Source organism: Emydura macquarii, unplaced genomic scaffold (assembly GCF_026122565.2).
Source record: "Emydura macquarii macquarii isolate MOO-44397 ecotype Brisbane River unplaced genomic scaffold, CSIRO-AGI_Emac_v2 contig_629, whole genome shotgun sequence".
Lineage (NCBI taxonomy): Eukaryota > Metazoa > Chordata > Testudines > Chelidae > Emydura > Emydura macquarii.
The window spans coordinates 1,758,495-1,829,993 of NW_027130766.1; the positions used below are offsets into that span (position 1 = coordinate 1,758,495).

The following is a 71,499-nucleotide window of genomic DNA, read 5'->3' on the forward strand; positions in this document are numbered from 1 at the left end:
TCACTGGGCAGAGTGATGTACAAATATACAGAGAGTTTCTACCTTAGACACCTTACAACTTCAGACACGTAAACAGCAAGGGTGGAGGGTGGGTTTATAACGTACAAGCAAATGATCATTGGGATGAGTGGCACAGTTTGGTACTGATGTAGCATTCTGCTGAAGGTGAGTGCTATGATGCAGCACAGGGAGGGTGTCAGCCTACAACTCAATGTCCACATTAGATAATTTTATTCAAAAAATTCCCACCAGAGCTACCTACTTCACCTGCACTGGCAGGAACTCTGATGTAAAATTCCCTAGTGTATACATGGCTCTAGAGCACTGAGCGTTTTATGGGCAGTATTCAACAGCCCGAATGACACGTGTAAATGTTCTGGAGGCAGTGCAGAGCAAGAAGCATGGGTGTCATGCAATTATCAATTACTTAAAATGGGTCATGCCTCTTATTACGCTAACTGAAGCTTCCAAGTGACCTGCAAGAGAAGCCCCTAAGTAAAGTGTGCTGCAATAGACTAGTCTGGAGTTGGATAGCCATGGTTATGTCTGCATCAGAAAAGGAAAGGATGAAATCTTGTGGCCAGAAAAAAGATGGTTATGGCCCAGTTGTGCTAGCTGTTGTACAAACACATAAACATGACAATCCTTTGCCCCAGAGAGTTTCATGTTGCTCCAGTCTAACAGACAAGATATAGCAGATGAGACTAACATGTAGGTAGGGTTGGGGGCAAGGGGACATAGGGTCACAAAAATAGGACATGCACAATGCTGTCAGATGGGGTTGTAACCACAGCTCACCACCTATTCAATTAGTCTGACCTCATGCATAGCACAGGCCACAGAATTTCACTCTGGTGCCTGCTCTGAGCCCAGTAACTTGTGGTTGCTCTACAGCGTATCCAACCTGGATTTATAGACTCCAACTGGTGGGGGATCTACCACATCCCTTGATAGGTTGGATCTGAGTCCCACCAGATGCTAGAAGAGCAGGGAAATTGCTGGCCTCAATGAAAAAAAGAGAGGCAGGCCCAGATTCACAAAGGGACTTAGACAACATGATGCTGAGAATCACCATGCCTAACTTTTAGGAAATCACAGGAACGACTCTCTGTAATCCACACAGCCTGAGTTAGGTGCCCAGGCTCCTATACAGTGAAAGGGGAGACAGAGGCACCTTAGATTGTGATCCACAACCCAGCACGCTCTGCAGAGAGTTGCCTAAGCTAGCCAACGGGAGATGCTGACAAGAAGGAGGGTGTGCTAAATTGCACCCAGGGGGCAGGGACACGGGCTGGGGGCTGCTCTCAGACTTCCCACCCATGGCAGGTGGAGGGTCCAGGGTTCCCCATAGCAGCTTTGACTCCCTGGACGGCACCTACCACTGCCCAGGTCTGGCGGTTTCCGGCCTGCCCAGGGGGTAGGGCCTCAGGGGAAGAAGCGGGACAGGGGTGGGGGGAGAGGAGGAGCAGGGCGTGGGGTAATGGTTCCAGCACCGGTGTCTGTCCCCCCCTTCCACTTCTATGCAGATTTTGGTGCTCCTGTGCTCAGAATCAGAAACATGGGCACCTAGGGACCTTTTACTGCAAAAACTTAGATCCTGAGTGAGTTTAGGTGCCTACAGGTTTAGGCAACAGCCAAGCAGGATCACAGTAGTGCGTAAAAACAGAACTTAGGCTCCTAAGTACCTTTGTGGACCGCATCCATCGAGCCAAGTGCCATTAGTATATGATGACGGTGTAGCTTGTAGCATTTCTCTTCCCCCAGTGGCTTCACACATTGAACAAGCCATGTGAACCCTATGAGGCCCCACAACTGAGGGAAAACAGCATGTGGAAGAAGAGCAATATCCTAAATCTCTTCAAAAAGAATGAGCAAAACCATACTGGAGCACCACATCCATCACACTACATGACTGAAGGCTGCTGGCATAACTAAATAGCTTCAGTATTATGGGTGTCTGCCTGCTGTTTGTCACCTCGAGATGATCAGCTATCAGAACGCATGTTGTTTCTGAGCCAGATCTAGATCCAAAGACAAAACCATTGCGATCCAAAAGAAATGGAGGTTATTGGAATCTGTTGGAGTTGGCCTGCTTATTTGATACAACAGTTCCCAAATCACCTCCTTCCCCTTTCTATTCACTCTTGCTGATTTTAACTGTACGAATGAGTTTTATTTATATAACTGAATGTTCCTCTAAACTGTGGTGATTAGCTGTAATAATTTAGATGGCTTGAGAAATAAGTACTATAGAAATCTCTTTTTAAAAAAGCATTTTCAAAACAGTTTTTAGAGATTCCCTGTCATTGTTCATGTCCCTATGGTGCATCTCTTGGTGGGAGCTGAAATTTTGCTGCTACTTCCTTAGATTAGATCTCCTGCTGCAAAATAAATTAAAGCAGTTTACAATACAGTTTACAAGAAAAGGCAGACATTTTTCAATGCAAGCCTCCCCGTTCTGCAATTTACTGGTTTTAACCTGTTAAATTAACAATTTTAAATAAAATCTTAGAAATGTCTTTATACTGCTGCAAGTTTCTGCTTTTTCTTGTGCATTCAAATGGGATCTATCATTCCTTTATTCCTCCTCTATTCCATAAGATTTGCCAAACTGGCAGATTCCTGTGCAACTGTACATTTCCCTTTATTTGCAGTAAAACAAGCCTGACTTTAGTGACTGATTCTCCTTTGACATGCAGATGTATTGACTAGAATACCTTTTCTATTATACTGAAGTTATAGAAGGCAAATCCTTTATCCAAAGCCCCAGCAACTTCCTTTCCCGTTTCTAAGCCTGCCTCCACTTGGACAAGCATGGCCACTTCCTTTCTGAACAACTCTTCTGCCTCCCTTCCCTCCCCCCCATTTGTTTGTTTTTCAGAAAGCTGATTCAGCCTTAAAGCAGAGTGAGTTGCAATGCCTTTCAGTGGCACTTTACATTCTCTCTGATGATGCCCCCAGGGTTTGGAAGAAAAGAAAGTAAGAACAAACTATAAGGTAATTCACCACAGTAACCAGACTAAGTCCTTTTAATGTTAGAATTTAGCAAGAGGCAATTGCTTGCAAGAACAAGCCCCTGGCTTTAAAAGTGCAAGGAAAGACTATAGTTAACTTAGTTTTCTTTGAGAGCCCAGCTTGCTTTTTCTGTGCAGTATCCATTTTTAATCAGAAGTTTGTCAAAAAGATTTAAGAAACGGCAAATCGGGGTGGGGGCATTCTTGTTTTCTGATGTCTTTTTCTCAATTCCTCAGAGGCAGAATGATTGGGAGGTTGGGGATGTTCTGCATATACAGCCTTCCCTACAGGCCCCCTTGATCCTCACTTGGGGGGAGTCATTCCCTGGGGAGGAGGAAACTGTCTTTACAAACAAGGTCCCTTGCTGCTCAGGAAGAGAGAGGAATTCCCTCTGAGTGGAGATGGAGAGGAATTCTCCCTTCACGCCACAGCGAGTGAGGAGGAAAGCAGGGAAAGTGGATTAATGCTGATCATCCTTATGGCTAAACACCTCTCCTCTCTGCCCGGTGTGTTGCTGCCAGCGCTCATTGAAAGCACCCTCTTGGATGGGGGAGCACGGCAGCCTAGGTCACCCCTGAGCACCGTTAAACACTCCAGCCACCCACCTTGTCCCCCATCAGCAGCCTTGCAGTTCATTGGAGGGCGAAACAACCTGGGTGGGTATAAATCTCCACCAATCCCCTCCCTTGCGCACTCATCCAACTCTGCTGACCCCCAGGCTCCAGCCCCCTGCTCGCTACATGACCCCAGGCACGTGCACAGGCACCCCCAGCCCACATGCTAGCTCCTTCCTTTCACTTGGGGGGCAGACAGACAGACAGACAGGCACTCGCTAACCTCTCACCTACAGAGCCCCTCCTCCATGATCTCGCCCCTCCCTCTTACACTTGACCCCACTTCTCCTATCAGATGCCCCCATCCCCCCCCCCCACTCCCTGCACACTCCTCCCCACCTGCACACACCCCTGCCTCCCCCGCACCCCCCCGCACTGGCCCCTCCCAGCACTGACCTCCCCTTAGCCCCACCCCCTTCCCGCATTCACCCTCCACCCCATGCACTAGCCCCTCCCTACAGTGACCTCCCCTCCCCCCTCCCAGCACTGACCTCCCCTCCCCCCCACCCCAGCCGTGCAAATCTCGCGAGAGAACACGCGCTTTCACTAGTGTGTCTTTGCACCAATAATCGATCCCTACCGGGCCGGGCCGAGCCGGACCAGGGGGGCGGACCCCGGCCGCACCGACACCCGCCCCACCCCCACTAATCGCCGACTAGTCGGGCTGACCGGGCAGGGAGGGGGGTGCCCCGGATTCTCGTGCCCCCTCCCCCCCACCTGCGGTTCGCCGGAGCCGCCGCGCCCCCCCCCCCCTTCCCCGGGGCCTTTGTCCTCCGAGGCCGCCGCCGCCCCCCTCCCCTGGTCCTCACGCACCTAGGCCGGGTGGGGAGCTTACGCGAGGCCGGGGATCCGCGGCCTCCTCCGGCGCGGGGCTCGCTCCGCTCCCCTCCCTGGGAGCCGCCGCCGCCGAGCTCGCGTGGAGCCCGCTGCCCACAGCGGCGGGGCGCCCGGCTCAGGAGAGGCCGCGGAGCCGCCCCTGGCCTCCCCCCCTCCCGCCCGGGCGGCCGCAGCAGGTTCCCTCCGCCCTCCTCCTCCTGCCCGCGGCGGCGGGATCCGAGCGGGGCCCGGGGAGCGGCCGGGCCGGGCCGGAGGGGAGCGGAGCGGCGGGGCAGCAGCGCCAGGTGAGAGCCGCGGGGGGGGGGGGCTGAGCCCCCGGGGGGAGGTCGGGGCGCGGGGGGGGGGGGGGGGGGGGGGGCGGTGGGGGGGGGGGGGGGGGGGGCCGCCCCCCCCCCCCCCCCCCGCCCGAAGCGCCCTGCCCCGGGGGAGCCGGGGTCAGCGTGGCCTGAGGGCGGGCGAGCCGAGGCCTGCGCCGCGGGGAGCGGCCTGGGCCCCGGGGGTTGCTAGGGCGCTGAGGGGGGAGAAGGGCCCGGCCCGGGGGCCCCCGCCTGGCCCCGCTGCCCTGGGGGGTGACTCAGGGCTGGTGGGGGGGACGAGTGCGGGGCCGAGGGAGAGGCGGGGCCGGGCACGGCCTGTGGATCCCCGGCCTGGCAGTTGAGGTGGTGGCTGCCTCGGGTGGGAGGGAGGAGGGAGGCCAGGAGGTGCAGGAGCCGCCGCCGCAGCAGCTGGGACCTTGGGCTTGGTTTGGGGTGGGGGGCGGCTAAAATCATCCCTGTGAAAACGTGGTCCCTCATGTCAGGCAGAGACCCCCCAGCTCCTGGGAGAGGCTGGGAGGCTGGGCTGCCAGCAGCTCTCCCCCCCCGGGCACCCCCGAACCTGGGAGGCAGGTAAACCTGTGGTGTAAAACCCCTGTAATCTTCAGTACCCCGATATCCCAGCCTGTTGTCACTCTAGGGCCGGGACCCCTGTCCAGATGGTCACTATGCCCCTCCACACCCTGATTTAGGCATCTGCATGTTTGTGGGCTTCACTTTCATCCCGCTTCTCCCATCTATAGCGTTTCTAATTTCCAAATGAAAAGAGACCCCTGACAGCTTCCTTAAATGGGGACGAGAGCATTTTATTAATTAGATGTCTCAATTTGTTAGGGGTTTTATGGCTTGTTAGGAATCCGAGAATGTGCATGTAAATGCCCCCAAATGGATTCACTCAGCACCTTGGAACTGAGATCTGCAGCATTTAGAGGAAATGAGATTATGGGGACAAAATGGACAGTAAATAAAAGGAACAGTTGTGTGGTGGCTTTTCTAGACGGCCTTTGCTGCCCTTCAAGAACTTTCCTTGTAGCATATGATTTTTATACAGCAAATGTATTCTCTCTTTTCCCCCCTGTCTTTTTCTCATTCAGAGAAATGAAACTGGAACAGATATTTCTGGAAATTATGAAATTGCTCAAAATGCAGTTGGGAAGATGTGAATCTCAGTTCTAATACATTCTGCAATTCCTCCCCTTTTTTTTCAATGAACTATCAAATTGTACATTTCAGGAATTAATCCAAACTACCCAGGATGTATTTTTTTAAACCTTTCATATAATGGCACCAGTTATGGGTCACCTGGAAGTACCCAGATTCATCCAGCTACATTGGAGGAACTTGCATGCTGGAAGTATCTGGTACATTGCTCAGTAAAGGGAGAGGTTTAAAAAAGTGTCATTCTCTCCCTCCCATTCCTTTCCTGGAAGAACCCAGGTTTTGTGTCTGAGATTTTTGTTGCAAAAGCAAAAAGGCAGTTGTATGGAGTTTGGGTAATCTAGTGCTTCCGGGAGTGGCAAAAATAGAAAATTATGGGTTGAAGAGTGTTTTAGCCATACAATAGTCGGAAAACTCTAAAGACTTCAGCCATAAACCCCCACTTCTCTGTTTCCCCTGCAACAAATATAACAAAATTCCCAATGGGAGAAGGTGGCATCATTGTTAGCAATAGATCTGGGGTTGTTCAAATTAAGAAATTTCCAATAGCTGGTAATACTGTCAAAAGATGGAACTCTCCAGGACAGGCACTTATGAAAATAATAACTTGGGGGCAAATCATATTTTACTTTGACGATCTTGAATCTGTATTGCATGACAGAAATTTTTTTGTATACAGTCATTTGATACTACAACTATATTTGAGCATTATCAGTGCCACAGAAAATATGTTCTTTCCCTTTTCCTTGCATTGCATAATACAGCATGTTTTTCTCCCATAGCAGCAGAAATGATGGAAGAGTTGCATAGCCTGGACCCACGACGGCAGGAACTGTTGGAGGCCAGGTTCACCGGAGTAGGCGTTGCCAAAGTGAGTAAAAGTACCTGTGATAACAGACACAAATCCTGACCTGTCTTACACACCACTTTTTTTTTTTTTTTTTTACATAAATAGTGCTGTGTCACTAGGGGAAAGCTGTTCATTGATGATTTCGCTTTGTCCACTAACTAACTAACTTTGAAGTGTGTGTAAAGAGGAATGTGCAATATGAAAAATAGTGTGAGGTGTTTGCCTCTTTGTGCATAGACACCACAGAGTGTGTGTGTGTGTGTGTGTGTGTGTGTGTGTGTTTGGTAACGAAGAGTTAGTTTTTAAGGTTTGCTCCATTTTTTTTCAGTATTAAAAAAAGCCATGCACCACACCATCACTTCTTTTGGAAGAGGTAGTGTAGCATACTTTTCCTATCTCAAAGGGTTTATTTGGGAGCCTAATATGAATAACTTAGGTGGACATAGTTATGATGAACTTACATACAACATGTAATCAGGCTTAAGGCCATCAGGAGCTTGTTCATTCAATTCTTCTTTGAGAACAACTTGGTGGAATTGTGTGAGCTCAGTAATATTCAATTACAATTTGCTTATTTGGAGGTAAGCTTACATGCTTTTGTGTTCACAACCTGCTAGCAAAATTCTACCCTGGTCTTAATGTTTGACTTTATCTGATCAGTAGTTACATTTCTTGAGTAAGGCATTCAGTAATAAGTTGTGTGATACTCATCCTTTTGTTTGAAATACCAGTATTGGATTTGATCTCAAGATGTTGTGTGTGTGTATAGCGCTATAGCTTTGGTAGTAGGGTCTCTTCATTTCTTCCAGATGTAGGTAGTAGGGTCTCTTCAGTTCTTAAGATGTGGAACAGTGATAACATGCCAGTTTGCACACTTTAAAGACACTGAGTTTCAGACCATATCAAGCTAAAGTTAAATATAACTAGATAACCTGTTGCTATAAAAGGTTCAGCCACCTGTTAGAATCATATTTGGAAGAGGGAACTTGGTAGCTGTTATCTTTCTCTTATGAAAAGTACAAAATAAATACAATCAAAGCTTGGAATGGTTATATCCAAGTTTATATTTTGTTTCTGAACAACTTTGTGCAGCAGTTGTATTATGAAGACCTGGTAGTGGATCAATATGTAAACAGTTTGCAACTTAAAGGAAGCTTATTAAGGCCTAGTCCAAACTTAAAAGTTTCACTGTTACAACATTCAATTAAGTATGTGACTTTTGTTTTTTAACCAAAATAGTTATAATAGGTAAAAGACCTAGTGGGATGCAGTTTTTCTGGTATGAAGATGACGTGTATTTGGTATAGTTATTCTCCTTGTATGGGGCAAGCTATACTGATATAACTGGGCCCACACTTGAGTGGTGGTAATAGGGTGTTGGACCTCTTCAACTATACAGATATAGTTAAAGCGGTATAAATTTCTAGTGTAGACATGCCTTTGGATTGTAGGCTTTTTGAGGGCAGGGCCCCGTTCTCTTTGTATTATACAGTGCAGAGTATTAACTTAGGAAACCACTTCTTATAAAGAAATAACTTAAAGCAGATCTAGGAAATTGTAACTACAAAACTGCATGAGGTCATACAATTGGGAGGAAAATGCCTTTCCACTGTTCAGGTTAATATTGAAAGCCACCTTACGAATTCTCATGTCATTGAACCATAACTTGATGATCTACCTAAAGAGAACATCAGTCTCTCATTGTTTCTGACTTCACAGCAGAGGCAGAATGTACTGTAGTAAATTTGCTGTCTGGTATAAAATATGGTATTGCCAATTACAACTATATTACACTTGTTAAAATAAATGGAGAGTACATCTTGTGGTGGAGTTAATATCCTTATCTTCATCCTCTTACTCATTAATCTGCAGTGGATCTCTGTCATTTGTGTGAATAAGCAAGTTTCTACTGTACTACCACAGTCTGTGGGTGTAACATTAATGTCCTGCTGGGCCAATGCTTTCTTAAAATCTCTGCTCATTGCACTCAGCACTAGCATCTATATCTGTGTTTCAAAGTGAGCATGTTTGGAAACCATGATATGGTTTTTAAAAGACTTAAGGAAGATTTCAGCTCTCCAGTTGGGTGTGCAAGGAAAGCTACTTCAAATGAGTTAGTGCCATCTAGTGGGATTGGCACTGGTCTTTTAGGATGTAAGGTATTCTATTACTGTTTGTTACATAAAGGGAAAAAAGTAAATGTCGTTTCAGATGCTTTCCTACTGGGTGAGTAAGCTAGGCAGCTGTAGCATAGAACTTCCTGCCTTTTATTAATTTGGCACATTGCTTGGTATTTATTCATAAACATAAAGTACAAATCAGGCCTGTGGAGAATAAACAAAGACTAATTTGTTTTCTTACTACTAATTACAATATATATAGTTCTTTAACTTTTGTTCACTTGAATACCTGGGAAAATAAAACCGTAAGAGTGTTTCTACCTGAAAACAGGTGTGGACCCACACTGAATTTTCTTAGCCTCAAAATAGATGGACATGCTTTTTTAGAAACTCTTGAAATAACTGAAATCACGGGAGTAAGAAAGCAGTGTTTCTAGGCAGTTGATGGAACTCCATCTACATGAAACCACCATGTAGCTAGCCATCTTCAAGGCAGTGGTGACTTGTATGGCGATACTAGGTATCCAACAGTTTAAATGTATTCCTTTGCCAAATTCATGCCTATGTTAATTCAGGAAAGTCTTGCTTTATGAATACCTGACATGAGCTGGTACTTGGCTACTTATTTAATAGCTCCCATAACTGTTCATTTGCTGAATGAAATCTAAGCTAATTTCAATTGTGAAGCATCCTTCTAACTAAATCTCTGTTTCCCCCTTTGGGTCAGTAAGTGTTGAAGACAAGCTGTAGTTTGAATTCCTGTGGATGATGCTTAGTTTTGTACGCCTTCTCTTCTGCCTTCCCTTCCTCTATCTCGCTGCTGGCTAAGATACAAAGTGAGATAGTTCCAAAGGATTTGTACCATTTCAAAGGATTCATACCAGATATGAAGTGGGATAGCTAGTCGGAGGTGAAAGGTGCACATACACTCCTGCCTCCACCATTCAGGCTTAATCAGGATGCATCATTACTGTAACATAACTATTGTCCATCAGCCTGCTATTAAGAACCAAAGTCCCCGAACTTTACGTGTCCCGGTTTACTTTGTTGCAGCTGTGCTGATTCAATCACTGTTAGAGGGGGGAAAAATTAAATTTTAAGATAAATCTGCAATACTTCAAGACAGCATTGATCGTGTTTATTTGGTTATAGTAATTATTTAGGTCCAGATGTGTACACTAGAACTCAAGAAGCATTCGTTTCTGTCTGTCACTGCTATCTCTGAATTTGCATGTAGGATACAATAAAGAGGTTCCTGGAAACAAATATAGCCTGAACAGTGTTTGTATTGCAGGATATCTAGATCCAAAAAAAGTATATTGTTTCCATAAAAACTAATATTTTGCAATGTGTTTTTGCTTTGTGATCCCTGTGTCTATCCAGAATTGGGTATCCTTTTATCACCAAAATAAGCTTAGCGACTAGACTTCTCTGTTTTAGCTGCAGAGTTACCAAGTTGAGAACTGAGAGTTTAGTGACGATATTTTTTCCTCAGAAGGAAATAGTGCTGTCCCAAAAAGTTACCTAACATGGATTTAATGCAAACATTCATAGAGCAGCAGAGTAGGAGTTCTGAGGTGCATAAATTGATTTATCAGCTAGCAAAGGAAGTGCCCAGGATACTTTTTCTCCCGAAGACTTGATAATTATGTGGATGCATTTGAAATAAATAATGTGATAAGAGGAAGCATGTGTAGCTACTAAAGCACAGAAATGGAAGTCATATCTAGGTTCTGCTTCCAGCTCTGACACTGACTCAGTGTGATCTTTAGGTATGTCACTTGACCTCTCTCTACCTCAGTTTCCCCATATATAAAATGGAAATACTATCTTTCTTGTTGGGAGGTAGTAAAGCATTAATTCATCCGCGCTTGTAAAGCACTTTGAAATTTGTGGAAGGAAGCTGCCGTAGAAGTGCACAAAACATTAGCATGTATCTATGCTATGGAGACTGTACTGAGATTTTTCTGTAAGTGTAGGAACATCAAGTTCCTGAACAGCATTAGTTGCGTTGTGGGAAGCACCCTTTGGTCAACATAGTTGCATCTACACTGAAGGTTACGTCAGCATAACTGTGTCAGTTGGGTGGTTTTATCACACCCTCACCAATGTAGCTATGCTAATAGAATTTTCGAGTGTAGACCAAGCCTGAGAGACTCCCATTGAAAACCAGGCAACTGTTGAAAAGTGAGTCAAAGTTGTAAACTTACCTACTTATCAAACTCAGCAGAGGTGACCTGTGGAAACTTTGTTGGCAGCGTATTCATTTTTTTAACTAGATATTTGGAAAGGTCCAGTTTTAACCAGCATTGCAAAAGTTTCAAATATCACTTGTGTGTGAAGGATGTCTTTGTTTTTAAAATATATTATATTATATCAAGGTAAACAAAGCATGAAGTAAGGAATAATATTTGTGAAACATGTTTCATCTTAGGGCTGGCCTACTTGCTACCTAGCACAAAAGTAGCTAGATCAGCTGTAATTCACACCTTTTAGTTATCTTGGTGCAAATTTGTGTAAGCCAGCCCTAACTTGTGGTGAGTGTTTCTCAACCTTTTAAGTAGCAAGTACTCCCTAACTTCTGAAAATTTTAATAAGTACCCCAACACTCAATTTTCCACAGGATTTTATATTTACAGACTAATGTGAGCCATATGTTGGAAGAAGGGCTGATATAAGGCCCTGATATGACAGATGTCAGATCTAGTGTGGGTAGGGTTACCACCTTTATACCAGGGGTGTGTAACTCATGTACCTGGGCTAGAGGTGATGTTGGCCAAAGCTAGGAGGCTTTGAGCGGCATGCCAATGCTGGGGAATATAAAGCACCACACCAAATTTTATGGCATAGATTTGAGAGGAGGAAGGGATGAGAGAGAAAGAGAGAAGGAGAGTGAGAGAGAGAAACAGGAAAAGAGGGTAACTGGTGAAATCTGGGGCTGTCTTAGTTTTCTGGGCACTGGGCTTTGAGCCAGGGAGGTGGGGTGCCACCCCATCCGAGCTGGGGCAGAGGAGGCTGGGACCAGGGATGTGGGTAGGCAGCTGCTGCCTGTCTTCAAGTCAGGGTGCTGGAGGCTGTCCCTTGGCTTGGAGCTAGGGCGTGGGTGGCTGCCACCCAGCTGCGAGGCTGGCTCACGAGATGCAGGAGGCTGCCATCGGGCTCCCACCTCGGAGCTGGGACCCAGCAGAAAGCGGGGGGCTGCTGCTCACCTCCCCCAGAAGCTAGCGGCTGCCACCTGCCTCCTAGCTGGGAGATGTGACCAGGTGGGAAGCAGGGGGCTGCTGCTCACTTCCCAGCTGGGAGCTGTGACAAGGCGGGAAGTGGGCGGTTGCAGCCCAGCTTCCCCAGAAGTCGGGGGCTGCCACACGCCTCCCATTTGGGAGCTGGGACCGGGTGGGAAGCGGGCTGTTGCCGCCCAGCTTCCCCAGAAGTCGGCAGCTGCCACCCACCTCCCCTTCATTCTGTTTTTCCCCAGGTATCCCCTACCTGTGTCTCACGTACCCCCAGGGTTACACGTACCACAGGTTGAGAAACTATGTTGTGGTGGAATTGGAAAGGATCAATTATTTGCATTTAAAACTGTGATATCAAATCACATAGCCCCTTCAGTTCCTTGTTGACTTGCAGATGTGGAAGTCACATGGGCTTGGTTCACTCTGGAAGGATCACCTTTGTTTGGTTTAATCAAGTGTGCTTCTGCAGTTGAGTTGACAGGAGGGTTTAGCAGAGGATGCTATACAAAATCAGCCTTTGTGACTCCCTCTAGACAACTTGAATTCATGTTACCTTTCAACATGAGGAATGCATCCACTACGTTCAAGCAGATGGTGAATATAGTACAAATAACTTTGAGCTACTTCACTTGGTCGAGATTGATGAGAACTTTCTAAACCCAGTTGTGGGAGGGTCACATACCGTGTGTTGCAAATTGTGGTTTGATGTCCACTTTGGGTGGCTGAGGTAATACATTTAGTTCATATTGGAGAATGGTCAGACTTAAGCCGAAGCCAGACAAGGTGGATGCTGTAAGCTAGTCCACTTCTACTAGATAGTGTCAGATGAGGGCTTTCCTAAGGACTGCGGGTTACTTCTGTTGTAATGTAAGCCAATATGGTTTGACTGCAACCCTTCCCATGGTTCTTACAAAGAAGAAAATGACTGACAAGCTTGTGTTAGTTGCCAAATGTGAGCAAGCTTTTAAAACCCTCAAGGAGAGTCTTGCAGGTCAGTTGTGCTTTCGCAGCTAAGTTACAATATGAAGATTGTACTGTGCGCAGACACTTCAGATGTGGGTCTTGGAGCAGCCTGGTGAATCACAAGTGGTGAAGAACACGTTGGTTTATATCAGCAGGAAATTACTTTCTAGTGAAACAATGAACGCCATTATGGAGACTTGCCTTGCTATTGAGTAGGCCCTTCAAAAACTCCTTTTTTTATTTAAATGGCCCATACTTCAAGATGGTAACTGATCCCCATTTCCTTGCACTAGTTGCACTAGATGAGTAGGCTTAATGCAAAACTTCTCCAGTGGAGTATTATCTTGAAACAATACTCTTAAGTTAATCAGCTGTAGCACAGCCAAAAATGCCAGTGCTGTTGCACTTCCTAGTCACAAAGAAGATCTTTGGCAAACTTCTCCTGACCCAAAAGTGACAGTAAGGGAATTGGCAGGTTTCTTCTTGAGGGTTAATTGACTATACAATACATTGTCACCAGACTCTTATTTTGCTTCATATGCTCCAGGCCAAGTGTTGTTTCCCTGCCCCCTTTGAAAAGATCTAGTATCTTGTTCAGATTCATTCTGTCCCTAATTTTAGTATAGCTTTTAATTTTAAACGGTCACAAGATGAGTGGAAATAAAGTACTGTACATTTATTCTTATATCAGACATACAGCTAAATAGGAAAAATCAGGAATGAGTACAGGAGTTGGAATGACATATAGTTACAGGAGAATGGGGAAAAGACCATCCAAAATGTACAGACTCTTACTGACTTTATTTAAACGTGTTGCTTATAAGTAGTTTTGCTAGGCTCTTGACTTACCAGGTCACCTTGAAGATCAGTGTGCATCTGGTTTGATGACTTGAGAAAACTGTTTGCTTTCCTTCTCAAGTAGCATTGTGAGAAGAGAGTTAGCTGAGAACTTCACTATGTTCCTTAGGCTTACTGGGTCATCAGAAATCTTCACCAATCCAGTTTAGCGTGTATTCTAGTGATCAGGAAAGACAATGTGCTGTCATAGTTGGAGCGCTAGGAGTCAGGAAACCTGTGTTTTATTCCAGAGACCTCTGTTGACTTGTCTTGTGATACATAAATCAGTTATTTAACTTCAGTTCCTTGTCTGTAAACTATGGGTAAGGCTTTACAAAGTACTTTGAGGTCCTAAAATGAGAGGTGCTGTATAAACCACTAGGGGGATGGGAGGAGCCCGGGTTTCACTGAGAAATGCTTTTGTAGAGACCGGCTTCGATACACAATCTCGTTCTCTTTTAATCGTTGTTCATCTTCTAGAGCTGCATTTTAAATGCAGAGTATCTTGCTATTCATGTAGAACTGGAGCCCTGATATACTTTGATTTTGGCCGTGGTATAGGATGGAAAAAAAGTAGTCCATTCTTTCCTTCCCTGTATACTATTGGTGTTGGAGGCGTAAGGATATTTGTCTCTTATGATTTCCAAGAGGATTACTGCTTTGAGAGAAGCCTCTTAAGAAAGTAAAGCAAAACTAAACTCAGCTTTGTATTCTGAATTCTGTCCTTCAAGAATATCTGATTAGCATTGAATGACCATCGTTTTGTTGATTTGCAGTGCAGACTCAACTCCAACTTGGTCTTCCATAGCTGAACCTAGACCTTAATTAGACCAGCCATGTTCAGAAGCAGAATAGTTATTTCTGGTGATGGTATCAAAGGTCAGAAGAACACTGCATGACTTTCAGATTCCATGTTGAGTTTTTCAGGGTGAGCAACTAGGAAAAGAACTTTTAAAGTCAAATTGAATAGGTTAGATCTGTACATCATTGAGGATAAATACACATCTGACATTTCTAGAGACCTTTTTCTGGCTGCAAACTGGCTACCTCATGTTATCCCTCTGGGCTGTTCTAGAATACAGGTGAGTGGGATGAAATATAGGACCTCCTTAAACAAATGAAATATCCTCCTGAACACAGTCCTCCCACAAGCTCAAATGCGGTATTTTAGGAGCAGCTGTTTCTGTCACTTACTGTCTGTCTGTGAAATGGAAGCAGTGAGATTGCAGAAAGTGTTGAGAAGAACTTTCACTTTCATCTTCATAATATTAGAGACCCTTAATAAGTCTGAGGCAGGACACTAATCTGAGACACTTTTGCACCTAATAAACTTTATTAAGATGTGGAAGCGAAGCTGTAACATTATATCGGATGCGAATGTGTTGAGTGTACTGTTGAAGTTCAGGTTCATAAAAGGAAATGAAGGCTGGTTGAGGGCATCATTTGTGGAGTGTAGAAACAATCTTTTTTACATGGGCAAAGAAATTAACCTTCTGTCATCACTTGTCCTAAAATCTGTTAAGTTTATTCCAGTCACATGAAGGCAGTGTCTGTATCCTCTGGCACTTCTGTTAAACCCTGTTGTCAGGGGTTTATCACTTGGTCATTTTTTTTTTTAAATGCATCCAGCTGGTAATTGGAGTACAAGATTCTGTCAAGAAACAATTTACTGTGAACAGATTTTTAAAACCAGCTAGATTTTAAATTGTCATGTGGTTGGGGGGCGGGGAGGAATGCATTTTTAGCTTAAAACCATTTTTGTGCTGATAAATGGTTTTGGGGAGGAAGTGAAGGGATTATAACTTGACATATGGTCTAGAAAATAACTTTTCCCAAATTGAAAGGATTTCAAAAAAAACCTAAATACAGTTTTCAAACTACTCCAGGATAGCTGATTTTTTTCAGAACACTCATTATGCCTCCTTTATGCCCTCAAATGGATAAATAAATCAGTGCTTAAATAACATTCAAGTTGTACTATAGATTTGCAACAGCTGAAGTTAGGTCTTACTTTGAACTTTTTGGTTCTGGCTGGATTGTATCACAACCTTAACTTTATTTAAACATAGTTGTGCTGATACTATTGGAATGTTCTGTATATAAAGCTAATGTTGGGGGAAGTGTTTTCTCCCAAATCTGGCTTGGCCATGCTGTTATTTCAAGCACAGTCTCTATTCAGTGCAATTCTCACTCATGGAGAATTAACTTGGCTTAATAAAGAACTTCTGTGATGGTGTATCAAAGTTCTTGTTTTTTGGGTTCAACACAAGTAGAGCAGATATAGCGCATACATCAAGGGAGTAGGTTTCTCTTGGCCAGAAAGTGAGGCTTATTCTTTCAGTGAGCCATGAGATGGTGTTACGGTTGTAATCTACAGTGCTGCCTTTAAACTGTTCCTGTTGGAAAATGTGCTTGGTGTCCATTACCCTTTCTAGTTGCTAATTTAAAATCATCTTGTAGCTCAAATCTTTGTTGTTGTAACCAACCTCCTTTACAATGAGGAAAAATGTAGCGGGTGGAAAGGAGTAAAACAAAACCAAAAAACCCATTGGAGGGGTGGTTTTCTCCTATCCCTCCTCAGTAAAGATTTTGGATCATTAACTGTGAATCTTGGCTTTTATGTCTTTGGCAAATTAGCCTATGTGTTTTAAACTAATTATTCTGTGGGAGGGTATTCTCACACAAGAACACCAAACTGCAGCAGTGAGTTTGCGTGGTGCACTCCAGTTTCCGTTAGTGCAGACTTTGGACCAATTTTACAAAAGTACTATTTAGACTCCTGCAGATGCAGGTAGGCCACAAATCTATTTAGGTACTTTTGCAAATCCCACGAGGTGACTATCAGCATCTTTAGGTGCTTTGTAAGTCTGCATTCTGACACTTAATTTTTGCTGTGATGGGAGCAAACTTCTCTAGTTGTGGGTCAGTCAAGGATGACAGATAGTCTAGCAAGAGAAGTTCCCTGCAATCTCAACAAGTACAACTAACACACGTTAGCAGTAATAGCCAGCTTGCCAAATGGAAAATACCTTTAAATTCTTAGCCCCCGATCAAGTAGATGCTTGCCGGAAGAGCTGCTTTGCATTGCTTTTCAGCAATTCAGAATGTTTTCGTTCACAAACCAATTGTTTTAGACCTTTCCTAACGTTACCCTGGGTGTCCGAATGTGATATTTCAAATGGGTATGGAAATATCCTTGCAAACTGTTGCAAAGGATGAGCTGAAATTAGGACATGTCTACAACTTTCTTGCTTTATATGAAAACTCTCTCTAAGTTGTTTGTCTTTGTTTTTCCCCCCCTCTCCTTTAGGGTCCATTAAATAGCGAGTCTTCCAATCAGAGCTTGTGCAGCGTGGGCTCTTTGAGCGACAAAGAATTGGAGGTAAGCAGCCACTGTCCCTAATAGTCATCAGTTTTAGGCTAAACATGATTGGGCTAACGAAGCCAAGAATGAATTGTATGAGCTGGAGATAAAGCATTCCAAGTTCAGGGCTTTTGTGTGGAACAGGTTACTAGAAGAATCTAGACTGGGTCCAAGTCATACAGACTTCAGAGCATCCTGCAAGACTCACCTAGTTGAGGTTTTCTCATCGTAACAGATGCTTTTTTTTCTTTTCTTTATTTTTTTTAAAAGTCGGGGGGTGGTGGCAGTGTAAAACTACCGTTAGAATAGTGGTTTGTGAAACCGGGCCCTCAATTGCTTTTTAGTACCTGGCTTCTGTTTTCAGTTGCAATTTGTGGCAGACCAAAAGAAAAGGGAGTCTGCTTGGAAAAATCCAAGTGTTTACCCACCCTCCTCCACACTTTGTGTACACGTGAAGTTTTAGAACTATGTACAAGAAAAGAATTTATATAAACTGACACGCAGAATTAAAAGGAAATAAGGTAGTGTAGTAGTATAGGCTTCCTCCTTGGTTACTTTCATTATATTTGAATTAAGTACCTCAAAAAACCTGCTAAAACAACAAGTTGAACTGCAGTTACTTTTTAATTTAAATTAAGATTGCCAATTAGTAATGCAGAATCTAAATTTAAATAGTTTGTTTAAACTGGCAGTGAGATAACTTCCTACTTCACTTACCAGCCACGTGCTGAGTTTTGGATCATATTTCCCCTTTAATACATTACAGTACAGGTATCAAGTATCTGGTGCAGTCAGTACTGTAGGAATACACAGTATCTCGAGCTCTGGACTTGGCAGGTAAGTAAGTTAGGAATTGGTCTTCAATTATTTGAAGATCATGAGTATTAAGTATCTACATATTTTTGTTTTGCCCAGGGTTTACAGTCTACTTCTAGAGAGTTTGACTTAGTTTAACTAAGGAGATCCAATTCTCTGCCACTCTTTGCTTTTCAGTCTGTGGTGTTTTAGCAATGGATAGGTGATCTTGTATATCTTGCTTGTTGTGCAGAGAAGAATGACTATTTAAAATTGGATTTTGTTAATTTAAGGATAAAATAAAGCTAAAATACGTTGTCTCCCATTGCAATCTTATTGACACTGTTACAGAGCCTTTGGAGTCACTGTTGCATGAGGGATGCTTCTGAAAGCAGTGGGGTGATGATTCCTTTGACTTTGTGTTGTCGTCAGTTTCTTTTATCAACATTGTGTCTACAGAGTGGCTGGTATCCAAAGTGTTCTCAGCGAGGGTCTGTTTAATGTACTAATGCTATCATTATATATGTGGTGCATAGGTACAGTAGCTACTCTTTGTGTGCGTTTAAGAAGAAAACGCCAAATAACCCCTTCCGCGCTCTCACCCCAAACAAAACCAAAAACCAACCCTTATCTCTATTAAGTACTGCAGGTCTGGCATGTTATGTTATTCCTTCAGACCTTAGGATGAATTTCTGGCTGTGTCAGCTTCATTCCTTTATTTTTTCAAAATAGACAAGTTGGTTTCTGTATTTCCTGCGTGGCCATCTACATACAGGGCAGTTTAGACCTCAGTTTCTAACCATGAATCTTCAGTTTGCTACAAAAGTTTCGGCCAAGGTTTCCCTACCATTTGATGTTGTGCAGTGTGCACTGTTGCTTTCCTCGTGTGGTGTTTCCTCGTGTTGCTTTCCTCCTATTTCAGTGGTGGCTGAGGTGATATGTGTAAGCTATAGTTTGGAAAGTATTTTGGGCCCCTTTGGGATAAAATGTGTGTGATGGAAATCACCAGATTTTTCTCGTAGCAACCTTGATAGGTTTTTTCCCAATATGTAGAACTTCAAATTTTGCTTTCCTTGTATCTCACTTCATTTTGAAGTCCTGCTGAAGGAACGCTTTACATCTGAAACATTTCACATAACAAACAAATGATTTTTCATATAACTTATGCAAGACAGCACCAAGCTGTTAAGAGTACTAGAAATCAGGTATTGAATGGGCTGCGGCCAGTTGGGCGGATTTTCAGAAAGTGCTAAAATGACTTAGGAGCGGGTGTCCCATTCATTGTAAGGCAATGTAACTTGAGCTGCTGACTCACTTAAGCATCCTTGGAACCTAAACACACTGAGCCCAATTCTCAACTGCCCTGCACCTTATGTAGCCATTTAGACCCTGTCTACACTTACCTCCTGGATTTGGCGGCAGTCGACAGGAGCTATGCAAGCTATGAAAAAACCTTGCATAACTCCCGTCGACTTCTGGGTTCCTCTTCTGTGCACCGTCTTCACTGCACTGTGCCATCGGGAACCGCGTTCCCATTGATGCAGCGCTATGCCACTTGTGGAGGTGGTCTTAGTATGTCAATTTCTGGATCGACTGAGCGGATCTTCGCTGACCGCTCAGTCGATCCAGAGCAATCGATCTGATGGCGGCGACTTTGCCGCTGTCAGTGTAGCCGTAACCTTAGACTAGTAAAAAGTGGGTGTTAAACACTGCTACTCTGATTTGATAGAATTTTATGCTCTATCTGTGGCAGACTAAAAGACTCCATGATGTACAGGGCAATGAAGAATCAGGCTTATTATGTCTAAAAAAGAAAATACTCTTCCTGTTTCCATCCCTTTTTGATTTCTAACATGTTCTCTTATTTCTGCTGTGCATAGGTCTAAAGGTAGTGTGTCTCTAAGTACTGAATGCAAAAACTAATGCACTTGGGAGCTGAAATGACCATTGGGGAGCTGCTACCTATTTATTGAGTATTTTGGTTATTTTGTAAATTCTGGTATAACAGCAGAAATGTTAATTTTGAAGTATTTTTTGACAGACTCCTGAGAAAAAACAGAATGACCAGCGAAACAGGAAAAGGAAAGCAGAAGCATATGAGACCAGTCAAGGTAACCCATTCTCCTGATCCTTTACAGGATTTCTGAACACTTGATAATTAGCTTCACTTTTTAAAGAGTCATTATGTCTAAGGAGAGTAATGGTTCATCTCAAGGGTGTGTAAGGCAGCTTGTTAGGACCTTATTTGAACTACTTGCAGAGATACTGTAGTTGTCCTGTGGGAGACTTGTTGTTTCCATTGTAAGAAAAACATTCAGTCCTACAACAATTTACTGCGACATTCATGCTTACTTCTAAATTCTTTAGCATTCTTATTGGAAAAACATGATGGTGCCAAATTGCACAAATTAAGATTGGATATGGGTCTTCATAGGGATTATGTGAGTATCATATGCTTGGTGACATGGATATGGTCTGCAGCTGGAAATCTATCTCATTTTTTCTGTACTTTGAAAAACTTTTGTTCATTTTCTACATCTTGTTCCAGGTAACAGTGGGAACCTACTTTAACAAACAGCTAGAGAACATGTTGTACTTAAAAGTATAAAACAGCAAATGTTATCTGAAAGAAAAGAGAGTCTGATTTCAGTCCAAGCCCTCACGCTCCTCTCAGTGGGTGAACATTTGGAGGATAAAATAAATAGTTACTTTGGAAATAGGAATCTGTCCCTACCACAAAATAACTGAGATTCTGTTGGTGGTAGACTGTACCTGTAGTCTTCTGAAACAGAGGTGGAACACCATTTAAAGTTTGAGTCTGTATTAAATTGCTATTATCTCTCTAGCTCTCATAGGAAGGATTGTGGGAGGTTTAATGTACTCACATTATGAGTACAGTAAATTACGTAAAGGCAAGAGTAGATTGTATATGGTAACCTCTGTTATGTTCTTACCTGGAAGGAAACTTGAAGGGATCTACATTACACACCATGAGAGCAAACGTTTCCATGGATATTTGCAGAGAAACAAATGTCATCTAATTCCCGGGTCTGTGTCAATTCTGGAATTAGTCAAACTGTTAACTCTCCAAATTTAAAAAGAAAAAAGTGTAACTGTTCTAATCCTGGGACTAACTATTACTGTGTAGAAGCTTTTCTGAGCTAGGTGATGTAAGGAGTACTGAAGTATACATCTTCATTTACATGAGTAAGTTTCTCAAAATAGCATCAGATGTTTACATTTAAAAATGATCAAGTTTGCCTTCCTTTTCTGTTTCCCTTTCAGGAAAAGGCACTCCTAGGGGACATAAAATTAGTGATTATTTTGAGGTAAGACCATTTAAAATTGAATTTTCAGAGATCTCTCTTCTTAAATTCTTGTTTGAGGCATCTTTTTAAACGGAAAACTGTAGTGTAACTTAAGTTACTTTAACCACTGCATTAAATCATAGCTTCTGGTGTAAGTGATTCCCTGTATCAATCTGATAGGTTTAAGAGTTTGCTTAGGGCAGAATATTTGAGTCTTGTTTCTAATTTAAGCTAATTTCTATTCTTTAATTTAAACAATTGGCTGACTAAATGTTATAAATAGTAATCAACTTACAACAGTTTTGAAGCTGACTTCTATTGGAATCTGAACCTTGCCTCATGAGACTGAGCCTCTTTTTGGCAAGCCCGTTTTAGTTATATTAAAAGCCAGGTCTTGCAAAGGAATCTGCCAGCAGAGTCCCATTAACTTAAGTAGGACAGATCCTGTTTAGATTTAAGCATTATCTTAAGTCTTTGCAGGACTTTGGTTTTGCTAACAATCTAGCCCCACTCAAAGGCCAGCACCAAGCACAGAATGGAGACCAGTGATGGGTAGTGCTACGAACTTTAAGAAAACTCATTTAATATATATTCTTGTCGCTTTTTCTTTCCAAGCATGTACAAACTAGAACCTGTTACTTTTTCTCCCTAACAACTTGTTGTTCACTTTATGCTGAGTAGTTAGATGGCTTGGAGTTAGTGCTTTTGCTAGCCCCTCTTCCTTACTGTCTTCAGGCATTGCTGAGTTAAAGCGTGGTACAGTCCATAGTACAGGAACATAGGAACTTCCATACCAGATCAGATCAGTGTTCCAGTGAATCTGACATTCTGTCCCTGACTGGTGAGAGATGATTCAGAGGAAGGTGCAACTCCTCACCCTCCCATGTGTGTGTACATAGAGTGCACAATTAGACACACCAGCCCAGGGGAAGTCTTCCTAACCCTGGACTGTTAGAAGATGGCTTATCCTGAACCATGTGTGTTTAGATCCCTTGCTTTAAAATAAGAAATTATATCTAATGTAGCAGTGGCTGTTTAACCATGGAAGGCATTCACCATCACCTCTTGGTATTATGGGCATAATGTATGTAGTTCATACTCATTTTCTTTTGAAAATGACCAAACCTCAGTCAGTGCATTTTTTTAATTTTTTTTTTTGTCTTCAGTGTCCACTAAAACAGGTTTATAGGGAAGATCTATATGCTTTAAGATAAATGTGCAGCTTCTATCTTTTCCCCACTAAACTTGCTTAAGCATAGTATCGTTATGAAGTGATTGATCATATGTATCTTTTTGGTCAGTTTGCTGGGGGAAGTGGTCCAGGAACCAGTCCTGGCAGAAGCGTGCCACCTGTCGCCCGATCCTCACCACAGCATTCCTTATCCAATCCCTTACCAGTAAGTATTCCCTCTGAGGAAGGTGCTAAATGATGCAGTGGATATGCCACAGACAGGAGATTTTTCCGACCAAATAGGACAGAATGTTACCACAGCGAGTGAAAGAGACTTGGTTTTCGTTTAATCACTGAAATAGTTTTCAGTGATCCTGCAGTCTGTACAGAGCTAATAAACTGGATCATAGCTGTAAAACCAGCAGTCCAGGGCCTGAAGTAGGCATGTTTGTTTCCAAGTGGCTAATCCAATCTTAAACAGTTTATCTTACACACTTCAAACCCTAGGTGCCATTTCTTGATATAGTATAGGAGAGTTCTCTCTTAAGGGGTTGTGGATTAGCTTATGTTCCTAATAATAGAAAAGGTAGAACTAACATATTTTCCATTCTGTCATTCTGATCACTCTGCTTGTCTGTCGCATCCCTCTTCCTGCACAGTTTTGTCCTGTCTATTTAGATGGTGAGCTTTTCCAGGGAAGGGTCTGGCTTTCTATCTTTGCATGGTGTCTAGCTTCATTCGGATCCATGGGGCTATTGAAATACAAATACATCATCGTTGGTGCTGAAAGATCTTTTACTCCACACTGATTTGCGGGACTGTAGCTTTTTAGGAAGATCAGTAAAAGCTGTCCAATATATGTGTGCGCCCATTACTATACTTCTTTCATTGAAAAAGTTTAATTGTGCCATTTAAACACTTTTGCAAGATTCGGATGGGAAGAGAACCAATTTTAAAATTTTCTAAAGATATTTAAGAAGCTGCTTTTGTGCTGTGTTCGTGTAAGTACTCTTAAAAACCACCCTAGAGCCTTTGAATATGGCCTGGATCTAATCCTCACATTTTCTTGAGCATTTGGAGAACAGTGTGGCAGTTTGGAGTCTTTTCTGGAGCGTAGTATGCGGACAGTAGACCAGATACAATGAAGCATATGAGCCTTCCTGACTAGTCTATTTTAAAGTCCTTTGCATAGTTCCTTAACTTATATTTGTCTAAATTCCAGTGCTGATTGCTCTGGGACCATACACTGTATCCTGCAGAGTGTCGCAAAAGAGAGAGAGTGGACCTCAGAGTCCAGCATACATCACTAGGTCTTAATTAAACCCTTCGAGTGCTGCCTTATAGTTAATGGGGAATTTAGACATATCGCTAGATTATTTTTTACATTTAGTGGTGTATTTAACTCAAGAGCACCTCTCCTCTTCTTTAAAAAGAAAAGTTAAATGCAAAAAAATGTGTTAATGATACCTAATGGATGAGACTTTACATGCACAACATTCAGGAAAATTGTTCCCCCAGAAGCTAGGATCCTGTGGTAAATGCATAAAGGGCAGTCATTCCTTTAGTGCATTTTTTTGCATTTTAATATACTGAGTATATAGAGGCCTGGGGAGAACCTCTCCCATGCAGTCAAAACTGATGTCACAGGCAGCATCAGCTAAATCCGTTGTCGTTTTTAACAAAGGTTCTTGTCATGAATCTGTCTTGGGCAGAGCGCCCCCTTTCAGGAGCTATGTGGGGAGCCCAAGCGTGCACGTCTAATCGCCCCACCCCAGTGGGCATTGCAAAGTGTGTCAGTTTAGCAGGGCTGGTGCTCGGTCCTGTGGCTGAAGCTGCTTGGCTGTTTCTTCCCCTCATGCTCCCAGGTGAAAGAAACAAAACAGTCCACAGTCGCCAGATGAGGTTAAATAAAGGAAAAGGAGAACCTGTAGCTGGCTTCCATGTGGATTTTGGCCTCTCTTAGTTCAGAGGGACCTTTGCGATGTCACAGTCTACCTCTGAGTGCACTGGGTCTCCAGTAAAAGTGTCTCATTTCCCCTTTGAACACAGGGGATCAGTGCTCTCCAGTCTGCAGGAGCAGCGGCTCCACTGGCTGTCATCCTCTGTCTGGGAGTTGAGGAGTTCAACAGCCTGCTCCCTTCAGGGTTGCCCCCTTCTGAGTAGAGTTCCCACTTCCTAGCTCCTCCTCCAGGCCTGGCATGATTTGCAGGTGTGGAAAGGCAGGGCCACCCTAGCCCAAAGCATCTCCTTAACCACTTTCATGCTGGTGCGGGGTTTGTATACGGCCAGAGTGCTCTTTAGATTCCTTGTCTTCGGTTCTGGTTTTCTTTTCTCCTACATCCATACTTTAACTTTATGCCTATATTGTGATAGTAAAAACACTAGCATGCATCTGTGAGACCATCGCTCTGACTACGAAAGGAAAAACCAGTAACAGTAGGAGCAGGGGAAAAAAGAAGAGAACTGCATATCATTCTCAGTTTAGGAAATTAGTATGTCAGTGAGGCAGGTGTTTAAGCATCTTTTATAAAAAGACTGTCATGGTCATTCACACTGCATGGTAAGCTTGTCTGTGGCCAGGGCTAAGGGAGGAAAGGTAATATCTTCAGGTAACATTGCTCAGTTTTCCTAGAATATGGCTTGCCTACCTCAGGTCCCTTTATCCCTCAGTTGCTCAGATCTCAGCTCTTGCAATGTCCTCATCCCATGAAAGCTCTCTGTTGGAAAAGAAAGTAGGGATATGGTATTCTAATGCTGAGCAAAAAAAAAAAAAAAAGCTTTGGATGAACAGTAAAGACCACGTTTTCTTTAGGTCACCTTTTAAGATCATATATGTCCTGCCTTCGCTACAGGGGCCTAGGAGAAGAGGAGGCTTCTGGGGACGTAAAATGGAAAATATGTAGAGATGAGGAGGGAGAAGTTTCCATGTATTTTAGTGAGGCAACGTGCAATGCTCTGCTTTGGAGAACATCTGAGCAAAACTACCTTTAGGGCCTCTGCAATTTTCTGTCTGATTCAGCCACATTCTGTGCCAGCACCACTCTCCTCAACCTGAATACTGTGTCAAAGTTAGATGAGCAGTTCTCAGACTTTGCGACCTACCAAAGTGCACCTAAAACTGTTCAGTACTTGGCATTCCACTGTCATAACTATAATCAGCGTAGCTAACATGGTTTCTTGTTCTGATGATACCAAGCCTTGCACAACAGTTAGGAAACCACTGTCCAAGATGTGAAAGTGGTTTCCCCTTAGCTGCTGCATACGTGTACCTCCTGAAAAGCTTTGAAAAAGGGTTAGTCCTTTCCTTTATCTTATGAGGCGTTGATTTTTTGACCATTAAAGTAGGGGTCAGGTTGCCACACTCCTGGATTCCAATCATGGTTCAGTTGCTTACTTTGAGCACTCTGCCTCAGAGTTCGCTTGTGTGTAAAATGCATATACCTGCACCTCTTGTGAAGTTGGGTGATTGTAAATGACTGTGATGAAAACTACTAAGCAACTGCAGAATGGGGATAAGGATACTGACATAACGTGCTTTCAGATCTATAAGAGCTAGAGATCATTGCTCTGAGCTCTTGAAGAGTGCAAAAGCCTAATTTAAGATATTGTGGTTAAGGTTTTTTGTTTCCAGCTCTTTGTCTGAATGGCCCCAAAACATGCAGACTTGGAGAGGAGCAGTATTTTCGTTACCTAGGGGAATCCAGTTCTGCACATTCACATACATTGCGGCACATTTCAAACATGTTAATCCAGTCACTCCTATTGACCTTTGCTATCAGAGCAATATTTCTAGGAGCTCTGCTTTTGTTATCAGATCCTCTCTTTGCTGGCTGTTTGTTCCTGAGCTGCTGCTTCACTGAGAACAGTTTTGGCAGAATTAGGTTTCTTGTATTTTTTTAAATGTATTACAGCGGCGAGTGGAGCAGCCACTATACGGGGTAGATGGCAGTTCTGCAAAGGAGCCGCAGGAAGAACACTCTCCTCTGCCAACGCTGATGTCTATGATGCTGGCAAAACAGCGGCTTGAGAGTGAGCAGCTGGCACAGAGGGGAGCTGGCCTCTGTTTTGCTTTTGTTTCGGTGAGCAATTTTTCAAAAACCCAAGCCCGGGGTAGAGGCTTTGTTAAGGGAATACAATGTGTGGAGTCTTTCGCCTCTAGGGCTCCGATTCACACCCAGCCCCGGGTATGCGTGACAGTCTTTACCATCTAATGGCTGGTTCATGACCTGTGTGAAAAGATGCTGGATCTCCAGGCTTGTCTGCATGAGACTCTATCTTGTGTAGATGCTCTTATTTCAGTGTAAGAAATTAAGCTGATAAAGCCAAAGTCGATTCCTGACTTATTTTAGGCTAAAACAAAGTAAACTACTCTCAACTGGAGTAACTCCCAGTACAGCTAAAAGATATTCCCTCACCCACCTTGTCTCTCATTGGACCAACTTCTGTTGGTGAGAGAGACAAGCTTTTGCGCTTACACAGAACTAGCTGCTCTTCAGGTTTGGGAAATGCATTCAGTGTCAGCTAAATACAAGGTGAACAGATAGTTTAGCATAAGTAGTTAAACATATTTTGAGGGACCGTGCAAGGTGAAGTGACCTGATAACACCTCTCCAGTTATAGCGGGGTGGGAGGAAGCTAGCGGAGAGGTTAAGTGGGTGTTTAGATTGATGTAATAAACCATAAATCCAATGTGTCTATTCAGTCCATAATCTTTAGTATCTAGTGAAGTTATGCTGTGAAGCTTCTGGGCCAAACAAGGACACTCTACCAGAGAAGTAGATCGCATCATGGAATGGGCCACCCAAATGCCCTGAGAGAACTTGCTTCAATACAGAAATGAAAGCCCCTCCGACTGCACACCTCTAGTTCTCGCCTAATTGCAGCAAGATAGGTTTAGGTTGGACATTAGGAAAAACTTCCTGTCAGGGTGGTTAAGCACTGGAACAAATTGCCTAGGGAGGTTATGGAATCTCCATCATTGGAGGCTTTTAAGAAGAGGTTAGACAAACACCTGTCACGAATGATCTAGTTATTACTTAGTCCTGCTTTGATTGCAGGGTACTGAACTAGATGATTTATTGAGGTCCCTTCCAGTCCTACACTTCTATGATTCTGTTGCCCCAGACTGGAACCCATACAGATTATCATCAAAGAATTACAACCCATACTCAGTGGGGATGCCATCCTGAAAGAGATCTCTTTTCTGAACCCCTTCTTATGGCCTTCAAACACTCCCCACCCCACTCCCCTCCAACCGCACCAAGCTCATCATTAGAAGCAAGTTCCCCACAGAGCAGGATGGACCAACTCAAAGCAGCACCAGACCCTGCCAGAACAAATGCAAAACGAGTGGACATATCTCCACTACGATTATCAACACCCCCCACACTACATCTTTCAAGATCCATGGTTCCTACACATACCTATCGTAATGTATTAGTGCACCAATTGCCCCTATAACAACTATGGGTGAAACAAGACAATTACTGCACTCTAGAATGAACATTCACAGAAAAATGGTAAGACGAAAACATCATATCACCTGTGGGTGAACACTTTGTAAAGCAGTCACTCTATATCTGACCTCTCAGTCCTCATCCTCAAAGGAAACCTGCAAAACACCTTCAACAGATGAGCCCTTCCCAGCTTTTTTTCCTTCTTCCCCCATGACTGGAGGGATGTTAATCGGCCACTTCACCTTGAATGGTCCCTTGAAATGTGTTAACTACTTACGCTAAACAAGCTGTTCCACCTTGTATTTAGCTATGAGGCTCCTGAGTACATTTCCCAGACGTGAAGAAGAGCTTTGTGGAAGCTCTGAAGCTTGTCTCTCTCACCAAAAGCTCTTGGTCCAATAAAAGATATTACCTCACCCGTCTTGTGTCTCTCATATCTGGGACCAACATGGCTACAACAACACTGCATGAGACAGCTGAGATCATTTTCATGGATGAAATGTTACTAAAGTTCATAGAAACATTGTCTTTACAATATTGCCAACCCCAAGTGTTCAGAAATCATGATCTTCAAGCCAAACTCATGAGATTATGTAAAAATAATAGAGTTAGTGTTTTTTATTTGCCTTTTGCTCTTTGAGCCTTTAGGGTGTGCTGGGGTCACTTTTTTGAAGCTTTCTCCACAGCTACGAGGACTAGACACTTTTTCTTTAAGAATGAAGGCTGAAATCATCACACATCCACTTAACTCCAGGAGCTGGGGCTTTAAGGAACACAATAATTATCATGAGACTCATGACAAAATCATGAGTTGGCACCACTGGAGATTGAGCTGGGCTTTCTGTAAAGGCTTTGATTTTCTTTTGATAGCCCAAACCTCTGAAGCCACTTTATAAATGGTTTTATCTAAACCACATGGTTCTGAGACCAGAAAGCATCTTCCATAAAACAATGGGAAGTGTGTTTGCATGAACAACTGCAATGATGTTGATACCTGGTAGTATATAATTATGTTGGCTTTCTCTTGCAGGCCCAGCAAGCCAGCCCCTCTTCTACGGGATCAGGGAACACAGAGCATTCCTGTACCTCCCAAAAACAGATTTCCGTCCAGCACAAACAGACACAGGTATAGGCCAATAAACCGTACAACATGTTGCCTCTAAGCTTTACATTTAGTGCAGCTTTGGCACTGGAGGAGAGAAAGAGGACACGAGTCTTGGTAGGTGTCAGCCTAGTGGCTTCATCAGAGGATTGAATTTTGGCTATTGGATCTATTTGTGGCCCTGTCACTGCATTATCACCATGAACAAATCCCACGACCTTTTTGTGCCTCAGTTTCTCTCTGTAAAACAGATACCTACCTACCTAACTGAGATTACTTCCTCTTTAGAACACTTTGAGACCTGATGAAAGATACGTTCAGGGTCTAACTGATTGCTGTATTTGGGGTCAGGAAGGAATTTTTCCCCAGGTCAGATTGGCAGAGATCTTGGGGTTTTTTTTTTTTTTTTTTTTATACTTCCTCTGCAGTGTGGGTCACTTGGTGGATTGAACGAGAGTAACTGGTGAATTCTCTGTAACTTGATATCTTTGTCAAGATTCAAGGCCTTCAGGAACTCAGCCAGAGGTTATGGGGCTATTGCAGGGTGAGGTTCTATGACCTGTGATGTGCAGGAGGTCAGACTAGATGATTATGGTCCCTTCTGGCCCTGAAGTCCGAGTTTAAAGCTATTTCTACATTACAGCTTGCCAGCAGAATTTGTCACTCGGGGTCTGAATAACCCCCCACCCCTCTGAGCAACGTAAGTTACACTGACACAAGCGCCTATGTAGACTGCACTATGTCGGCAGGAGAGCTTCTGCCACCAACATAGCTTCTACTGCTCGTGGAGGTGGGTTTATTATGCTGACGAGAGAGCTCTCTCCTGTTGTCATAGAGCATCTTCACCAGACAGGCTACAGTGGCATGCGTATATATATGCCCTGAGATACAACTGTCAAATGGTACGGGGCTGTTCTCCCCACTGTATGCATAATTCCTGTTCACGTTACAGAGACTCAAATACATTAGTTTTAAAAAACAAACTTGTCTAATGTTTCTGCTGTTAAATGGGAACAGTTCAATTCAGGGGAGGTTATTTAAAACAAGAGCATACAAATAAAAAACAAAGGTCAGATATAACACTTCCCCACAAGGCCATCTTAGGGCTGTGTGAAGACTAACGTCCTGTCAAATGAATCTTGTGGGTGTATGAGAGCCAATCCGAGATCTTCAATGCTCACAGTCTTACTCCATCTACCTACTGAAATTTTAGTGTGGAACCAAAATTCATTTGAAATCATGGCTGAGAGGCCGTGCATTTTCAATCTCCCCTCATGCTAGCTGTGCTGTTATTGCCTGGAAGAACACTGAAAACCAGAGGCCTTAAGGGCACTAAACAAAATTCAGGAATGCAATACAGGAATCTGAAGTTGCAGCAGAAGGTGACGCTTTATGCAACTCTTCAAATGCCACTGCAATTTCAGTGTTCCCCATGACCGAGTTGTCCTACACTTTTCTGCTCATACTGTTGTCTGACCTTTATGCTAGGAAAATGGAGTGAAAATAAATCCTTGCTTCATCAGAGTTGTAGAATGCACAAAGTCCTGCTTTCTAGAATAAACTACCCAAAACCACAACAAATGGCTGAAGACAAGTACGTAGCAGGCTTTCTGTAGCTGAAATATTAGCTCTTTCTGACTTTGCTTTGCGATGTTTGTCTCTGCAGTCTGACCTCACAATGGAAAAAATATCTGCACTAGAAAACCATAAAAACTCTGACCTGGAGAAGAAGGAGGGAAGGATAGATGACTTATTAAGAGTAAGTGTGAATACGAAAGACTCTTGTAAAAGCTGCTTTTTGGAGTGTTCTGGTATTGCAGGAGTGGAATGTGTACAAATCAGTCTGCAAATCAGGGTTTTCTGTACTGCATTTGGAGAAATTGACGCTCTTATGGAAGGAGGCAACATGAATACCTTTTCAAAGGATAATTGACAAATTAGTTAGGCTGAGAAGAGCTCTTCTTGAAGTAGAAGGTATGGGGAGAGTTATCAGTATATGTAGGCATATCAAGTGTATCAGTTAGGCTGGTTTAAGGGGTACGGCTCTTCTCTCTCATTATTTGTAAGTAAAAGTACTTATTTTGAATAAAGGATTTTACTCTAATGATGAGACCTAGTAGACTTGGGCCTTGACTCTCCCAAAGGAAGTGTTGGAAGCTATCCTCTAAATTAGAAAGCATGTGAAGCACTAGAAAACATACCGTAGGGATCAGACCTATCAGACATGTAGGCATGTAGTCTACCAGAAGAAAGCAAGAATCAGAGTAGAAAACAAAACTGAATTTTTGCCTCTTATTCCAGACTCTTTTGTATTGAAAACATTCCATAAAAAATACCAGCTTTTGACCACGCGCTAAGGCCTTTATTCTGCAAAGATTATACAGGTTTTGTGGAACACTTTCCAATAAGCCAAGCTAAGACAAATAATTCTGTTTTCTGATAATCTCAAGAATCAAGTTTCTCAACTCCTAAAAAAAATTTTTTTTTTAAAAAAGAAGCCTATATCACTTGAGGCCAAATGACAGATTTCTGCTTTTTGAGATGTCGTTTTCTAGCTAACAAAGGAAACACCCATGCGGACATGATGTTCTTGAAACACATCCCACTTTCCAGAAAGAGTCAATAGCAGGGCTCACCAGCTGTGCCAGAGAGGAATCCTACAGCTGAAAGTGGAAAGGAAGTCATCTTGTTGCTTCACATCAGTGTTCTCTAGAGAGAAAGGATGGTCCAGTGGTTGCTGTGCTAGCCTGGGACTTGAGACCCTGGTTCAGTTCACTGCTATGCTGCAGATTTCCTGTGTGAACTTGGGCAAGTTACTTAGTCTCTGTGCCACAGTTCCCTACCTGTGAAATAGGATAATAGCACTTCCCTACATCCTGAAGTGTTGTGACAATCCATTAAAGATTGTGAGGTGCTCAGATACCCTGGGAATGGGGCCAGATACATACTATATAGAGAGAGTGGATTCTCTTGCCCTTTTTACCTTGGCAACAAGTTAGCTGCTGATTTGCTTTTCTCTGACCTCTTGCCTGGAGCCAGCTGAGTTGAGTAACTTTCAAAGTGACGCTTGACTTTTTCAAGGCAGCCTTGAGAGTGGAAAGTTCATATCTTGTCTTCAGTGACCTTGTGTACTTTCTTTTTAGGCCAACTGTGATTTGAGACGGCAAATTGACGAACAGCAAAAAATGCTGGAGAAATACAAGGAACGGTTGAATAGATGTGTGACAATGAGCAAGAAGCTCCTTATAGAAAAGGTGAGCTGTTAGCTTTCCAAGTCTCTGCATCCAGAGCCACCCTGCTTTGGAAAAACTCACTCTCACACCCCTGTCTTGGAGCCTGGAAACTTGCTCTTCAGAATTGAGTGAAACTTGTAGCCATTTGAAATACAGAATTAGAACTGCGTGTTTTGAATGATTTTTCTGCAGTGGTAATGGGCGCTGGCTTTCAGAGTGCGAAACCTTTGGCTTAGTTACTTTTGTCAACCGCAAACCAGTACCCATTCATGTAAGCAGTGCGGGTCTCAGATGGGGAAAATATTGTGGCAGTGCTGAAAACTTGTTTGAAATGCTTTAGATGCAGCACTGATTTGTCTGTCTTGGGCATGATCTCCCTGTGTGTGAAAGTGAGGGACTTTAAACTAGATGGAGCTGAATGTTGTGTAGACTGGTGCTCTGCAAACTTCACTAAGCTTTGCCAGTTCATCTTGATCCTGAGGTACTCCCACTCTTACCACTCCAGTCCTGGGCCTATCTGAAATTAATCGATCAGACAAATCGCCACAGATTTTTACATGATTTGTGACGTATTCAAGACTGGAACTACACTTCCCACAGGTGATTGTCTAGTAATTGAGCCAGCAGATCACCAAGCCCCTGCCTTAGTGCTGATGGAAGGCTCATTTTCTTTTTCTTTCCCCCTTTTTCTGCCTAAACAGATAACATGTTTGTATTGAAAACCATATTTTGGTTCTAAGCAAATCCATTGATATAAAAGGTCGTTTTTGTTATGTTAAAGTAGGGGTGAAATAGAGGTATGGTGGTACAGAGTGGGGAAAGAAACGGTGATACTTAAAAATAGGCACTCTTTCCTAAAAAGTACTCTAGGACAACCACTTGCCAGGGAAATGTGGTTCTCTTGAGTAAGCAATTTAAAGTGGTTGAGCAGTGAACAGTTGATGAGTTTTGCCAGTAAGCTGTACTGGATCAGTCAATGGCAATATTAAAGATTTGGCTAAGAATAGAGTATTTAAAATACTGCATAACTTTCCATTCAAAACTGATCATTTAGTGGCTGGTGTTTCAATACTTTTTCTTCTTTCAGTCAAAACAGGAAAAGATGGCATGCAGAGATAAGAGCATGCAGGATCGACTGAGACTGGGTCACTTCACTACAGTCCGGCATGGGGCCTCTTTCACTGAGCAGTGGACGGATGGCTACGCTTTCCAGAACCTCATTAAGTAAGAGCAGAAACTCTCTTGTCTTTTCCTCGAGAAGCAGAAAAGAAAATCTGTGTATTGTGCCTCTCCTCCTGAAGCACTTTTAACTAACATTTCAGCTACATGCAGTGATCTCTACCACCAGTAAAATGTGATTGTTTTTAACTGAGCTACTATTTGACAATGCACAAGCAATGGTAGAAAGCCTTTTAAGGCCAGAAAGAGAAGACTGTCCTTCCAGTCAAAACTCTACTCCAGTTTAGGGAGTCAGACTCTATTTACCAGAGTTGGTGTGGCCAGAACACTAATGCTAATGCTGCCTCTCACAAAAAAGGCGATAGTGCCCATGAGTAGTCATAAGTAATTTTATCCCCATTTGAAATACTGAAAAGATAGACATTGAATGTGTTAAAGGGACACAGTTTAAATTTTGTAGTGCTAATTATTATCTTACTGACACCTTCAGTTAGAAGTGAAACTTGATTAAAACAAATCTACTTTTCAGTCTTTTTGCAACTCTCTCATCTTGCAACATCAGGGAAGTTAGTCTCATTTCTGGTTCTGACTTCGGCAATGTTTAGGTTGCAAGCCCCACAGGGGAATTATGTATGGGTTCTGTAACAAATAGTGGAAACATTTCTCTTGGCCTCAGGTTTTATTTTTTAAAAAATCATTTTTTTAACCCATATCTAATTGTTGAGCCCATCTTAACTGATGGTTTCTCTTTGACAGCAATGCGTGTCTATAGTGAAAGCAGATTTGCTTTATAAAACAGATTCTTTGAGAGCAGCTAAACACACAGAACATCTTCTGATAGCAGTAGAATTCACACCAGTTTCCTCTTGGAGAGAGGCACACCCATGTTCTCCTGTCCCAGATTGACAGATATCTGGCAGTAGTGGCCTTATTTCCCTTTTTTCTGATGATGCTTCGAAGGAAGGCAAAACCTTTCCCAGTGCAGCTGGCCAACTGCAGTGCTGTGGGAGGGGGTACAGGACTGTGGAGGAGGTCAGGAATCCAGTCCTCATTCTCACTTCAGTCTGCTTACACCTTGGATCTTGAGCTTGGTTTGCATAGTGCGTGTGTTACGGTGGGTCACGTAAGGCTGTGTGTATTATTTTAAAGATGTTTAAAAGAGAAAATCCAATTACCTTTTTTTTTCTGCCAATAATGTTCAGAGAGAGAGAGGGGCTGCACAAACCAGGAAATGGGAATGACAAAACCCTTTTACACAAGGCATCAATAGAAGTACCTTCTAAATTCTCTCCCTCCTCCTCCCTCCGCCCACCTCCAGACCATTAAGTGGGACTTCCATGCAAATAAATCTCACATGAAGTAGTGTTTTGTTTACAAACATACAAAGACCATGCACAATCCCCTAGGATTGAGTCACTTCTCTCCAATCCAACTTGGGAACTCATTTCATCAAGCAGTGCACAGATGATCAGGGACTATAGACTCTCCTTTAAAGGAAAAAGTCCTTTCTTTGCTTTTTGCTGCAAGAGACCTGAAAATAGAGGTGCTTTTGAAAATTTTACCTGGTGTTTTTTAAATTAAAATGACAGGCAATTTTAATGAACTCTTTCTTCTGCAAGGAGATGGTTCATTCTTTGTGGAATTGAAAAAGGTTTGTGTTTAAGAGCTAGGGATCATTTGACCATAACCCTGCAGTAGAGGGCTCACTTAGCAGGCTGTACTGGACTTCAGTATCTAACAGGGAAGACAGAGACCTAGAATAGATCCTTCTTGGGACCTGTGAAAAGTGAGTGGAGTAGCTGTCAAAGCCAACCTCCTGTCTTGGCTTACTATAAATCATGGTTCATTCCTGGGTTTTCTTTAAGATGATCTCAACTCATCACTAGTAAAGAGATCATCACCTGCGTGAATGATACTATGATTTGGGCACAGGATTTAATCCGTTGCAGGGTTTCTCATATTTCAGCAAATGAAGAATCCCTCGCTATATAAATTGACTAACCCATAACAAGTTGAAAGATTTGATTTCCCCCCTTCCACAGCTCGCATGTCTTCCCATATTTTGTGTTAAAACACTTAATTTACTCATCCTAGGAGTAGAAGTGATTTGAAAGTCATCTTTCTAATCTATTCTGGGGGAAGGGGGGTTGGATGCTGGTAGCTATGTACATGCAATGTACATCTCTTTCCGTTACTTGTATTTTTATAGTCTGTCTGCCCCTTTCTCACTCTATCCCACTCCCTCCCCCCAAGGCAACAGGAGAGGATAAATTCCCAGCGGGAGGAGATAGAAAGACAACGAAAGATGTTAGCAAAACGGAAGCCACCTGCCATGGGACAGACCCCGCCAGCAAGCAACGAGCAGAAACAGCGCAAGAACAAGACTAATGGAGCAGAAAACGAAACGTATGTTATATGGCTTCGTGTTGGGGCATTCTAGAACAGCAATGGTTTTAGAGGATTGCAGATACCTTCTGGGAGATAGAATACTGCACTCGCTTCTAAGCTTTACTGTTTATCTCATAGACCCTTCTTGTACAAAATAATATTATAGAATAAATCTAGCATTCAGGAACGCGTGGCTACAGCCTTAAATATTTTCCATTCCTGTGAAACAGGGATCAGTGTTGCTCATAGCAAGTTTGGAGAGTAGAATTTTATTTTTTCATGTGCAAGCAGTATTTTTTTAAGTATTGCAGCTGCAGTCTCTATCCAGCCTCAGACTTGAAAGAATCAATGGTGAACATTTGTTCTTTTCTCTTTGCTGAAATTTTCCAATCAGCTTTATTAAATACTCTCTCCAGATTCCAACACAACTGTGTATTTCACACCTCCCAATAAAGAAATGGTATGTGAGTTAGCATTATTTATCCTGTTGGACTTTCTTCTGAGGATTTTCAAACAAATTATCAGATACATTGGGGAAAGATGCTCCATCTAGCATAATACTTAATGCAGTCCTTTCTATCTCCAAAGCACATGCCAACATCAGCTAATTCAATTGGTGGGGAGAGGAAAGATCATGCTCTCTATTCCAGTAATTGAATCTTTTCTCTTGTGCATAAGATATTTTATTTTCAGTGAATTTGTTGCTCTCGAAAGGTGCCATCTTGACCCTTCTGGAGACAAAAGCCATTTTTCTCCAGAACAATTTTTGGCATTGATAGTGGTAAATCCAGGCTTTCCTGCCTCCACAGTAGCTATTGGTTCCTCTTCCAAGTTGGGATTATCTCTGAGGATGTCCAGTCTCCAAGCCCAATTTCTCCTTGGCTCTTCTGCTGACACCACCAAGGGAGTCAATTACCAAGTATGTTAGCTCTCTTGTGATAAGGAAATCTACCTACTGGGAAGTAGAATAAGACCTTATTTACGCCAACATATAGTATGTGGCAAGCTGGGATGTGAATCCACCGTGCGGTAGTCTGCCACAAGCTAGCTATCCGTGTACATCCTGCTGCCGGGCATTCACAGTTCTTTAATGTGCTTTGATCTAGTCCTCCTTGAAACAGAACTAGATCTAGTGTATTAACTGTAAACGCATGTCAGCAGGGCCCACATGGACAATTAGTTTGCAGGATGCTAGTGTGGGGTAGATTCACATCCCAACTTGCCACAATCTAATCGTTTGTGTAGACAAGCACTCAGTTCCGTTTGCTCTCTGGGGCTTCCATGGAGCACTTGGCTACCAATAACCAAGGCAGCATACAAACTGCTGATCTAATGGTAAAAGGTTCCATCTCCCATAACCTAAGATGCCAAGCCATCTCTTCCCCCTCCTGTCACTACTCCCAGATGTCTCTTTGTTCCTGCCATGTTTGTCTCCCCTCTTCCTTTTTGAGTTCCTTTCATCTTGGACTCTTTTCATTCTTTTTTCTCTCTTTACTCATTCAGTCTTTTTCCTTGATTCCTAAAAAGGTCCATTCCGCACTCAGATTCACATGTAATCTTCCCTAAATACAGTAAACCAGGATCATAATTTTGAATGGCTTTCTATATTTCATGTTGCTCAAACTGCTTTGTGGGGATTGCATGACTTACAGAGATGGTGCTTCCTCTTCCATGGTTGATGTGTTTTATCTGGGTGAATTGTAATGGAACATCTTACCTGTGGCTTTGAGCAAATAGAGGGCTTTAGTAGCAAAGATAAATCCGAAACCATTTACTGTGGGTTATGTCACTTAAGACAGTCACTGTATACCCCTTTACAATGACACCAGTATGTATCAGCACCCTCACTAGGGTCTGTATATGACTGTTTTAAAATCTCAGGAAGAATAGAGACTTTTCACAGCTAGCAACTAGCAACTTGAGGAGCCATGAGAATATTTATGGCTCTGTCCCGCTTCCTCTAGAAGATTTTGTCACTTAGTAAGACCAGGCCTGATGCTTGGGTGGGGCAAGACTTTTAATCAGGTGTGTTTTGTGCCTCATCCAGAATCTTGATGTAGTTAAGTGATCTGTGTCCAGATAGATTTTTGTTTTTTTTATGCCTCATGAATAGCATTGATACACTTCAATTTTAAGGTGTCTTTTTAGTGCTTAGCCTGGTTGCTATAGGCATCTTGTAAAGCTGGCTGGCACCAGGCGCATGGGGTCAGAATGGAGTTCAGTAGCCTATGGAAACCTTGATTTTGAAATGAGCTGGAGCAACTAATGTAATCAGGATAAGCTGGATTTTTACTGATTCATTACATTGCAACCTTTTGTTCTAATGGAAACAAACCCTAAAGTTAACCAACATTAAAGCTCTAACTGCAGTGTATGGAGTTGGAGGCAGTTCTCAGCCTCTAGGTGTTGCAGTATGTAAAGAATACGTAAGCTTCTCCCACTGCTCAGAAAAACTTTGCGGTGGGGCAGCCAAAATTTTGAATGTTCTTGCTTTGTCAGTCAGTCCATGTTAACATAGTATGAATGTATGTTTGATTTGAAAAGCAGCTGCCTACTAGCTAGTTATATTATGGCTATATGTATTTAGGCTGGAGGGGAGGCGCTTCTGCCCTATCAATAAGTGTATCATATTTCGATATTTTCCAACTCAAACTGCTTACTTACAGGTGATTCTTTTAGAGTGTGTTTAAATTTCTCCACTCTTGAAATAGTTCCAGAGGGGTAGCCGTGTTAGTCTGTATAAAGCAAAAACAACGAGGGTCTGTGGCACTTGAAAGACTAACAAATTTAATTTTTGTAGGCATAAGCTTTCATGAGCTTATGCCTACAAAAATAAATGTGTTAGTCTTTCAAGTGCCACAGAACTCTCGTTGTTTTTACTCTTGAAGTAGTATTATTTTGATGGGGTTGTGTACGTCATCTCCTCTAAAAGTAAATTTGCAAATCAAATAAAATTCCCTTCATTTGCTTTTCAACTTCAAAATACTTCACAAAAAATAACCTTAGTTTTGGAGCAAGTTATTAACCTTGTTGTATTGCCTTGCATTTCTGGGATAGCCCAGTTTCTGGCTGACAGACAGTTCCACGGGGTGAAAGTTTGTGGGTTTACCTACAAACTGTTTCAAGGGCCACGGTGGAGTCTCCATTACTGGCAACTTTTAAACTGTGATTGGATTATTATCTAAAATATATGCTTTGGGAAGGTTCTCTGACTTGTTATACAGGAAGCCAGACTGGATGGCCACAGTGATCCCTTCTGGCCTTGGAATCTATGAAAAAAGTGGGGTTTTCCTCTATAATAATCACTTAGTGTTTCCCAAATTCCTCCTTTTAAAAAAATAGCCATTTGTAGTGCTTTAAAAATTGCCACGCTGGTGAATTGTAAATGCCATTCAAATTCATTGGGAGTTGGGCACCTAAATCCTTTGGGCTCCTTTAAAAATCCTGCCCTAACGGTTTGGAAATCTGTCCAGAGTTTTTGAGCCCACATGTAATCTTGTTTAGGGTGCCTTAAAAGGGAAGAAAGGTGCTCCTGTGATGTGAGCTTTTAGCCATGATTTACCCAAGAGTAGTTATGAAACGCAGTCATCTCCTGAAAACAGGCATCCATAATATAAACATGGACAAGACTGTAACTTAAGGCAGGAAGTGGAATATGTAGGGGTTTTTGTGGTCCAGTATGTTCAGCAGCATAGCTCAGACTCTCAGCCCTCAGTGATAATGGAAGTAGTAGATTTCAAGCATGTTTATGTTAAATGGGACAATGTTTATTTTCCAGCCTCCTTGGCTCTTTTTAAACACTAGATGCTAGCATATAGCTATTTCTGGAAATACTAGTCCAGCAATAGCCATTCTGTCTCTTGTCTAATATGGATAGTCACTGTTTAACCCAGTGCTTTTCAGTCTCAAACGCACACACGCACGGGGGGACACATCCACGTTTGGATTATTCAATCGTTCAGGTATCCCAAATTCTGCAATAGCAACCAGTGGTCAAAGCTTCCTGAAAATAGTGTCCAATCTGGGAAGGCTACTCTAAAGCAAAGTAAATTTGAGATTACAGAACAATCTGGATTAACTGGATCTGGTTTAAATGGAGGTCAGTTTGGGCTGGTCTACACTTACCTGGAGATTCGGCGGCAGTCGACGGGAGTTACGCAAACTACGCAGAGTAGCTTGCGTAATTCACGTTGACTGCTCTGCTTCCCTTCTGTGCAGTGTCTTCACTGCACTGCGCCTGTTCCCGTCAACGCAGCGCTATGCTACTTGAAGGGGTGGTTTACCAGCGTCGACTTCTTGATCGATTGAGCAGGTCATGTAATATAGGGGGTGGTTTCCTGTAGCTTTTCTTTTAAAATAAATAAATAAAAAGGCAAAAAACAAAACACTTAAATTTCAAAAGTGTAACAAATCAAAACATTCAAAGAGGGAAGGTTTCTGAAGCAATGTTCAACATTTACAGCATCTCTTCTTGGTTTTCTTTGTTAGGAGTAAAGCTTAGTATGTTAAATATGTACCATGAAATAGACTTGCATTTAAACTTCAGACCTGGACAGCATGAACACTCTCTCTGGTAGGAGAGAGACCCTGCAGAATGTGATACACAAATTTCAAACAATTTGTCAGGTGCTGAAAGATACAGCATGCAATGCTCCTTCCTACAGCTGAGTCGATTATCATATGGATGTGTATTTGATGTGATACACTGAAAATTGTCTATCATCTGCTGGACAGGAATTGCACTAAAATGGAACTTTACTTACCAATGCCGTGGTAAATTGACTGCATTCAAGCTTATTCCCTCTCTCCTGGGTAGTCGTGTTTAGACCAGGTTGGATACTTGAAACTGTAACAGATACTACACTTACAAATGTGTTGGATATGTTTGACACACTGTTTTCTTATGTACGCAGGTTAACATTAGCTGAATATCATGAACAAGAAGAAATCTTCAAACTCCGACTAGGTCATCTTAAAAAGGTAAAGAACCTATTACTGAAATAGTTGTAAAGTGCTGGTCCAGCTCCATATGAACAGGAGGGGTAGCTACTTTTGTGTAAAAGGTAGTTACCTGAATGCAAAAAAAGGAGTGAGGCCTGAGTTCCAGTTTTGGCTCCACAGCGATGCACAAAACTTTTGCTGACTCCCATAGTCTCCTCAACTCACTCAGCATCTACATTTTCAGGGTGAAAGTTTCCAAGGTGCTTGTGTTCCTGTCTTTGGGCACGCACCCTGCTGCCTCCCTCTAGGTATCTCCCACCTAAGCCCCAGAGTGATTCACAAACCAAAGGAAGATAGGTGTTCAACCACCGAAGTTGCGTGCTTGACCCAATCCGATAGGCGTACTCAGAGTCCACCTACTGGAACAGGTCCCATTCAGAATTCATCTGGTGGCGGTGGCGGCTTATAACTTTTAGCCCAGTGATTAGAGCGCTTGCTGGGACATGGAACACCCAGGTTCCATTCCCCTATTTCTGCTGGTGGCCGGGAGAGGATATGAACATGTCATCCACCTCTGTGTGCTCTAACCACTGCACTATGGGATGTTTTGATGTGGGACACCTTCAGTCTCTCCTTTTGATGCTGTTTCACTGTGAATATATAGTTTAGTAGTCATTGGCCAAAGAAAGAGAGAGTGATTCTGTAGTCCAGTGGCTAGGGCACCCGCCTGGCAGGTGGGAAACCCTTGGTCCAGTCACCCTGCTCTTTCATTATTTAGCCACAGTGGAACAGCTTCAGTAGAAGAGACTGAGGGAGTCCCACGTCAGAGCAGCTCAGAGCTCAGTGGTTTGAGCACTTTTTTGAGAGGTAGGATTTGAACAAGGATCTCCCTTCTCCCCCTCCGGCAGAGAGAGGGGACTTGAACCTGGGTCTCCCACATCCCAGGCAAGTACTCTAATCATTCGGCTGAAAGTTATAAGATGAGCGGCTGCTCTTCCTCCCCCTCCTCTGGCTTCTTGCAGAATGGCATAGGTGCCTGACTCCAAAGAGGGTTCCTTGCAGTGAATCTCCAGCAGAGAGAGGTGCCTCTCTGCAGCCTGGATTTAGGTGCCCATCTTCCTGAGAGGGGCAGGTGGAGCGTAGGACACGGCCCTCTCTCCCTGGCATCTCCCATTCGCTACTTTAGGCAGCTCCCTGCCTGGATGTGCTGGCTTTTGTGAATCCCGTTCTGAGGTGTCCGTCTGCCCATTCGCTGCATGGGGAGCCTAGGTGCCTAGCTCAGGCTTTGTGAATCGCTGTGATTTTTCTAGGCATCTAAAAGTCAGGCATTGTGTGGTTCAGCATCACAATGTTTAACTCCTTTTGTGTATGCAGGCCGTTGTAACTTGCTTGACAGGTAAGTGGTGTTATCATATTTCCCAGGGCAGGAGTGTCGAGGAGCGGCATTCATAGTGTTAACCGGCATGGTTTGTAGGGTTTATTAATAAGACGACCCTACATGTCACCCCAGCCAGCCCACTACTGAGCACTGCATATGGGCGGTGTAAGGGGGGGGGAATATGTCTGGACCAGCCAGCCCCTTGGAGAAGTGAGGATAAGTTGAAATACAAATATGGCTTTTCTCATGACACAGCCTATGAATTAAAATATGCCACACAACTTTTTAACCACAACTTTTTAAACTAAAATTATGATACTTGTGGGGCATTTGACAGGGGCAGTATATATGTGATGCCATGTTTTTGCCACATCAACACAACCGGTCTCATACGTAACACTCCAGACAAATCTATTAGGCACTCTGTGATGGCTCAGGTTAATAAGTCAGTTATGAAACCATACATTTTTCCTTCTCGCTGGCATCAGCAGAAACTCTCCCTGCAAGTGAAATTATTTTTAGACAATTGTTTGGTTCCCTATTAACTCATTAGTCACTACGTCTTTTACTAGAGCAGCTCAGAAAACTGAGCCATACAACTCCAACAAAAAACGAGAAGAGAATATTTTCTCAAACTTCTTTCCAGTTTCCTGACCAGCTCAGATTGCCACTAACACCGAAGTAGAGAGGGGGTTGCTTGATTTGGTTTGATGAAGCTCCCTTTGTAGCCACTGGCTTCAGAGAGTAGCTTTTCTGTCCCTTGGGGAATAAGGCAGATGGATCATTAGGCCTCTAGAGTGTTTGTCATTCAGTATTTTCACTGGCTGGTATGTGAACTTTGCTTCAACCAATCACGTCCATCTTGGTGTATCCTTGGTCCAGAAGCTGAATGTGAAGCCTTGTCTATACAATGCTTTTTTACCCAGCACTGTTGCTAGCAATGATGGTTATTACAGCGTATACAGGACCAATGGCATTTAAACTACCCCATGTCATCCAGACGTACTATGTGCAAGGTTAGACAACATGGAGATAAGAATGCTCAAGCCATATTTATCCTGTAGCTTCCTCCATTGCTGCTAATGGATGAATCACAGATCCATTTATTGTCAAATGTAATATGCAGCCCAGAACAGAAGAATCCATTTGGAACTTGACCTTTAAAGAAAATGAAGTAATGCTCTAGGATTGTCTCCTTGTCTGAGGCTGTGCTTGTCCTCATCCGTTTTTGGGAACTGGCTCATTTTAATGAGTGAAAATAGATTACAAGTTGAAAAGGTGTAGCATCACAAAAACAAACCGAGAATTATGTCTTTCAAGGCATACACAATGAGTGGCATTACTTTAGGCACACAGCTTGGATCTTTGGATCCTTGTCCCTTATGATGTGTAACTCTAGTGCCTGTTATATAGAATTGACTCTAAAAAGTGATCGTCTGGATATGCTGTTCCTGAACGAATAGCAAGGTGGCTGTTTGCATAGTGCTTACAAGGCAGAAATAAAGACCAGTATGCAGATATTGTGCTGTTAGTATTATCTGCTTACTGCTGACACTCAAGGATATTTCCTGATATTCTTTCTTTGATTCCTGGCTGTTCATTCACTTTCATTAATTTAGCATCCTTGCATTTTTTGAGTCTTGCATGTAAATGAGAGAATCTCTGCTTCCCCTTCAGTTACATCCATCCAAATGACTCTTCCTTTGAAACGCTGCTCTGTTGTAACCAACTCATTTCAGTTTTATATCATAGCTGTTTTCAAGCATGATGATCCATGTATCATTTGAAACTTGGTGGAAACTGCCAGTAAAAGCTTATGGACCCTGATTCAGCCTTCTGCATAGTGCTCTGAAATGGGTTGGGGCAGAATCTAGTATTTAGAATCTCCTTTCCTTTCAGGGGTGAAGTTAAAACTATCGTATATGTGCAGCATGGAAAACCAAAGCTGTGGGTAGCCCACATCCTCCACTTCTTGGAGATGTTTTTGTTTTCTATGGCTTTTCTGGAAACCACTGGGCTTTTTATAAATCTGAAAAGATATCAAGGCGCTGCTTAAGATATGAAGTTGCAGCTCTGTTCTAGAATCTCTGTAACTCATAGGAGGGTCTTGGCTGTTTTTGACATCAGTGATACATATTAGATCCCAGCATGACACACTTTGAACTTTCAGAATTATCTTCTGTTTAATAAATCTTCCTATAAAAATTTAGGAAACTGTTTTGGTTTGTACTGAAAATGTATCATTTAATCAGCTTGTTCCTAACTAATGGAACTGAGGAAAACATCATTAAAATATTGGATGGGGGAAGAGTGGAGAACTTGTACCTGTTTGGATGCATAGACGAAGGAAAATATCCCAGGCCCCCCATCCCACTTGAAGATGGCTATAAGCATCCTTTTCATTCTATCAAACCAGTCATCTACCATTACATTCCTCATCAAGTTAGTGCATCCATAAATCAAGTGAAACTAGCTACGCAGTGTCTTGAACTGTTTGTCACCTTTTTTTGTACAGGAAGAAGCAGAGATCCAGGCGGAGCTGGAACGACTAGAGAGGGTTAGAAATCTACATATCAGGGAATTGAAAAGGATACACAATGAAGATAATTCACAGTAAGCACTGGGAGGCATGTGGGCAAGAAAATAGGCTGCAAATGTTAACTTGTCAAGGAAAGCTAGATTGTCTCAGGATACATTTGTCTGCTAATGGGAATGCCCCATGCTTAATTCTGCTTTTAATATCTGAGATGTACAGTACTGTGTTGAGTTAGAAGCAGTTGTGTGTCAGATATGTAGGATTTAGTACTTTACAAATGATTTGGGAAGCTTCTGCAGTGTCAATGGCAAATGATCAAATGACTATCAGATCATTTAAAAACTGGACATAAATAACAATCCCCTTTTTCAGTCTTAATATGAAGTGTCCTTTCTGAGCTGTGTAATAGCTGTGACTTAGTAGTAGTAGATGGCATTGTTATTGTCAATGTTAAATTGTGTCCCCTCCAGATTTAAAGACCATCCAACGCTAAATGACAGATACCTTTTGCTACATCTTTTGGGTAGAGGAGGCTTCAGTGAGGTATATAAGGTAAGTCTGAAGAATATCAGTCTGTTATATTGTAATTTGAGTCTGCACAGAAATATTTCAGTAAGCAAAATCTGACATTTGTTTTCTCAAATGGAGAGTGTATGTGGTTGTGGGGGAAGGGATGTAGAAATACATGTCACATCTGGCTTTGATTTAGACAGCAGTCCTGATATTTAGTTTCTGTGCTCCACACGATTTTATTGAAATGTTCATTTGTTGAGAATGTCATACTGGTGTGATGAGGAGAGTGACATGAAACACTTATAACCTTGAGACTTAAATAAGTGTTCGATATCTGCTTTAAAAAAAGTGTATTTGAAATGGCGACAGTGGTAGTGCCTTCTGACACATTATTGTAAAAGAAGGGAAAATAACTTCCAGAGATACATGGCACAGCCTTCATTTTTTTTAAATCTAGGAAGTGTTTGTATCCCATCATTGACATGCTGAACAAACAATCCTTAGTCACATGGGTAAGGATTATTTACATGATGTTGTTTTGCAGGATCAAGACCTATGATATTTAGATTACTCTAGGCCATGCTGCTAATTAGAGAGATTAAGGGATTAATTTGAGAGCATCTGTTTCCCCAAGCACCCTCCATATGTGCTCTGTAGTTCATAGACTAACGTTACATTTTGGTTTAATCAATTTAATTCTAACTGTATAAATTTGGGTATTGGACATTATATGCATAACCAGAATATCTAGAGCCATAATAGTATTAAGTTTGAAAAAGGATATTAAACCTCATGTTTCAGAATTTAGAGCAATCTCTAACATCCTGGGTTAGGACAGGATGGGGGGAGGCACGATTATCCCGCATCTGCATACAATGGGATGTTGCATGGTGCTCTGAAGCATCTGGTGCTAGCCACTGTCAAAGACAGGATCCTGGATTAGACAGACACTGCACTGATTCCACAGCACAATTCCAACATTTGTGTGTGTTGAGCTGCACATTAAGATCCTCGGGGATGAAAAATTTCAGCATGAGCTATGCAGCTGAACCATTTGACTCTCCAACCACAAATGGGCAGAAATTTCTTATACCTGGAGCTATAACATCTAGCAATGTGTGTTAAACATTATATGTCCTATGCACGTCTTTAAAATTTAAGTACAAGAAGTGACTTGGATGGATCAAGGGCATCATGGCAGAGAGCCTTACTTGACAGTTCAAATCGAATATAGGTTATTACCATCTGATGGCTGTTGGACCTGTGTGAAATGATTGCTGCACGCAGACTAGTTCCTAGCGGACAGACTCATGTTCCAAAATCACTAATATATGACACTAATTGGCTGCCTTATCGACAGGCAAATCAAATGACAAAATCTTAAGTTGTATTCAGAGTAGTCGATAGCATTAGCGACACTAACTAGAGCATATTGCTCTCTACCCTTTGCCTTGCCCGGGGGATTCTAGTATGGAATTTCTTGTTCACATTTGCAGTATTAATATGAAATTTCAACTCCGTTGATGCCCGCTTTTCTTTGTAGGCGTTTGATTTAACAGAACAGAGATACGTAGCTGTGAAAATTCACCAGTTAAATAAAAACTGGAGAGATGAGAAGAAAGAGAATTATCACAAGTAAGTAATGCTGTAAAGCCAACGGCTGGTTTGCCAGATAGCAGAACGGTGCATTGCTGTTTTGTCCCCATCTTGGCCTAGGAATTGGTTCCTATCCATTGATAACTGGCTAGCGCATTTTAATGCAGCTAAACGTACATGTGTACATCTAGGAACAAAGAATGTAGGCCATACTTACAGGATGGGGGACTCGTATCCTGGGAAGCAGTGATTGAAAAAGATTTGGAGGTACTGGTGGATAATCAGCTGAACATGTGCTCCCAATGTGATACAGGGGCCAAAAGAGCTAATGTGATCCTAGGATGCATAAACAGGGAAATCTCAATAAGGAATAGATGTTATTTTACCTCTATATTTGGCACTGATGCTATGACTGCTGGAATATTGTGTTTGGTTCTGGTGTTCACAATTTAAGAAGGATATTAATAAATTGGAGCTGGTTCTGAGAAGAGCCATGAGAATGATTAAAGGATTAGAAAACCTGCCTTACAGTGGCAGACTCAGGGAACTCGATCTATGTAGCTTAACAAAGAGAAAGTTAAGGGGTGACTTAACTAGTCTGTATGTATCTACCTGAGGAACAAATGTTTAATCATGGGCTCGTCAGTCTATCAGAGAAAGGTAGAACATGATCCAATGGCTGGAAGTTGAAGCTGGACAAATTCAAAATGGAAAGAAGGTTTACATTTTTAACAGTGAGAGTAATTAACCATTGGAGACATTTACCAAGGGTTATGGTGGATTTATGGTGGACTGACAATTTTTAAATCAAGAGTGGATATTTTTCAAAAGATCTGCTCTAGGAATTATGTTGGGGAAATTTTCTGGCCTGTGTTAAACAAGAGGCCAGACTAGATGATCACAATGATCCCTTCTGGCCTTAGAACATGTGAAACTATGAATTCTCCTCTCCCGCCTCACTATTTGCACAAAAGTGAAAACATTTCCTCCCATCTTTGTATCTGTCTACAAAAGTGTCACCTTAGAAATGTCTGAAATGAGCAAGAAAGGTGAGTGGGTGCTTGCAGAATAAGTGCATTGCTAGGCTCCAGACGAGCAGTGGTGTTGTAAGTTTTCTTTTCTTTTACCTTTAATAAGGGGATAGATATCTCCTCTATATAATGTCTTGGCCTTACACAGGCTGAGAACAAAAGCCCTAAGCTCATTCCCAACTCCCCAGAGACTCCCATGTGGAGTGTGCTGTCAAACAACTGCACACACTAGTTTCTTAGAATACTTAATACTTTCTGAATTGTATGAATAAGTTTCTATTTGGAACGTGGAACACTTAGAGCTCTGCCGAGATTGCTTTATTTACAGCGCTCAATAAAGAACCCCAAGTAAAATCTCTGTTGCTAATGCCCAGAGTCTTGTCTTTCAGACATGCGTGTAGAGAGTACAGAATTCACAAAGAACTGGATCATCCTCGAATAGTTAAACTATATGACTACTTCTCGCTGGACACTGACTCGTAAGTGATGTGTTGATGTGTCTTTGGACTGCATTTGACCAGTTCACCGCAAAGTGTTTAGTCGAAAGCTTTCCAGCAAAGCTTAGTGATGTTGCAATCAGGGTGGATCAATACTTTACACAATGGATCTTGTCACCGTAGAGCATCATTTAGACATGAGTGTAGGAGTCCGAAAAGGATTATCCATTTATATGGATAACGAACACCCACAGTTGCATAATGGGGGATAAAGATGTATAAGGGACCCTCATGCTTCAGAGCATAAGCCAGTCACGAAGAGCGTGTCTGTTCAGCTACACAGCGCATGGCAGGCTTGGGTACCAAACCACAGTACTGCAGCCTGTTCTGCATGAATTGGCCATGTGAATCCTGCTGCTGCACACTGGAAGTCTCCTGGCGCATTTCACCTACTTCTGTCTGAAACGACAGTATGCACAGCACATTAACACACTTCTAGTGCACTGCAGCAGGGAGCGCAGTCGATCTACGTGCACTAACTGAGTGTTCAAGCCCGTCAGTTAGGGCTTGTGTAGAAGAAACTTCCCCTGTGGGCAGATGGTGATGTAGTTGTCTATTATGGGGTTTATTACACCTTCTCTGGAGGTTTAGTGCTGTATCCTGTCTGACAGTAGCCTAGACATCATTAGTCTGATCGGTTATGGCACTTATGTTCCTGTATCCTCATATCCATTATTCAGCAGGTCTTAGTTCTAGCACAATCCTGTGCTCTAGTGAGGTGCTACGGGGGACATCCGTAAACAAAACACATGTGCAAGAACATGTGGTTCTCAACTGGGGGTCCACAGGTCCTGGAGTTTTTATAGCGCGTGTGGGGTGGGAGCGGGTGCTCAGAAAGAAAAAGGTTGAGAAGCCCTGTGCAAGAAGACTAGGTATTTTTAATGCATTTGTGGTGTTTTGCCTGGAACATCAGTTTTGCTCTAATAAAAGTAGATTTCAGATTTAGCTGTATGTAGATCCAAACCTGTTTCCTGTATATCCGTGGTGGAGGCATCTAAATACATGCAAGTTTAACAGGGAATGACCTAGTTGAGGAGATTTATGCAGAAGAGTAAATACAAAATATTACTGTTTCTCTCAGGAGACTTAACTTTGACTGTTCTCTTGCCTTCAGGTTTTGTACAGTGTTAGAATACTGTGAGGGAAATGATCTGGACTTCTACCTGAAACAGCACAAATTAATGTCCGAAAAAGAAGCACGGTCCATTATCATGCAGATTGTGAATGCTTTAAAATATTTAAATGAAATCAAACCGCCCATCATACACTATGACCTTAAACCAGGTATGTTATGCTGCAGAATGGCATGTGTTTACCCTCTTGTTAGCAGCCTCTCTAGACCACTACGCAGCAGGTCAGACAGTGTTCTTGCAGGTCTGACCTTCCAAAGTCACCAATGTCCAGCAAACCAGTGTGTACTCCCCAAATGTCATCCGACAGTTCCCATCACATAGACCATGTAGCTGAGAGAGCAGAACTTCCTTGCTTGCCTGATCTGTTTAGGGGTTGACATATGTTGTGTAACACCTACTTTTTAATCCAGTAAAATCCAAGCGGTTAGTTTTCTGTGCTGGGGACACTTCACCAGCATTGTCTACACTGGATCCAGTGTGGCTTCTTGCATTGATTCATAACACTGATGCAGTAGATGGCGCTGTTGCACCAATTTATTTTTTGTTGCCCTGTTTCTGTTCTCACTTTTCCCAAGCCATCATTTACTAGTGTCTGTTTGAACACGCTGCAGGGCTCTCCGTAAAATTTGTTGCAGTCGTAGCTGATCTACAGCCATCGTGTAATTCTGCTGCTTCAAAAGTTGATAGCTTTTGGGCAGATCATGTAGTCTAATCTGTTGGAAAGTTATATGCCGCTGTTTCATTTAATCCTTTGAAATAGCTGATTCTTAGATGGATCTTGCCTAAGAACTGGCTATTTTCCCATGGTTTTAGAAACCGCTAGGGGACACTATGCCATATAGGAGAGAATTTCTGGCTGTGAAGAAGCTAGGCCAAATTAGGACTTCTGGGGAAATGAGTCACAGCCGTGTGTGTCTCTCTGTCTGTCAGTGTCTGTCATCTGCTGCCGGGGAAGGCTCTCCTTTCCCTGAACTGCTCTCCCAACATGACCCATCTCCTTTGTTATTTTGGCCTCTCCCTCAAGCCAGGAAGCAGGGAGAAGTGAGTTGCATTGGAAAGCCCTGGTGTAAAGCTGGCAATGGGGAGGCAGGCGAGAGGTCAGAGACCCATTTGAGGGTGGGTAGTTGCTGGCAGTTGGTATATTCTAGGGATCAGGACTCCACTGAGTTTTTGAACATCTTCTCCAGCTTTAGCTCGCTACGTTTTGCAGGTCATGGTGCCTTTGTACAGTGTGTTCATAATTGAATACCCCAGGTACTCCGCTGCAGTTCTGGGGCTGCTTTTCCCGCCCCTCTTTCTGTAGTAGACGCATGTGTCTGAAAAGCTGTTTCCCCTCCTTTTAGGTAACATTCTTCTAGTCAACGGTACAGCATGTGGAGAGATAAAGATCACAGATTTTGGGCTTTCCAAGATCATGGATGATGACAGCTACAACTCAGTTGATGGTATGGAGCTGACCTCGCAAGGGGCTGGTACTTATTGGTAAGTACTGTTTGTGGCTGATACCAACTTAGGGTTCTAGAAAACTTGCAAATAACTGTTAAAACCCTGACACTCATAACCTGCTGTTTACTGTGGATTCACTTTAATTGTCAGCCTGTGCTGGTGTCTATTGCACTACAGCATAGCTCTGTGAAGCACTTTGAGCTCTGTAAGGTTGCTCCCAAACAGTTGCATACAGCACTGTTTCTGGGCTGCCAGCCTTTTCATCTTCAGGATATCTTTGTATAGCACTCCTATTAAAAGGGCCTGACGGGACAACTACAAACTGTCTGTACAGCTACTGCTGAAATGCAGCCAATTCTGGGGTGGAACTTGGCAGCTGTTTAATAGCACACAATGCCATTACCTTGTAATTTAGGGTAGGAAGTGAAGACAAATCCCAGGCCTACTTGAAAATACAGGTAGATTTAGGAAGTCAGGAAGAATTTTCCAACTGGAATTTAGTCACCATCCTAGTGGTAACAGACTTCGCTTTATGAAAAGTGCAATGACACTTTGAGTCATGCATAGCCAGGACTTCAGTTTCAAATTTCATGTGAAAGACCATACCTCCAGCAGTACAATGACTCTAACACCACACTGGCATTGTGTCAGTCCTGACTCAGAGGTTTGGACCCACAGTAAGAACCGCTAAATGCAAAGACAGAAGTTGCATTTACAATGTCTCTATTCACTGTGGTTAACATAAACATTGTTCATGTCACCATAATTTTTTGCCTGCATCATCTGTTATAATCTCGTGTGTTCTATGGGTTTGTTCTCCTCAAATTCACTCCAAGCTGCGCAAAGCTGTGTCTCTAACGAGGACACAGCATCTAAGATTGTGCTTTCAGAAATGTGTATTTTGACTGGATGTTTCCATTGTAAAAATGTTATTAAAAGATCTTGGTCAATAAATTCTAGGTTCTAAATGCATCCTGAGAAAACCAGGTTTTTCTCCTGTGTTGGACTGGAGTTAAACTGCTCTGATGAGGGGGAAGCATTCACCACAACAGACTTTGCACAAATAATACCTAAAATTATCACTTTATTGTGCATGTATGGATTTTCTCCATCCTTGTGCTGGGAATTTGTGGACTAAATGTGCACAAATGCACACCTGAGATGTGCCCTCCTCGCCCACACACACACACAGGTGCCATAGTGCCTGCCTTCTTCTTGAAACCAAAATGCCAGTGGGGCAAAGCAGCAGGTCACAAGTGAAAACTGACTAGCTTGGTTTCTTCCTGGTCCCCAATGGGCCTCTTTCCACATCCCACCGTTTGGCGTGATCGGCAGCCAGTTCTGTAGAGGTAATCAAATGGAGAGGTGCACTGAGATCTGCGTGGGGAAGCTCACGTTCTCCCTGCCTGCGTTCTGTATGGGTCCAGCCAGTTCTGTTGGTGTCACCCTTTCACGAGCGCTAATCACTGTTTCTCGAATGGTTTCAAATCACTGAACTCTGATGGTTGCAGAGGCCAGTCCAGTGGTTCAGATGGCAGCGTGCTACATAGCAGGTTCCGGAGCAGCCTCAGGGTTTACTTGTCAGTGAATTGGAAGCTTTGCAATTCCACGGATCTCATTTTCAGGCCCCTTCTCTACTGTGCTGTGTGTTAGCAGCAATGGTGCAAAACTTGATGCAGATGCATCGTGCTGGCATAAAGCAGTCTCTCCACTGTGTGCCTACATTGATGCAGCCATGCCAGCACAAACCCAATGTGTTCTGCTAGTACAAACTTCCCTTGTCTAGACAAACTATCAGGCTGTCACTAGGTTCTCTCCTTGGCAGCTACAGCAGGAGTTCATGAGGCCAGGATGTCGTCTGTAATGGTGGAGAAAGCCTGAGATAGGGAGGGTTGTTTAAATCCAAGGACTCCACTTACAAGACCTTTCTCAGCCGGGTCCCTATTGCGGGGAAGTGAAAGCTTGTCAGTGACTTGCCTGAAGTCGCACAGGATTTCTGTGGTAATGTGGGGGAACTAAACTCAGATCTCCTGAGTCAGGCGAGTGCCCTGACCACTGAGCCATCCTGCCTCACCTTTTGACACACAATGATTGAACAAATCCGAATGTACTACTGATGACCCCTTCTCACTTCCTTCCAATCAGGTATTTGCCACCCGAGTGTTTTGTGGTTGGAAAAGAACCTCCAAAGATTTCAAATAAGGTTGATGTCTGGTCAGTGGGTGTCATCTTCTACCAGTGTCTTTATGGCAGAAAGGTAAGGAAGGAAGCTAAACTGCCTCCTGCAGAACATCCCTTTCTATCACTTGCGTGTATCTGCTGAAGCATGGTCTCTGGTGGCCAAGCATGACCTCCAGTGTCTGAGGTCAAACCTTTGGGTTTTTATCATTGTGCAGTGAGTGACCCTCAGTGTGTTTCCACATACTACTCCTTGTGTAGCTGCTGTTGAGTGTGCTGCTGCTTACCAACTCGAGCAGCGTGGAAACACAGGGCCGCAGACCAACTTGTGCTGGAAGTTCAAGATGACTTTGGAAGGCTGGGGGTAGAAAACGATTGTCCTAATGATAGAGCCTGAATGTTTTAAGGTAGCCCAGGAAAGGAGACCAATGGCAACACTTCCTGTCACTCCATCAGCTTTCATAAGCCCTTGGTTACTAAACCTCACAGATGCACAGTCTGATGGATGCACTGCGTTTGCTCTGAGCCTTAAGTCACATCGACACAATGGGTCACGCCCAGCACTGGCAGAAGCAGGAGGAACTCCTGGCAGTTTTGTTTGCAGACAGCTTTCTTACGCCAAGGTTGAAACTGACCCAGAAGATCTGTGAGCACATGGAGTTCCCTCCCTTTTCTGAACGGGGGGGACACCCTGAAGATAGTCCCAACTCTGCCCCTTTGAATTTAAAACAACTGCGACAGAGCGATCTGCTAAACCAAACAGCCGTGGACCTGCAGCACTTTCACAGTACTCCTCAACAGCTTGCCTAGAAAAGATATTGAATTAGATAACTTTCCATCACCAAATAGCAGAAGACACGTGGTCAGCTCTAACAATTGTCCCTCTTGTTTTCTAGCCGTTTGGCCACAACCAGTCACAACAAGACATTCTGCAGGAGAACACAATCCTTAAAGCTACTGAGGTGCAGTTCCCGCCAAAGCCAGTAGTCACACCAGAAGCAAAGGTAAATCTCTCTGCAGCAGGTCTGTGTCACTGCTCGACACACTGAATGGTTACTTAACATGGTAGTTAATCCATGAATCTCACAATGAGCTAAGCCTCTGCTCTGAAATAGCTGCCTTCCCTGGAACCCCGGGAGCCAGTCAGCTCTTCATAATGAATGGAGCTTGCTGCTGGGTTTTTTTACGTAGGAGGCCTCTTGTAATCTCAAATCTTGCCCAAAGACACTGAACACTCTCCGGGCATTTCCTTGAAGTGATTTGCACATTGTCATTGGACCAAATTCCCCTTATTCTCTGCACTGTGCACCGGTTGTCTGCCTAATTGCCGCCCTCCTACCCCAGGGATTCCTGAATTTCACTGGTGTAAACTTGTTTGGTGGCTCAAGATCCTTTGGGATAAGAGGACCTTACAAGTGGCAGACTTGTCTGTCCCTGTCAGAGCAGACTCCAGGCCTGCTAGTGATTTGCATGTGCATAGGATGGAGTGTGCCTACGTTGCCAGTGGTGCACTGCTCAGCAGGTTGCACTTTAACAGTAGCTGTCAGTGACCATTGATGTCCCGGTCAGTCCATGGGGAATGAGCTCTGGTTTGAAATGTGGCGGCATGGTGGTGTACACAGATACTACCTCTCCCCAGATTTACTGGTTTTGCTGGGATTCCATCCCTGATCTGAGAGAGGAAATACCCAGTAGTGGGTTTTATGCTTCCCTCCTCACCACCGATCACTGATCTCTATACAGCTGGACTGTTGTTTTAATTCTTTAACTTGCATTCATCAAGGAGTGACTGAAACTTGGCTAATAATGAGAGAAAATAACAATCCTCTTCCACTCATTGCATGTCTAGTGGGAGATGGGTGACCCCAGTTCAAAGTGGGACTCTGGATTCTACTTGGGCATGTATTCTGAACTGTTTGGTTTGGGTAGATGGTAGGCTTGCTTGCTTCCTCTCAAGAAACCATCCTGATGCTGTGCGCTCAGAAGTCACCCACCCAGGCGATGGAGCTCTTGCTGGAAAGCATCATTTTAGTTTAATTTAAATAGGCCATTTACAGCTGTGTATTAACGCACACTAAAGCAAAACCACAGCAGCACTAAAGTGATTATTCAAAAAGGAACGCAGCCCCCACCAAAGTCCTGTTTTCCACCCCTTCATCCTTCAGGGAAACCTCAGACCTTCTCCAAAATCCAACCAAACTGATGATGAAATTGTGCTAATTCTGACTTCAGTGCCGGCATACCAAAACAAGCCATCAGTCTGCACCATTGTGATAATCCTCACAATACGGCCAAGGATTGAATGGGCTATACGGGATTCCTGTCACCCCACATATGGTTCCTCCCTGCCCCAAGCTAGGCATGAGACACAATGGTGGGGGGAGTTGGCACTGTCCATGGGTGGTCGCTTTAATAAAGAATTTCAGTTCCCAGAGTCGCCAGTCTGGCCACAATTGACTAAGAACTATTATAAAAAAAAAAAAACCTCCCCCCTCACTCCTTTAGTCTCCTAACACTTGTTTGCCTTTTGGGCGTTCACAGGCATTTATCAGACGGTGCCTGGCCTACCGAAAGGAGGACCGGATAGATGTTCAGCAGCTAGCCTGTGACCCGTACTTGCTGCCTCACATCCGCAAATCTGTATCCACGAGCAGCCCAGCTGGGGCAGCAATTGCATCAACCTCTGGATCATCCAATAACAGCTCTTCAAACTGAGAGACAGAATAATAGGCCAAAAACTGCTGGAGAAACCGACAGACTTTTTCAGAAACAGCTTTGGAATAGAGGAATCTGCAAGGGTGTAAAGAAACCTGCACCAGGTGCTTTTTTTCTCTTGCTTTTTTTCCATCCATAGAGCATGACAACATCAATTCTCATCAAGAAAACCTTTGGCGTCTTAGGAGAAGCTTGAGGTTTGTTCAGTAAATGACCACAAAGGATGGCTGTTCTGAGCGAGGGGGGGAAAAATGGTTCCATGTACTGTGAACTTCTGCACATGCAGACTTGGGGAATCCATGATGCAATGTGTGCTTCAGAGGAAGAATGTGGACTTTGGAGAAAAAAAAGAAGAGAGACTGGGCTAGTCCAGTGTTGATATTTAAACATTGTTCTTTTCTTTTCATAAAGTTTAGGTAACATCTCCTGAAAAAGCTAGAAGCACCAAGGTTCAGCTGGGGATGGTATGACTCTTTGCCCTTTGGAGGGGAAAAAAGTTGTTCCTGCCTGTTCATGGCACTAGTTAGTGTTTTACCCCTGATTAATTTCAATTTTTTAAAGAAAAAGTAACAATTTTTTTGGGAAGAAAACCGTTTTCTGGTCATAAAGTGAAACCCGTATTAGCAGGTACGTGGCAGGTTCCCACTTCCTTGATATGGCCTCTTCCTTAGGATTCCCCTGCTTGGGAGGGAGCTACACGGGGTAGAAGAGTCCTCTCCGGATCTCTTGCCATCAGATGCTGGTGGGTTTTTCAGCTACTGCTTCACTGCTCACACATTTGACGGCTGTCCCCTCTTTTTAATTTATTCGACGTGCTGGGCTTTTAAAATAAAGCTCTGTCTATTCACATGGTGCTCTCCAATCCTGCGAGAACAGTATCGTTTGAATAGTCAAGGCAGGCTGCAAATGGGAGGGGATTTCGGAAGCGGAGCTCAGTCTTTCCTGTGACTTTTCTGGGCTCTCTCAGTATTGTACATTTGTTAAACTTCTTCTAACGTGAAGCTGCAGACGAATAAGCTCTCCTCAGTTAGGTCATGTACTGTGGAAACCGCTTTCTCCCTCGCTGACCGTTTTTCTTTTAAACTCACTGATTTTTAACTCACTGATGTCGGTGCATCGAACAGATTAAAAACCCAGGGGATGCATGTTCTAAAAAGGAACAGGCTTCCTGATCGTTTGTGTTTCCAGTTTGGTAATCCATTGGAGGCGACCTACAGATTGGGGCAGAGGTGTCTTGCTGTGACATGGGAGCCTCTTGTTGCCACCCGGCCCCTTTTTTTCCCCCCCTAAGGAAGACTGAAAACCAAACCAACGTACATGAACATGTGGCAGCCAGGTTGGAATGTTCCTAACATATGTGGCAAGAGTTTTTAGCCAGAAATATTTAAAGATGCAGCATCCAATAAAAAGATCTATATTGGGAGGGGGGGAACTGAGCAATGTGTTACCACAACTTTAGGGTGGTGTTAAAAAAAGGAAAAAAAAAAAGTGTGTGGTGTAACTTTACTCATGCACAAAACTTCCCTTGTTCGTTTGTGGATTGTCCTCTCTCTGCACAGCGCTTTCAGGATTTCTTCTCGCACTATCGTGATGCGTTTCTTCTCTTTGGCGCTCTCGTGGCTATCTGTGTTCTCCGGAGCGTGGCTTCTGAGAGAACTGCCACTCGTTTGCCTTACTGTAAGCCATCATCCACAAATGTCCAGGTTAACCCATTCAGCAGCCAATGAGCAGTTGGTTGAAATGCGAAGCAGTCTCTTGAAATGACACTAGCAGTCTGGGGAAGTGCAGAATCTGCTGCTGCTGTGACTTTTTTTTTTTTTAAATGACTCTTGGGCTTTGGTCTGGTGCATTCATCTGAAGCTGCAGGAGGATGGGGTTGAAACTCTTTTAAAAAAATAAAACTGCATCTTTAAATCCTCAGCCACAATTTTAGCCCTTTCCATTCCTGCTGTTCTCTTAGAAATGAACTATTTAGTAAGCAACACTTGGACATCATGTTCAGCCTCCAGCAGGGAAGTCTGATCTGACAGCTCTCATCCTGTCTGCTGAAGTTGGTTATTCGTAGAGGGCAGAATTCTAACAGGGTTCTTTGTATCCCAGTCTGGTTGTTTCTTGGACATAGAGTGTGCTATCTCTGTGGGTGTGATTAGTTTGTGTCGGATGCATTTGTTCCTGCCGTGTGACACCCGGCCGGGGCAGCGTTAGCCTTTGCCGGTGCCACTTGCCGTATCTAGTAAAGAACCCTGGTAGAATTCCGGCTGCCACCTTTTTGTTGTTAATATGGGTTTCACTTCCAGTAACAGACCTTATTGCCACACTTGTTCATTTACTTACCAAGAAAAAAAGTGTATGAAGAATTTGTAACTTAAACCCGGCCAAACTGTTTTGGCTCTGCCCAACAGACGAGATGTGGATATTAAAATACGTTTTAAGAAACCAAATTGCTTGACTTCTTTGATCTTGCTGTTGGTTAGCGCTGTCTTGGGCTCTCTTCTGCACTGAACCTATAGGGCTTGCAGGCGTGGGGGAAGAGGTTATGTTTTCTCGGCACCAGAGCGGTTCCATTCACACCAGCGGGAAGTAGCTAGCCAGAGCTGACCATGCTGAACGGAGGCACCTATGAGTTTTGCCTTTTCGTTGACTGACAGCACTGAATTTGGATCTGGAACACCAGGAGAAAACCTCAGAGCCTGTCTTGTCCCAAACCATTTTAAGACGGCTTGAACCCACTCACCCCCGCCTCCAGTGATGAAAATTCTTGCCAAAAAAGGGGCAGGGAGGTGGTGGCTCTGCCGGGCTTGTCAGTCTTAAAGTACGTTGGAAAACCAAAAACTAAACTACCTTGGCGACTGCAGACATAGTCTAAGCACGTATCTGGACAAGCTGCCACAGAGTCCCAGCTCACTTTCCCAGCTCTGTTTCATGAGGCCTCAATGCCACTCACCCACCGTAAAGCAGCTGATTTCTTCGGATAAGAACCTGACACAGACGAGAACTCGTTTACTCTACAGCGAGCCCCACCTATGTTCTGTGTCTCCTTCACTGGAAATTAAAGTAGGTTTCCAGTTGAGCGGGAAATTGAAATTTACACGTGGAACAGCAGCTCCTGTTACGTAAGGTCAATGGATTTTATGATGTCCCCACATCTTCAGTCTGATGACCCATAACTGCATTTTCAAAACTGATTAGGCAGCAGTTGCGGTTCTGGCAGAGGGGCAGTATCCGTATCGGATCCATTCATATACGATTGTCTAGTCCATGTGTCCATACCGCAGGCTCTGCCTTACCTTTAAAACCAGAGGGTGTTAACTAACTTAGGGGTCTGGGCTTTTAATTGGCTTGTCTCAGAAGTTGACTACGAGCCACGTGCCATGTAATAACCTTCTGTAGCAGTGGCTCTTAAGTGTTCCTAAGCCTGCCCCTGTTCAGATTACAGCCCAGCAGGATCTGGGTGCAAGGTGCGCACTCTAGGAGACCATGTTTGCTGCTGTGCGTTATTTTTATTTTGGCAGCACCTACAGTGTCTATCCCATGTCAGGATCCCCTTGTAGTAGACACTGGACAAGCACAGGAAGAGGGTCCCAGTCCTGAGAGCTCACAGTAGAAATGAAACAAAGGGAGGGAGAAAGGCCGCATAAGACCCATTTTAAAGCTGGGGAAATGGAGGCACGGAATGAGCCCAGGCTCTGATCACTGTGCTTTACACCTGTAGCTCTCCAAGCACTGTATGAAGATCAGCATCCTCCCCATTAATGAACTTCATTAGGCTCCTTGGGAAAAAACCCCAGCTTGAAGTGACCTATCCAAGGGTCCTAGTCAGTGGAAGAGGTAGGAGATGAACGCAGCTCTCCTGAGTCCATGCCATGCCTGACCGCCCCATCCTGCCTGTCTTGTGAGCGAGCGCCCAGGCTAGCAGTGTCACTTCAGAGCAGTGCTGCCATTGTATTACAAAAGGTGGAGATTTATGATTTGTTCCTTGAAGCCACTTTTCCACAGGTCAAATCTGCTTCCATGCCTGCCTCCGTGGTGCTGAGAGCTCTGGTCCAGCCCTGCACTGAGCTGTGTGACAAGCTGTTCAGGGATCACTGGGCAGAGAACAGAAAGGTCCGGCTACTGCCACAATTCCCCTGTGCAGGGGGGAGCGGCTAAGCAAACGGCGTGAGCAATTCAGCCTTTCCTTGAAAGGATAAGGCCCAGAAAAGGGGCATCTCAGAAAAGAGGAGGCTATTGTTTCCATCAGGCCTGAGCAGCGCCAGTGCTTGGGCCGGTGCTTTTTTCACAACCAGGTACTTTTGCAGGCGGGGGGATGGGAGAAGAAACCCAGCCATTTCGGCTAATGGCCTCGGCAGCTCATTGGCATGTCGAATCAGTGCAAATGGGCCTGCGCTGCTCCATCTCCTCTAGCGCTCACCTCCTGGATTGTGTGTTCAGGCAACCTTCTCCACTCCCCGGCCAGTGATCTGGAACAGGCTCTGTCTTGCTCGCCTAGCCACCTTTGCCCTCTCACCTTCAACCCTTTCTCTTCTCCTGCTACTCCCGGCTGTACACGTGAGTTTCCCTGGACTATTGCTCAACACGCGGGATGCCTGTTTGCAGACATGGGCACCTGAACAGCTTGTACAAAGCGCTGCACGCTCAGATCCGTGCTGTGGTACGTGTCCCCCCCGTCTCGCATGCTCAAGTGTAGCTAGAAGCTTTCAGCTGCAGGATTTGGATTCTGTCTGGCTCCTAGGCGTGGAGGCTGTTTCCCGGAGCACGCAGCAGCTGGCTATGTCGGCTCAAATCTAGACCTTGCCTGTGCACGGGTGCTAGCCACTGCAAGTAACTCTTCCTTCAGCCTTCACAGCCTCTAACAATCCTGCCTGCCAGGTGATAGGTGAGACCATCCTTGCAGGCCCTTGCTATGTTCCTGCAGGTCCAACAAGCAGGTGGCTGGAGGTTAATGGTTCAAAGCAAAGCCAGCATTGAAGGGGGGGCTAGAACATTAAAGGGTGACATTCCCACTCCCCCGAGCTCCACTCCCACCTTCTAGCAGCCAGAGGTTACTTGCAAAATTGCGCAGGTGGCCCTAGGCTTGTTCTATCCCCTCCCTCGTCGTCTTCGATCGGGGTGACGTCATTAAGCTAGGGTCATGTTTAAATGGAAGTCGCCCAGTGCCGTAAGCTGCCCCTGTTCCTCTTGGTAGGTTGAAGCTCTGGAGCACGACGACTGTTTCAGGCTGTCGGGGGGGCAGAAAGGTCCCTGGCCGTAACAGATGATGTCAAATGTGAAGATGGCGATGGGAGCTGGGACTAAAGGCAAAAGCAGATGCTCTCCCGGGCAGAGAGGGTGAGGCTCCTCTCTCAGTACCCGCCCCTGGCCTGTGCTTGTCGGTCGTGTAAAATCCTGGTTCAAGCCGTGATGGTGAATCCAGGCCCAGGTAGCAGCGGCCAAAAATTGCTACTGGTTTGCAAGTTCTGTGGCCTAGCACGTCCTGCGAGAGGAACACGGCACGGCACAGACGTGCCTAGACCCCTGCTTGAGATCAAGGGCCCCCTTGGGCCGCGCGTGCTGTGTGTGCACACGCAGTAACCGAGATGGGGGCCCGCTGGGCTCAGCGCTGTGTGTGTAATGGGCGTGCACCCGGTGACTGAGAGGGGGGCATTGCACCTGAAGCCAATGGTGAAAATCCCCTTTGCTCCCCAGGAAGCAGAGTCAGACCCACACTGAGCACTTTGGAAAACCCCCACCCACAGCGGGAGCCCATCCTGGCCCCCGAAGCGTTCCCAGCTTAACTGCACCAAGCCTGGAGGGTGAAACTGAGGCACGGAGAGGGGAAGTGACTTGCCGTTACCCACTGGACCACGCTGCTTCTCCCAGCACTGGTTGCTTAGCAGCGTTGCTACGCGGGTTGGAATAGGCTGTGGTGCCTAAAGAGCAGCCTGAGCGAGGTCAAGGTCCACTCTCTGCCCTGCACAGCAGGGGCTACAGCCTCCCAGCCTGTCCCTGCTCGGTGGACACCTGGCCAGCTGCTGGTCTCCTGGCTCCTTTAACTAGTGCTTGAGTCAGGCAGGGACAGGGAGGTGGAGGCAGTTGTTAACATTTCTTCTTTGAATTCCTCTCTGCCCCTCTCCCAGGCCTGTCCAAAGGGCTAGGGCAGGTCCGGGGAGGAAGATGATGGTTTACAGACTCTGAGGAAAGAAAGGGTCCCGCCCCCCTGGCAGGCGCTGGCCCGGTTAGCCCCCGCACGGATTCTGGAAGGCTGGGAGGACAGGCAGCTCCGGGCTGGCCCACTTGGAGGGCTGGAGAGCGTGGACATTCCTCCTCGCAGCTCTGAGCCAGCCCATCTGGTCTTAATACATTATTTGAAGCATGAACTCGCCTGACTTTTAAGGGCTGCAGAAGAATGAATATCCGGTTAGAAAACAGCTGGGGGGGGGGGAAGAGCCCCGCGAGCCCCCCTGGGGGCTAACCAGGCCCAGCCCCACACAAAGGGGGACCCTGTCTTACTGTCCCTGCCGCGCTGGCCTCTGAGCACCAGCCGTTCCGCGGCAGGGAGAAAGAAGTGCTCGCAGCGGGGAGGGCGTCTGGGGCTCAGGTCCTCCAGGTGAAAGCAGAGCTCCCAGACGGAGGCTGTGCTAAGCCGAAATCCCTGGGATCCACAGGAGTTTCCAGCCTCTTCCTGCTCAGCTGGGAGCGACCCCCGCCCTCGCCGAGAAGGTCCCTGGGACGTGGTCTGGAACAGGAGAGAGACGAGGTCGCCGCTGCCCCAGACCCAGGCTGCGTGCGCTGACAGACCGTGCTGTGTCCCCTTGAGCAGCGGAGATCCCGGGAGCTCGGACAGAACCCCCGGGGGCTTTCGGATCCATCCGGGCGCTCTCTTGTGGGGGGCGGGGGGATGCCACCTTTGTTGTGGGGCACCCAGAGCCTGAGGGAAGGTCTCTGCTGCCAGCAGCTGGGCAGAACGTCCTGGTGAGCTTTAGCCGCGGAGAATGAAGGTTAAAGCACTTGCCCCGGCCAAGGAGGGAGCTGTGAGTCAGCACTGCTCTCCGCGAGCCGCGGGAGCGCTCCCTTCGTGTTTAGCAGGGATCAGATGGCTCCTGCCTGCCCCATTCATCCCCCTCTCGGGTCAGCGCTACGCCCAGGCCCTGCGGCGGGTGAACTAGCCGACGCACCGGGGATGGAAGCTGCTCCGAGAGCCTGACCAAATGCAGCCTGACGAGAGCCGAAGGGCCTCGGCCGAGGCAGCGGCGAAGACCAGGGTTTCTTCTCTCCTGCTGTTGGCTCTGAAGCGGCGGCTGGTGGAGCCCTTCTCAGGAGCCGACCCTGGGTGACGCCCGGCTGCCTCTGCTTGGACTCGCTCACCGGTCCCAGTCGCTGTGAGGGATTTCTAGCCTGCTCCATGGCCAGGATTGGAGGGAATCTGGCTGCCCCGGCAGTGGCAGAGCCGTTCCTGGCGGCATCTCACAGGAGAGCTCTGGGGGGGTTTGTATCATGTCTGAGGGGCCTGGAGCAGCTTTGAGTCACAGCCTGTTCCTTGGCCCAAAGCCCCTCGTGGCTTGTAAACCCAACCAGCCGGGTTGGCAGCTCTGGATGGGTGAGATGGACGCCTCCTCCGGGTGCTGCCTTCCCGCAAGCGAGCGTAGCCAGGCCGCAGCTCGGCTCTCGCAACGTTGCCAGCTCCCGTCGCTCGTCAGTTTGGTGTCCCCTGGCGTCCTCCGTTGCTTCCTGGCGCGGTTCGGGCCTTGGTGACGGGGCCGTGCTGCTGTCTCTGGTTGCTCACCCTGCCGGGGTGGGACTGGACAACGCTCGGGGCTCCAGTCCCTGTCTGCTGCCGTGGCTACAAGCGGCCGCACGGTCCCGCCAACTGGCCTGCAGTGGCTTTAGGGGGCAAAGGGGCCCATCCATGCCCTGTGGCGATGGTCAGTTTTTAGTCACGGCCGGGCTGACTCCCGGGCCCTGTTCAGTGAGGCGTGGCTTATAAGCAGAGGAGCAAGTTTGACCTGAATGACCTTGTGGAGACCGCTGAGCAGAACGCGGTGACAACCCCAGGCTGGCGTGGAGTCGGAGAGGACGCTCCTGTTGTGGGACAAAGTGGGGCAGCTTGGGAAGCTCTCTGCTGCCCGCACCATGGCTAGCAGGGACCTCAGTGTCCAGGGCTGGGAATCCGTCACCTTTCAGCAGCTCTAAATCCGCTACATCGGCCCTGCTGCGCACCACGCCCTTCTCCAACACCCTTGGAGGCCCCGGCCCTGCCACTGATCTCCGCAGCCTCCAGGACCCCCAGACGTTTGCCCGGCTCCCTCGCTCCTGCGCTCTCATTCAGAGCAGCCCTCGCTCGCTGCAGCTGGGCTCCCCTCTCCCAAGCCTGCCGACGGGTTGGAACAAACGAGCCCCTGGAGTGGAACCTTGGCTGCGCGTCAGGGGCTGTCTCGCTCTGAGCTGTCGCCAGCGTTTCCATTCAGACGAGGAGCTGCCGCCCATGCACGCCACGTCCATAGGGCTCGCTCGAGCCAGAGCCGGATTTTCCAGTCGCAGGTTTAGCAGAACGGGCGGGGCGGATTCTCCAGGCATACCCACGAACCCCGGCCTTCTCAGCAACACACCCACCTGGCCTGACCAGAGGAGCCCTGCTCGGCGCTCCCAACCCCCCAAGGTCCGGCCCAAATACCCCGAGGGGAAGCTTCCTTCCTGAGCCCTGACTTGGTCATCATTTTAACCCTCCAAACACAAGCCCCTCTGGTCTGGCACAGAAAGAAGAGCAGAGACAGCACAGTAGGAACGCCAAGTACTCAGCAGCTGGCAGGCAGGGACAACCTGTGCTTACAGTCACTGCATCAAAAGCCAGGGGGGCTCAGTAACGAGCGATTACAGCTCAGCGCCTGCCTTCTCAACGGCGCTGTGACCATTGACACTAGCCCAGGCTTTGCTGCCCCCTGGTTTACATTCCGGCGGCTGTCACCTGATTTCTTGGCCAAGTCACATCGCTCTGTGCCTCAGTTTCCCCTTTCATCAAATGAAGGCGGCAGCTGCTCCGCTCAGAGAAGGATCACAGACCTTCCTGGGTTGCAGCCCGGAACGTGTTCAAGAAGAGCAGCGTGTTATTGCTTTTCAGCGCAATTTGTAGCAAATGCATGCAAGGGCCTACCAGCTGTTAACTCACACGTCTGCGTGATTTCATTGATAAACTGTTTAATACCTTGTGAGTTATGGTCATAGTATCCAGAACCTCCCACCCCCCAGCGTGTTCCAGACAGGGCTCAGTTTTCACTGCTGCCAGCTGGAACGGCTTCAGCCCCATAAAATCACCAAGAGAGGAACAAAGCACGTGAATGTCTCCTAGAACTAGAATAAGGAGCCTGGCCTCTGTCCGTACATGGGGCACTGATGCAATTTGCATTCTCCCCACTCCACGATAAAAGATGCCCCATGTGGGATCAAACCAGTGCGCCAGCTAGTCTGCAATCCTGTTAACACCAGCTGATTCAGGGACCGGTGGAAGAAACCCCATAGTTATGGAGAACCTAGCCCCAGGGAAACTTTCCTCCTGACCTCCCATATTTAGAAAGCAGCTTAAGACCTGACGCAGGCTGGTGACAGCCCGACCAAAAACCATGATTTTTTTTTTTTTTAAAGTAGGTACTATTGTCTCGAGAGAGAGTCTCATGATCCACGTAAATAGCTAACCCTTATGAGTCCTGCTCTGCCCTTCAGCCCCTGGGATATGTTGTAGCAGTGAGGTCCATGGGAAAAGGATGCCCAAAGTCACTGTGTGAATCTGCTACAGAATTTGCCATGCAACAGATTTTGAATATTGTATTCTGCTGTACAGTCGATAGTATATTGCATTCTCGTCTTCCTATTGCATCATAGGTTTACGGGCATGTGCACTAGCTATATGCCTACAGCTATGGAGACACCATTTATAATAATCCTTTGCCCTGCTGCAGCCCTTTACGTTATGTTAATGCACGCCCACGCTCCTCCCAAAACCCCCAGTATGACTGTCTGTCCCTTTTCTACTGACGGGTAAAATGAGGCAGCCAGCGGGGGCGTGCCTGGCAGGGCTGGGAAACCAGAAGAGGCCTCATCCCATTCTCTAACCATTAGGCCGTGCTCTCTATTTCACATAGGCGTGGTTAGCACAGAGCCCGTCAGATCCGAGGCTGGCTAGGGAGAGATGGGGAGCGCTCAGCTCTCATTGACTTCAGGGCTCTGCAGCCCTGAGCATCAGTCCTGCTCGCCTAGCCGGTCATCCAGGACACCGCAATGCCTGGTAATATCTGGGATGCTCCTCCCAGGGCGGACATGCATTTCTGACTGCCCGAGACCCCCACGCCTCACCTCCCTCCAGACACCGACGCGCTCTCAAGCGCCGCACTGGGCCAGGTACTAGCCACAGCGTCACGTGATTCCCTTTTCCTTTCGAAATGGTGACCTCAGCGCAGTAAATTGCCTGCCGGGTGGGTGTTGATCTTGGCTTGCTCGGCTCCGGTTGGGGGCCAGAAATGAAGTCAGGTTGGTGCAAACAGAGCTCTGTGCTCCTGGCTGAACCTGACAGGTGCTCCTGTTGTCTGGTAGCATGCTCGCAGCCAGCCACTCTGCACAAGCCTTCGCACCGCTGGGGTTAGCGCTACAGACACAGGAAGCCAAGGCCCACGTCTGGAGCTGTCTAAGCCGCATCTCAGCTGCTCCCTCTTGCAACGCTGGCGTTGGCACTCCGGGCAGGGCTCAGAATCATCTCCTCTGTGTGCGGCGCTTTGGAAGGAAAATGCCAGAGGCACTGCCTAGTCACCCTCTTCTTCTGTCATCGGGGGTTAAATAGGGTAGTATTCCTGGGTGCTTATGGTGTCACCCATGGCACAGAGCCTACCCCTGGGAATTCAAGTTTGTGGCAAAGTGAACACTAACTGCAGGTGTCACATTGAAGGAAAAGGCTGGAGAGAACTTTGCAGCTTCATGGGAAAAAATCCTTTTCTTGCCTATTCATGTGGTCCCTGCCTTGATGGTATTAAAGCAATGCACGTCATTGGCTCCTGGGCGACAGCAAAGTATTATTAGCCTCTTTTACAGATGGCAGAAACTGAGGTTCAGAGAGAATAAGTGACTTGCCCAAGGTCACATAGGAAGTGTGGGGCAGAGGCAGGAGCTGACTCTGTCTCTCTTGAGTGCTAGGGTAGTGCTTCACCCCTCCCCTCACCACCGCCGCCCTGCCTTCCTCTCAAGGTTCATCCGATGACTACGTCAACTCCGCACTGTGAAGGGCAGGCCAGGAGAGGCTCAGGCGGGGGGTAGATGTGTCTGATGATACGTCTGTGTTCCAAGCTTTAAGATGATTTATTCACTTCCCATCCTTGAGCCAGTGCAGTATTTGAGGGGGAAGAGCTTTCCAACCTGCCCCCACCCTGAATCCTATTTTTATTGGCCTCAGTTCATGAGATCACACAAAAGACACGGACCAAATAACGTAAGCACAGTACCATGCCGATAGGAGAGTGACGAGAAAGGATAATAATAGCCGGGTCATGCGTATGTGACAAAAGCCCAGGAACAAGGAACGCAGTAGAATTGCACTCTATCACCCCCCTCCAAGGGCATGTATTCTCAGTTCGGACATGGAGCCAATGGTAACTTACTTCAGTTGGAAGCTCTTTGCTCTGGGTGTCTGCAGCGCCTGGCACAAAGGGGTCCTTGTCCAGGACCGAGGTGCTCGGAGTTACGGCGATACACGCCATCAAACTGCTAAATTATGTTAGCTCACAAATAGCCAGCTAGGAAAGTGTTCATAGCTTCTAAGGCCGGACAGGCCCACTGTGATCCTCTGCTCTGACCTCCTGCATCACACAAGCCAGAGAACGTCCCTGAAATCATTCCAGTTTGAACTAGAGGATAGCTTTTCAATCCAACATCCAGTCTTGATTTAAAGATGCCCCGTTAGCTTAAAAAGTGCTAAGCTGGGTGTGACTTCCAAAGCCGCCCTCTTGGAAATCTCACCACCCGAGGTCAGAGCAGAGAATTGGCGGCTCTTTAACGCCCACCAGTGGTCAGGACCCTCTGCTCTTAAACTTCACTCCGAAAGACAGTTCCCTGATAGCCTGGGGCCCACCCTGGCATTTTTATTCCCAACTCACTCGCTGTGCAGTCATCAACCATACCCCATGCCTTGAAGGTCACCCCCAAGCTCCGCTGTGCTTACCACATGACAACAATGAGCCCACCGCCTGTGCTATTCCACCCACAGGGACTGGAACAACGCTACCGGGACAGTATTATTTCGGTGACACCTGTTAGCAACGTCAGCGGCGTGGCAACGCCAGACGACGGTAATGCCGCACAGGAGTTGGATGGAGAGTTTAGTCAGCTCTGATCTGCCATCAGCCAGCGCACTGGGACTGCTGGCAATGCAAGCGTGGCTGTCTCTATTGCTATGGCAAAGAGAACTGTGTCTCACTGAAGCTGAATAATCATTGGCCAAAAAAATAGGTGACCGATGACACAAGCATTATTAAGAAACTCATCAGCAGCTGCGCTTCTTGCCAGCTTGCTTCCCCTTGTGTGCCTCTGCTTCTGCAGAGCCTTCCAAACGGCTTCGACAGCAGGAAACTGGCGTTTGAAAATGCAGGCAATCGAGGCTGGGCCCTGATTCTGCATTCCTTTGCCCTCCAAATGCTTCCGCTGCCAACACAGCGAGCAGCGGGTGTCCGAGGCACCATGAATCAGCTCCTGTGCGGTACCGTCCCGAGGGGAAAAGGTTCGGCATTAGCTGATCAGAGACTCATTATGTGCAGGCTGCAGTTTTTCCACATTTCAGGCTGCAACGGTGGCTCCCATGAAGCCCTATATTACAGCCCAGAGCCCGCGAGCTTTGGCGTGGTCTGAAAACTGCCTGATTTATGAAGAAGGCAAAACTCGTTGGGTTTTTGTTGATTTGGAAAAAAAACAAAGTGAAAACAGTTTGTCGAACAGTTTTGCAGGATCTCGCTCTGCATGTGGACTTGGTTTTGCAGGCGCGTATGTTGCCCTTGTATTCTGCTACGAGAAGCTGATTTGGGGAGGCAGCTCTGCCCTACTGGTGCCACGCTGCCCTATTGGTGCCACCCCCATCATTTGGCAAAGTCTAAACCAAAGATGTTGACAGGGCCATAAAGAGAACGGAGAATCCGAGTGAGCAACAACGATCTTTGGTTGTAGGCGTCCTGCCAGAGGAAATGAAACCCCGGCACATCGCTGGCTAGGGTGGAACAGGGCCAGGTGGGGGCTCCTCTGGCATGGCTGCTCAGGGCTGGGAAAAATCCAACTGCGCCTTCTCCCCCGCACTGTTCTTAGGATGCACCCCAACCATCGGCATCTCCCATGGGCCGGCGTAGGAGATGTGACGCTGGCTGGACTAGGGGGCCCATTCGTGATACTATTTAACATCGATATTGCAATAATTCATCTGAGACGTGCCTGGTCAGGTACCATTCGAAAGGTCACCGTTTGCTAAGGATGATGATATAGTTTCTGGGCATGTGTCATGTTTGCATTGGAAGTTACAGATCTGTTCGATGTATCCGTATTTCAACTTGTGCTGTGTCTGGGCGACACCCCAGACAGGATGGCAGCAGCAATAAGCTGCTTAAGAAAACTCCCAGGTACAATGGGCCGAGGAGGAAAAGCCAGGGCTACACCTGATGAATCACCAGGACTTACTCATGTGACCCTGGACTCCATCTTATTTCTGTACATTTCCACAAGCGCAGCATGGCGAAGGCCCAGGGACATAATAAAAGGCAGCTGCACCCCATCCATTTTGTCTTCAGTCAGTCTTTCGTCTTCAGCCTTCACCTACCTCTGGATCAACTCATCTGCCACTGAAGTGGCTGCGAAGCAAAGGACCGAGACCCGTCCAGATACTGGGTGTACACCAGAGGACTACGCAAGCCTGCAAACTCCACAGTTCTAATGAAAACCTCCTTCATATGGACTTTCAAATCGTTTGTACGTAGCTGATGGCTTTAACCCTTTAACATTTCTCTTCTAGTTTTTCTTTCTTTTTATAACAAACCTTTAGTGTTAGTTATTAAATGGCAGCGTGGTGTTTTGGGTAAGATCCAAACTTACAATGATCTGGTGCTGTGGCTGACGCTTTGGGGTAGGGAGAACCTTTTTTGGTAAAGCGCATAGAGTAACTGGTCTCTTTACTGGACCTAGTGGCTGCTTGGGAGCCAGAGACTGAAATGCAGTAAAGGGGGCTGTGTGTATTTTGTTTTAGCTTCTTGATAACCAGTGTGGGGAATCAGAAGCGCTGCTTGTGGCTGGCTGGGAAATCTGACTTCAGTGTCACCCCCCAGTGCTGGGAGAATCTGCTCTCCTTTTGCAGCCTGCCCTGACCTTGGCATTTTCAGGTGGCTGCCCTAGGCACGGACGGGTCACAGGTGGCTGCCCACCTAACACGCAGGCTTTGTGGATCCCAGTCTCCGGTGCCTCTCTCTCCCCATTCATTGCACAGGAGCTTTGGTGCCTCCCTCGGGCTTTGTAGATTGCTGTGTTGTTCCTATGATTTTTCTAGGCACCTAAACGTCAGGCGCGGTGATGCCCATCATTGCAAAACCTAACTCCCTTTGCGGCTCCTCTCGCTCAGCTACCGGGGGCCATATGATGATCTCACCCTTGCGCCAATGTTGGCTGCAGCAGCAGGGAGGTTCCTCTTAAAACTAACACCCGCACTAGTTCAAGACGCCACTACTAAATACCTGCCCTGGGTTCCCTGACTAGGCTCTGCCTCCGTCTCCACAGGCATGCGTTGAACCCATGTATGAAACTAGGAAATCTTTGTTCGGGGTAGGGGCAGCGTGTGGAGGAAGCCTGCCCTGTATCTAAACAGCTGTGACGTACCAGGACTGTCAATCCAATGCCTTTCACCAGCACCACATCCCCATGCCCCCTTCAAATTAGTCACAAACCTGCACCTTAACTTCTTAAATCGTTTTGCACAAACTCTCATGCAGAGGTGACTACATTTCCTTAAGCTTTTCCCTTAAGAGGTGGCAGCCTTAAATGCCAGGATGTCATGCCAGATTCACTCCAACGTAAGTGAGGCGTTGTTTGCATTCAGATTTCCGCCACAAGTAGGGCTGCAGCGGAACAAAAACCCAGTGAAGCCCCAGCATGCTAAAAAGGGACTTGCCCAGGGGGAAGCTGCCCAGTTGCTAGTTGTTTTAGGCAGAGCATTCTGCGTAACAACATGAAAGGACTCCGTGCTTGTAAAACCGAACTGGCTTTTTATTAAGACAACTATTTCCAGAGGTGCTGCAGCTGGCATTCCAGCCCCGTGCATGAGGCTGTCCGACTCTGGGTGCCTCTTCCATACTGCAACCCGTGCTTCTTCCTCCAAGACCTACGCAAGATCCTGCACTAGGCATGATTTAGAAAAGACCTGAGCTGAGGCTCAGGTCGTAATAGCCTAGTGGCTGAAAGAAGAATCAGGCAAGAAATTTCCAATGTCCAAACGTTACATGCGAGCTGCCAAAGTGGGGAAACACGGGAACAGGGCAGTGATTGTGGATTAGCAGCGTCACTCCTTTACGGACAGATGGAAACTCAAAAGGAGACAGTCAAAGCATTGCTGAGTCAATTG

The 71,499-nt window shown here is 45.2% G+C and overlaps 1 protein-coding gene across 5 annotated transcripts; it reads left to right on the forward strand.

The window, feature by feature from the left end:
• The first annotated feature begins 4,213 nt into the window (after nucleotides 1-4,213).
• Nucleotides 4,214-58,503, forward strand: TLK2 (tousled like kinase 2). Of its 5 annotated transcripts, none has more exons than XM_067540978.1 (22): nucleotides 4,214-4,750; nucleotides 6,721-6,809; nucleotides 17,252-17,323; nucleotides 20,142-20,211; nucleotides 21,386-21,429; nucleotides 22,710-22,805; nucleotides 26,491-26,658; nucleotides 29,066-29,161; nucleotides 30,804-30,896; nucleotides 32,281-32,391; nucleotides 33,458-33,594; nucleotides 35,803-35,955; nucleotides 40,851-40,917; nucleotides 44,772-44,869; nucleotides 45,263-45,344; nucleotides 46,849-46,940; nucleotides 48,322-48,411; nucleotides 49,544-49,713; nucleotides 50,906-51,044; nucleotides 53,154-53,265; nucleotides 54,083-54,190; nucleotides 55,728-58,503. In XM_067540978.1, exons 2-22 carry the CDS (start codon nucleotides 6,729-6,731, stop codon nucleotides 55,899-55,901), a joined length of 2,253 nt encoding a protein of 750 aa, XP_067397079.1. In that variant the 5' UTR covers nucleotides 4,214-4,750; nucleotides 6,721-6,728; the 3' UTR covers nucleotides 55,902-58,503. The 5 variants fall into 5 exon arrangements, with proteins under 5 accessions (XP_067397079.1, XP_067397083.1, XP_067397084.1 ...); XM_067540979.1 differs by having other exon boundaries at nucleotides 4,677-4,750; nucleotides 6,724-6,809; XM_067540982.1 differs by lacking the exon at nucleotides 22,710-22,805.
• Nucleotides 58,504-71,499: the final 12,996 nt, after the last annotated feature.

Coding starts and splice junctions, on each gene's coding strand:
- TLK2 (XM_067540978.1), top strand. CDS start 6,729: ATGATGGAAGAGTTGCATAGCCTGGACCCACGACGGCAGGAACTGTTG. Junction 21,430..22,709: donor AAATTAGTGATTATTTTGAG/GTAAGACCATTT, acceptor CTTTTTGGTCAG/TTTGCTGGGGGAAGTGGTCC. Junction 53,266..54,082: donor AGTGTCTTTATGGCAGAAAG/GTAAGGAAGGAA, acceptor CTTGTTTTCTAG/CCGTTTGGCCACAACCAGTC.